Source organism: Nansenia antarctica (assembly GCF_963989245.1).
Source record: "Nansenia antarctica genome assembly, chromosome: 4".
NCBI classification, from domain to species: domain Eukaryota; kingdom Metazoa; phylum Chordata; class Actinopteri; order Argentiniformes; family Microstomatidae; genus Nansenia; species Nansenia antarctica.
In genome coordinates, this window is record NC_137689.1 from 64,880,133 (window position 1) to 64,952,221 (window position 72,089).

Genomic DNA, 72,089 nt, shown 5'->3' on the forward strand with positions numbered 1-72,089 from the left:
AGAACTATTGCCATAAGTGTCCCGGCGAAGTTGCTCTTTCTGAGCCAATTGTCGTGTCCAGAAAAGCGAAGATCGTCACAGTCACTGGAATTGTGGAGGGTAGGTTGCATTTCATGACAGACATCGTTATTTCTGAATTGTTTAGTTCCATGAATTACCAAATATGTGGTTTGTCCATCATATAGTAACCATCATGTCACTGACATCCTTTTTTACAGGGATAACAACATACGTAAAAAAATGTGCAGCATGTGGCACATTTTACCGCTACCAGGAGTGGGTAGAGGGGCTGCATAATTTTAATGATAGTGTCATTTTGACACATCAGTTATGCCTTTACCTAGATAGATAGACTTTATTTGTCATTGTTACAGTACAGGTACCAAACAACGAAATTTAGGAGGGGAGGCTCCCCTGGTGTTTAAGAAAGGAAAAAGAAACACATTTTGGAAAAAGCATAGATGCATAAAATCACAAGAAGATAAGGAGCTGGTTTACATCAATAGAGGCTATGTACACAATCCACTGTACTATACTGCACAGATAGTCAACTAGGGTTGTCATATTGCACAAGAAAGTATTTTTTCACATTTTTTTAAAGTGTCACAGTTTGCAGGCTTGAAAATGTACATGTTTGTGCCTCAGCACTAGCTGCCATTACAATCCGTCCGGACTTGTCCTGAGGAACTCTGTACAGGTAACACACGTTTGATATTTTGTATGTGTTAGCCTGTGCTTTCCATTTGATGTTGACCTGACAGTTTTCCCTCCACGTCCATTTGTAGAACCATACAGCAGTGGGAAGAGCTGTGGAGATTTTACAAGCCACAAACAATCAAACTTATCCAGCCAAGGACTCCATACTCCACGGTTACCTGCATTTTGAAGCCCTTTCCTCGCATACATATAATTTCTCATGTGTGAACTGTGGAGATCATCCTCCCGTTGTGGTGATGGATTTGCATAAGAAGGGAGTCTTCAGCATGCCAAGTGAGTGCTTATCTCTTATGAGGTGTTTTTTATTGGTTTTTATAAAAACGCAACACCGTGTATACAATCAATTAATCAAACAATCAGACATTTAAGACATTACATTCAACAACAACCAACATTAAACTAACTAAAGTGCTCAGTGTTCAGTGTATTGTCCAGTGTAGTGTAATGTTCAGTGTTCAGTGTTCAGTGTCCAGGTTCCAGTGTCGGTAGGAGGCAGGGGTAAAAAACCTGTTCGCTGTGCATCCGGGAAAAAATTCCCCTGCAGCCCTCTAGTTGTAGAGCGACTACTATCCAGTTTGCCCACCAGTGCAAAGCCGTGGCTCCCCCACCTCCCTCCCCCGAGGGACCCCACACACCCGACTCACCCGACCCACCACCGGCGCGTCCGGCCCAGCCCACCAGGCTCAGACTCCTGTAGCCCTTCACGAGGCTAGCCGGACCAGGCGCCCCAGTGGCGGAGCAGATCGAGCACGCAGGCCGACCGGAGGCCCCTGAGGAGAGGCCCAGAGAGCTCGGCGCATGGCAGGCAAGCAGAGGCGAAAAACCTGTACACAGCTTATCCAGGGAAAAAGCTCCCTGGCTCTTCTCAGCTTGTTCCGGGCTGGGGGTTGGGGGTTGGCGGGTAGGGGACTGGGCCTGTAGCTGGGGGCCTGGAGTTGGGGGGGGGGGGCCCGGAACAGGGGGTTTGGGGTCGCTGAGTTGGAACCTGGGGTTGGTGCTGGGGTGACGTGGTGGTTCCCGCCGGTCTCTGCTCCTGGGTCTGGAAGCCTGGGTAGGTGTCAGAGCTGGATATGACATGTGCCTGAAAAGATACAGGAGTGAGAGAAGGGAGGTGTGCATGGTTTGTGTAGTGTGCATTTTGGTGTCAGGCGGGTGATCAGTACTTCCCTGTGACCCAGTGGTGTTGGTCATCCTGGTGCTGGTGGTGCTGGCAGAGACGGCTGGTTCGGCTGTGGGTTGTGTGTGTTGATATTCTGGTGAGAGTAGGAAGTGGGTCAGTGCTGTGTACATGTGTAGGTGGTGGAAGGTGCAGTAAACTTCCCTGTTGGTGTTGTGCGCTGCTCCTCTCCTGGTCCTTGTGATGGTGATACTGCTGACCAGGGCTTGTGCTGGAACAGTGGTGAAGGTGATAGTGCAGGAACTGGTGGTGTAGTGAGGTAGGCCCGGGGTGGGGGGGGGTTGGTCGATGCGGCGCGGCATGGGGGGGGGTTTAGAGGATGACGTCCTTCCATCTCTCCACCCCCCACACCGCTCTTGCTTGATCCGGGTTATTTTTAAAGTCAACAATAGCATGGTCCCTGAGGCAGAGGGTGATTCTCCTCCTCAGGGTTGTCAGGTGGACGCTCTGTTTCTGATAGACCCTGATGTTCCTCGTCTCCCAGAGTACCTGCTTGACGGCGCTGATGATCCTCCACTGTTGTTGTAGTTGGGGGGTTGTGCACCCCCCGGGAGGACCATACAGGATGTTATCGCCCGTCAAGCGGGGCAGGGTCAGCAGGCTGTTTAGGGAGACAGAGGGAACAAACAGGGCCCAGACCCGCCTGGCCACGGAGCACTCACAGAACAGGTGGTTAATGTGTTCTGTGTCCGTGCATCCGTGGGGGCATTTATCAGTCGTTGCGATGTGCCGCCTATGCAAGAATTCCCTAGTGGGGAGACAACCATGAGCAGCCATCCAGGCAATGTCTTTTTGTTTATTGTTAGTACATTTATGATTAATATTTTTCCATACCTGTTTGGAGTCCACGGCTGTGCTGGCCTTGGGGTGAGTAATGGTTTCCTTCGACCTTATGAAGGTCATAATGTCTTTGTATTTCCATGAGGCCAGCCCAGCCGCGGACAATCCTGTCTTGAAGGCAAAGTCCCTCCATATCTTGTAGACAGGAGGGGGGTCCCAGCTGTAGGGCACAGTGTGATTTATTGATGCGGTCACCCTGAGTGTCCGGAGGATGGGTGTGGCATAGTATATTTCAAAGAACCTGGCTTTCCTATCTTTGTTGTTGATGTTGTTGATGAGGTTGGAGAGTCCCTGTGCCCTAATGATGTTTAGGATGTCTGGGACCCCTTTCCCCCCATTCTCCACTGTTTTGTACAGGGTGGTGCGTTTTAGTTTTTCCATCTGGCTCCCCCAGACAAAGGTAAACATGATCCTTTCGATGGTTTTGGATACTGCTCTGTCTGGGGGAAACACCCTGCCCAGGTAAAGGAGAATGGGAAGAACAATAGCCTTCAGGACCAGGATCTTGCCTGTCATTGTGAGAGGCCGTGCACTCCACTCACAGATCTTCTTTTGGACCTGGCGGATGGTCTCCTTCCAGCTGCCGGAGGCTCCTCCATCTTTCTGGTAGGTGATCCCCAGCAGCTTAATGTTTTCCGTCTTTACAGGGAAGGAGGTTGCCAGGTTCTCCTGCCAGTGCTGCGACAGAAACAGCTCACACTTACTCCTATTGATCAGGGCGCCAGTGGCTGCACAGTAGTCCTCCACCACTTTCGTTGCTGTGGAAATGGAGCGACTATCCGTGCCGACGATGGTAATGTCGTCCATGTACGCCACCACCTTGAGCCTCTCCCCCCGGGCCCCTGGTAGAGGGTAGCCCATGATGTTGGGGGAGCTCCTGATCTTCCGTAGGAACGGCTCCAGGTAGATGACGTACAGTAGAGGGGCCAAGGGGCATCCCTGCCGTACTCCAGCTTTGATGGGGAAGGGGTCTGTCAACTGGTTGTTGATCCGAACTCTGCTCGTGATGTTGTTGTAGCAGAGTTCGGTCCAGTTGAGCAGGTGCTGGGGGAAGTTCATGCCTCTCAGCACCCTCTGCAGGAAACCATGGTTAACCCTGTCAAAGGCCTTCTCCTGATCCAGGCTGAGAAGGCCTAAAGGGGACCTCCGCTCCTGGGAGTGCAGGATGAGGTCTCTCACCAGGAGCAGGTTGTCACTGATGGACCTACCGGGGACGCTACAGGTCTGGTCAGGGGCTATAACTGAGGGGAGGAGGGTTTGAAACCGTTGGGTGAGGGCTTTTGTCATAATTTTATAGTCCACTGGGAGGAGATTGATGGGGCGCCAGTTCCGGAGGTCCTTGAGGTCCCCTTTCTTGGGGATCAGTGTGACCGTACTCTGTCTCATTGACTCTCCAAGCCTCCCTTCCCTGTAGACGGCTTTGAAGACCTCCGCCAAGTCCTCCTTGAGGAGATCCCAGAGAGTCTTGTAGAACTCTGCTGGGATCCCATCCGGTCCAGGGGCCTTGTGTGTATTCAAGGAGTGCACGGCCCGGGTGAGCTCCTCCGTGGTCAGCTCTGGGTTCTCACTCTCACCACCCTCGGGGACCCGGTCCAGACCATCCAGGAAGGTGGCCATGAGAGTCTCGTCGGTTGTCTTGATGTTGTAGAGACTCTCGTAGAACTCTCTTGCCACCCCCGGGATGTTGCCTCTGTCTGACACGGTGTCCCCATTGGTGTCGTATAGGGACAGGATAGGCTTGTGTTTTGACCGTGCCTTGCGGAAGAAGTGGCGTGTGCATTTCTCCTCCTCCTCCAGGCCCTGGAGTTTTTCCCTGAACTGTTTCTTTTGTTGTTGCTCCCGGTAGAGGGTGGCAAGGTGTTGTTTGGTCTCAGCCAGTTCTCGGGCCACATCCAGACCACCCAGTTGTAGGAGACTTAGGCGTTGGAGGGCCGCGTTGTGGTGTTGAAACCTGGCCCTCTGTTCTGCCGCTTTCCTCCTTCCGACTGACCCGAAGTAGCCCTTTGTCCTGGCCTTAACCATCTCCCACCACTCTATCGGGGAGTCGAACAGTTCTTTTAGGGTCCTCCACTCCAGGTAGCGCCTGGAGAAGGAATGCACCACTGTTGGGTCCTGAAGGATCGATGTATTCATCCTCCAGGTACCCCTACCCGCTCTTGTTTGGCCATCCCATTCCAGGGACACTGTCAACATCCTGTGGTCCGAGAAGTGGGCCGCCTGGCTGGTCAGGGTTCCCATCCTCAGACCTGGCGAGAGCAAGAACATGTCTATCCTGGAGGAAGAATTCCTGGAGGAACTCACCCTTGTGTGTGTCGGCGGGGAGGTGCCACCGGCGTCTACCAGTTGGAAGTCGTCTATGATGGACTGAAGTTCTGTAGTGGATCGGTCTCTCCTGGGCCTGCTGCGGTCCTCATCCCGGAGGGCACAGTTGAAATCTCCCCCCACTAGGACTGGTGTGGGGATGAGGAGGAGAGACCGAAGTTTCTTGAAAAGGGAGACTCTCTTGGCCACGTTGGTTGGGCCGTACACATTGATGACCCTCAGCGGCGAACCCTGGATCTCTAGGTCCAGAACCAGGATTCGCCCGCTCTCTACAACCTCCCCCTTTTTGGTCTGCAGAAAAGGGTTGGCCACCAAAATGCCGACCCCATCAGCTCTATCAATGTTTGAGCCTGACCAGAGAGAGTCCCCCCGTGTCCATTCCTCCTCCAGGGTGGCGTCCATCTCCTTGAATGGGATGGCGCACTCCTGGAGGATATACATGTCTGACTGATGTTGGGTGATGTACTGGTAGACGACCTCCCGTTTGTCTGGTTGCCGGAGGCTTCTGGTGTTGAGAGATGAGATTGTTATCCTCATGGTTCTTGGATTTGGTTTGTTCCAATTTTTGCTAAGCTATTGCACATGAGGTTGAGGCCCTCCAATGGGTCGTTGGGGGCCAGATAGTGTGGTACCTCCCCTTGGCTGCTCATGGTGTGGGGGTTGTCTCCCCTCTGACTGCCTGGTGGCCCCCTCATCTGTGTTGTTGATGAGGTGATTTTCGGTGGCCCGTACGGTCCGGTGAGCATGGACTGGGGGTGGCTGGTGGGCTGTGCAGGGTGAGGAGCATGTGATGACTGGAGAGAGGAAGAGGGTGGGGAGGAGGGTTTGGGGGGGGGAGCCGGCTTACCTGTATGGCGTTGGGGTTTGGGTTCTGGAGTAGTCTTTTTGTCTGTTTTTTTCCGGATTGCCTTTTTTTGTGGTCTTTTGCGTTTTGGTTGAGCCAAGCTCCAGTCATTTTCACTGTCTGATTGGGAGGGGAGGTGGATCTGCGGTGTGCTGCTGGTGGCTATCTCAATAGAGGCCGGCTCCCCCTTCATGGTGTTTTTGCAGGGGGTGGAGGTGGCCATGGGGTTTAGGAGGGGGTGGGTGTTGAGGTTGTCTGTAGGGGGTGCTGGGACGGTTGGTTCCTCTCCTTCTCCTTCTCCGTCGCTCGAGCTCTGATCGTCCCCTCCATCGCTCGGGCGCCGGTCCTCCTCCGTCTCTCCCTTCTCTTCCTCCATGTTGGGTGTGGGTTGGGGTGTGGGTTGGGGTGGGGGTTGGGGTGGGGGTTGGGGTGGGGGTGGGGGTTGGGGTGGTGGTTGGTTGGATTTATAGCCCCGGGCTCTACTTGCATAGGAACTTGGGCAGTCACGGTAAAGATGCCCCTGTCCCCCGCACAGGTTGCAAGGTCTGGTCGTGGTGCACTCCGACGTCGGGTGGTCTTGGCGGCAGATTTTACATACCACGGCCTTGCAGGCCGCTGCCAGATGGCCCAATTGGCCGCAGTTCCTGCAGAGCTTCGGCATACCGTAGTAGTAGACGGAGCCCCTGTTGTTCCCCAGGTTGATGGTGCTGGGGATATGTTGGACTCCGCCTATCCCCTCCGGGTCCGGACGGAGTTGCACCAGCCATTTCTTGGCCCCCGTCCACACTCCGTCTTCATCCAGGACCATCCGGGCCCCCGATTTAAGGGTGGCATGACGGTGTAGCCACACCTCAATATCATATTCCTGAATCACCTCATTGTGGAATTGAATTGTGACCACTTTTGATTCTAAATCCGTTAGTGGGTGGGCTGTAAAACGGTTAAGTGGGGGTTTGTGTTCATTAATCCTATGAAAGGTCCAGAATTCCTCTAACAGTTGGGGGGTTTTAAAGCTAACTTCAAAACATTCATTCGGCCCAGGGGGCTTCACCAGGCAGTTTAGATCAGACGGCACAAAGCCCATACCTCTCTGTAGAACCGCCCTGCTGAATTCCAGGCGGGTCATCGTTGTTACTGGTCTGGCAGTCTTCTGTTGGGGGGCTCCATCCCTGGCAGCCTCCTCAGTTGGGTTGAGCGTCAACCTGACGGCGTTGTAGCGCCGCATCGCTCCGGGGTTCATCGTTGGAGTGGGGTGGGGGGGGTGGGGGATCAGGGAGGAAGGAGGGAGAGGAATAGGGTTAGGGGGAGGTTGTAGATAATTTTTTGGGGGGGGGAATAGGGTACTTGCCGTTAGGTTAGGGGTGTTGTTCCTCTCAGGTCCTCACGGCAGATTTTGGACTCTGGCTTGGGTCTGGAACTGGGTTCCCGTCTGGGGACAAAAGAGGGACACCTGAGAGCGAGTGGGGACACCAGGTGGCCAGAGACCTACGGTCTTCAAAGCACTCCCCTGTGTCCCTCTCGCTCCTAGCTTAGATGTTATAGTTGTCCTCCCTCCTGGTCTGGTTGGGGTCCACTGGCTCAGCTGGGTCGGCTGGTGGGTGTTGGGCCCTCTCTCACCTCTGGCGTGCTTGGGGGAGTCGAGGTCTTCGGAAGCTCCTCTCGGGGTCCGGCCTTTCCGCTCTTTTGAGGGGGGCTGCCCAGGGGCCGAACTCGTGCTCCAGTGGCGGGCAGGCCACCTACTGAAAGAGTCGCGGTCTTTGGAAGCTCCTCTCGGGGTCCGGCCTGTCCGCTCTTTGGAGGGGGGCTGCCCAGGGGCCGAACTCGTGCTCCAGTGGCTCCAGTGGCGGGCAGGCCACCTACTGGTCACCTACTGGAAGAGTCGCGGTCTTTGGAAGCTCCTCTCGGGGTCCGGCCTTTCCGCTCTTTGAAGGGGGGCTGCCCAGGGGCCGAACTCGTGCTCCAGTGGCTCCAGTGGCGGGCAGGCCACCTACTGGTCACCTACTGGAAGAGTCGCGGTCTTTGGAAGCTCCTCTCGGGGTCCGGCCTTTCCGCTCTTTGGAGGGGGGCTGCCCAGCGGCCGAACTGCCCCAGTGGTGAAAAGGCCACCTACTGGAAGAGTCGCGGGTCTCCGGCAGCTCCTCTCGGATCCCGGCCTGTTCCGCTCAAAGAGGGGGGGTGGGTCGGGGGAGCCACCTCCCAGCAGCGGACAAGCCACCTACTGAGAAGACGTGCTCCCCGACCAAGAATAGAAAAAAAGGAGGGGCATAGAGCCTAGTGAGGAAAAAGGAAAAACCCTAGATTTCTCAAAAAAACACAAAAACCCACACCCCACCGGAGACTAGCTTTAATAGAAGTCTCTAGTAAGGGCGAAAGGCCTGTGCGTTTCTTGAAGAGAAACCAGAGTTTGCTCTTAGCCAAAAGGCCGAGAAGCAATACACGGTGCGATCTGAAGAGAAACCAGAGTGTCTTATGAGGTCTGTTACAATGACCACTGTTATTTTTACTATGTTATTTAACTGTTTGTCTTTCAGTCAGTGATATCCCAGAGCCACCACCTATATTTGATGGCCGGGTCGACATTGAGGACTTCTGGCGTTCCGTTAGCCAAGAGATCCTTTGTCGAGGCTTTGTGAAGAGTAAGTGAAGATTTTCAACTTGGAGGAATTTAAAGGGAAGGATTTAAAGAGTGATCTGTGCCAAGTGTATCCAACTGAAGACAGGTGTACATTTTTGTATATGTTTTCTAGGTGCATGTACCTGTATTATGTACAGTATATAGCCTTGTTGACCACCATTAGTGTTTTTGCTTGTGTTGTCTGTTTGCTCTTGCCTAGGTAATTCTGCAAATCCTTGTGTGGTATCCCCTTCCTACCATAATTGGGCACCATGGATAGGTCCTCAGACCAGGGCCAACAACATTGTCTTCAACACAGAATACATGAAGGGTCGAGGTAGGAATACTTCACAACTGATGGAGGAGGCAGAGATGGACGTAACCGAGGAGAGATTGACCAATGAGATAATGAAGTTGAAGGTGAGATTACTTTAAAACATTTTGTCTCAACAGTGAGAAGCAGCTGTCTCACCATTATATGGTCGAAGATGTGAGAAGAAAAGGAAGCTGAAAGACCATAGAGACAATGTTGAAAGAGCACTTGTGCTAAAGTGCAATCAGCAATGATGTCTTGATTGAAGCGCATTGAGTCGTATCTTGTGAGATGCGCTATACAAATAAAGCTTGAATTGATTTGATCCCTTGTACACTTTTTTTTGGCATTTGTGTTGCAACACACCTGTACATTCTGCACTCTACCCTGTTAGGCCCTTATTTTACTCTAGACAGAAGGGTTGTAACACTTGTTATTAATTCCATTTGGTATACCTCATAAACTTTCTTGCATTTCTGGTGTTTGCATTTTACATATTCTAAATATATGCTATCTACATGTCGCACTGGATGGGGTTATTGCTGTTGACTCATCAGAAAGTAAAGACTAATTCACAGAGTGTATGAAGATTCCAGTAAGGGTTTTGTGAAGGAGCCCTAGTGCTGTTGACATCAGAAATAGAATGTTTTATTTAGCTCATCAGTGTGCACTCAGCACCATGGACACCTCCAGCCCAGCACCTTGCACCACGGTTCCTGCCCTGCTCCATGGATTACAACGATGATCGCCTGACCCTTGCCTGACTCCACCAAGTCCTTTGCCTGACCCCTCAAACCTGTTTGACCTAATAAAGTCCCTCACCTGGGGTCATTGACATTCTTTTATTTATATACAGTTAGGTCTGGAAGTATTTGGACAGTGACACAATTTCCATAATTTTGTCTCTGTATGCCACCACAAAGGATTTGAAATGAAACAATCCAGATGTAATTGAAGTGCATTTTACAGCCTAAGGATGGCCTGTTTCAGTTGCATTGAGAGCTCTGTTGACTGCATGTTGTGCGTATACAGCAACAGCCTCCAAATGCAAATGCCACACTTGGAATCAACTCAGACCTTTTACCTGCTTAATTGATAAAGAAATAATGAAGGAATAAATAGCCCACACTGGCCCATGAAACAGCTTTTGAGTCAATTGTCTAATTACTTTTGGTTATTATACATAAGAGCTATAATTCATAAACCCTTCCTTCAATTTGGATGTGAATACCCTTAACCTAAAGCTGAGAGTCTGCACTTTAAGCCCAGTAAATTCTGTTGGAAATCTCATATAAGATACGTTAGATCCAAAGTATCAAGGAGTATTGCAGTATTGTGCAGGGCAAAACATATTCTGGAACAGAGGATGTTGTATACTCTATATTGTTGTCTTGTCTTACCCTATTTGAGTTACTGTGTGGAGATATGGGGAAATGAATATAAAAGCACTTTAAACCCATTGATTACACTACAGAAAAAAGCTATGAGGATTTTGATTGATTGATTGAAAACTTTATTAGAAGATTTGCAGAAGTAGGTACATGAAAGTACATATTACATACAAGGTCAACTAACAGGATAAAAACCCAAGAAAGCCACTGGCTTATTTCAATTGGGGTCCTTGATTCTCAATTCATCGTTACATGTAAGACCGACAAAACAAACTAGTACTATCTACAAGATAATACAGACAAATAACTATTACTATCTACAAGATAAAAATACATCCATCATGGGAAGAACAATACAACAAAACATCAGGTATGTACAGCGGGTAGGGCAGGTGGGGACATACACCACAGGTGGGGGCGGGGGACAAAACACAAAGTATGTACAGTGGGTAGTTCGGGTCTTTTAATCTGATTTTTGATTTAGAGGGTCCAGTTACGGATTGCAGCCTCCTGCAAATGTTTTTTGAGAGTGGTTTTGAAGGTGGGCAGTGTTTTGCACTCCTTTAAGATTATAGGAAGGGCGTTCCACATTTTTACTGCAGTACAGATTGTACATGAGGTCGGATATCGTGATCACACTAATAACTTGTTCCTAATGTCAAAAATATGAAGAAAATATGAAGGAAAGCAGAAATATTGCTCTATTGCTCTATTTAAAAAAAGGTTTAAATTATTTTTAATGAAAAAGTATTAGAACGGATGATACTGAAATATATGTATTAATTAATTGGATTATATAATGTAAGCATAATTGTTAAGTATAAACAGGGGTAGGACAGGCTTCTTCCTACTCCTTTTCGAACAATTGATAGGACTGTACTCTACATATTAGTTTTTTTCCGTAGTTTTCACCGTAGTAAGGCCGTAGTAAGGCGATTCATGGTTTACTCCTAGTGTATCCATCTGCGCTGCGCGCATCAAATCCATCACCCGGAAATGTGATGTACCATACGTCATCATACCGCGCCTGCATATTTGCATAACACATTTCCGGGTGTTGGATTTGTTGCGCGCAGATGGACCCTACTCCTTTTCCCTGACATCTTTGAAATAGACAAATGCAATAATTAATACTATGCATGCATAAAATATAAGGAAATAGCCTAGTAGGCCAAAGGTTTTCACAATGGAGAGGTTGTGCCAGGGGTGGGAAAGGAAAAACTAAAAATATTCCAAATGATTATTATGGGTATTGTTATAAAAGTATTATGCAGTGTTTCCTGAATTATGAGGTGTAAAAGTATTTTCGGTTCATTACTCAGCTATTTTTGTAGAAGAAAAAGACACATATAAACCATGTGACATGAACATTAATTCATTGAATCAAACAAGCACAACTCAGATCATGGTTTTGAAGGAAGAAATGTTTATTCATGGCTGAAAAAAATAAACAGTACCATGAAAAAAAATGGTAGTCTATAGATGGCATGACACACAACTGTATGGGAAATAGTTAAAAGAATACAAATCGGCATAGCTGCTGGTTAAAACAGTTTTTAGTGACTCAAATGAAAACAATGACTACGAACTTAGTATTGTTATTAGCACAATATTGCAAAGAAAAGAGGGGGGTTACAGTCATAATGTAGAAAGACAACAAACGATACAAGCTCAATGCCTTTAATGCCATGCAGTCCTTCAGGGAGACAGGCTAATGTTCTCAGCTTGCATGTAATATAGCAGGTTTATAGTGGTCTAAACCAAGCTTCACAAGTGGGGTCGACATTGGTCCAGTATTAAAGCCTGCCGACCTTGTAAAATCCAAAGGTGTCAAATTACACCCAGGGACTACATCAATTACTATCACCCCATAGTGTCTTGAGTGCAACTGGAAAAAGCGAGATAGTCTTCTGTTGAGATAGTCATTTTAAAGGGGTTCCACAGGAGAATCCATGAGGTGTGGTCATACATGCAGCATTAAAATTGTGAGATGTGCCTTTTGATAACAACTGTTCCCTAAGTTAAAAGCAAATGGTCATAACTGAGGAGTTACAGGCAGTGGTGTGTCAAGGTGCTTCACAGTGCTCACACAGCAAGTGAAAATGGCTCAATTATTATGTAAAAACAAACAAAAAAATAAAGTAAGAAACATATTTGACTAAAGGTTGTTAACCATACAAGATCAGCATATGTATTCTCTTGCGACTTTGTGGCGCTTGTTTTTCCTGCAATGGGATAGGATAGGATAGGGGGAGGAGCCAAAGCAAGCAAGGTGATTGGACTATAAAACAGGAGTAAAACAGGTAACCATTCATCAGAGCAATTGCGCGTCATCTCCCTGTCATCAGAATGATCACGCCCCTTTTTGGGTGATAGAAACGGAGAAGTTTGACTGGTGGTCAATGGGATTTTCTGGTCTTCGCTACTTTAATCTGATAAAATAAGAAAACTGTAGTGCTTTTTAGATATTAGGAGCCCAAATCCGATGGCCAGTTAGGCAAACTATTATATAGTGTCGTTGCCGATCAATGATCGACGTCGTTATATAGAGAACATTTATGAAATAGGGGTTGATTCACCAGAGCAGTCATACGTCATCTCCCTGTCATCAGGGATTTGTAGTTCTTCATTTGATCTAGCCTACTAAGGTACTACTTAGTACCTACTAACCCTTCACCCATAACGGCTATCGACGTCGATCATTGTTGACACTATATAATAGTTTGCCTAACTGGCCATCGGATTTGGGCTCCTAATATCTAAAAAGCACTACGGTTTTCTTATTTTATCGGATTAAAGGAGCAAAGACCAGACATTCCCATTGACCGCCAGTCAAACTTCTACTCTTCTATCACCCAAAAAGGGGCGTGGACATCACGGGAGGGGAAAGTACCCGGATGCGTAGCTCTGATGAATACACATTCTTCCTAGCCATACGGCCGATACTGTAGACTTGTTCTCATACACAGGACTAAAACAACATTGATCACTCCAGGCTCCACCAACACCTGGGCGACCGTTTTGATTTCTGATTTGCAGGGAGTGCCGTTATCTCTGTTCTGATTGGATGTTGTTAGGGTACTACACAATCCATGATCTAGCCCTCGCTCAAGGGTGAGTGAGAATAGAATCTCAAATATCTATCTCATAAGTGTCTGTGTCCAGCTCACAGCCATGTTTCATGCTTCCAACAGTGGCCAGATCAAACCTCTGAAACCTCCCTCCTCAGTTCTGTCCTTTTAACAGACAGACAAACAGACATGGGATTTAATCTAAGGCCTATGGCGATGAGATTGACATCGAAACACCCTGAGGCCAAACGGCTTGTCTATAGAAGCCCCAATACATGTGTGAATAAATATGATGTAAAATTGTAGTGTTTTATGTTGGCATTTGTCAGGTCATTTTAGATATAGCCTACACAACACTGCAGAGAGGGAAAGCCTCTTTTGGACCCAAAACTCTCTTATTCTTTGAGTAAGCAGATTTAAAACGCTAATAGACATCAACAAATTAGCACCGTGCAGTTTGTAGTTTCTAAATCTTGACCACCAGTTAAATGAGAGAGTAGGGTATAAGCTTTTCTTTCTTTTTTTTGCATTCCTTGTTTTTAAAAGACACTTTGATACATTTCGATACAATCCCAATACATTCTAGTGGTTAATCGGGTTTAGTAATAATCTTTAAAAAAACTAAAAAAATAAGGGAAATAAAAAACTAATCGCTCACGTTGAATGTGGGCCTAAACAGACAAGCGTAACAAGCCACACATCTGCACTGGACCACACTGGATGCACTCATTAACCAATGAAAGCCACTGTTAAAACCTTAAGCAATTTTGACCCTTTTTTATATAAAATTGGCACACACTAGAGGTGAACACAAGTTAAGCCAGACGGACATGTAAAAAGCATCAAAATCAAGGGGTGTGGCTCGCTGGAGGGGCGGATCAAAAGGATGAGGGCTAATCATAATCTAGGGGTCAGTCTTCTTCTTGTTTTTCTTCAGGAAGGAAGGCGTGCGGAACTTCTTCTTCTTCTTGGAGGGGGATTTGCTGGGGGATTCGTCGCTGCCCTGGTCGCCGGCGGCGGCGGGGTCGTCGGGAGCGTCAGCAGGCTCCTCCACCTCAGCCTGCTCAGTGGCGACGGGGGAGGGGTCTTCAGCGGGGAGGGCAGGGGCGTCTGAGGGATCGTCTGGGGTCAGGTCGGGGAGGGTCTGTCTCAGTGTGGCCGCGTCACTTTCGTCCTTATAGGTGAGCTCTGGCTGGGACTCTGTGGGGGCGGGGAGAACAAGAGGAAGGGGGGGATCTAGTCAGACTGGAGGAATTACTGTTCATTTGCAGGGCCGGCAATGCCAGTTTGACTATCGAAGTATATATAAAAGCTAGCTACACTAAAGTGTGGCCTAGTCTTCCTGCTGGGACCATATATACTGAAAAATGTATGCACTCACTGCAATGTACGTCGCTTTGGATAAAAGCGTCAGCTGAATGGCATATAATACAATTTTACATTTCCAAACGAGGTAATAACCAATCAAAGACATCTGCAATTCTTCTCTGACATCATTCAATTGTTATTCCTTACTGTATAGTCTAGATAGTGGAGCACACATCATCATGATCATCCATGAGAACTAACAGGATCAGACTACATGCTACTGAATCCCAGCCATGCCTACAAAAAACACGGAGGTAGAAATTGGAGGACGGGCTCATTGAAATGCATGGAATGGAATGAGGAATGGTACCTAACACGTGATACAATTCCAATCCACGCATTAGAATGAGCCCGTCCTCAGATTTCTCTCTCTGCCAGCCTCTCTTGATAGAACACTTGGCCTCTCCCTCAGCTGGCCATCCCCACTGCCGTAGCTAGACACTGAAGACTCAGACAAGTATGCCATTGCACAAAACAAAGCTCAATACCGTAGCTTCATGATCCAAAGAATAACAGCTCTAAAACATTTAGACATATGACATTACTGAAGACATTCAGGGCAGGATAAGGCCCACGCACAATCATATCAATACACAAACCTAAAGTTCAAACCGACACAAAAATAATAGTTCTACTTCATGCTCATCTGTAACCCCTGGGCAGTCAGTCATTGCAATAACAGCCATTGTCAGCTTTTCTTCTCATTTTCTCATCGTGCACACAAGCTAGACAGACAATAAAGCATTTTGTCATATTACTATCTATGTCATATTACTTATAGGTAATTCATATCTACCATTGACATATATTTTGAACATCTACCTATGGTATGAATTAAAAATCCCTTCAAATACAAACAACATGAAACATAACACGACACAGCGGGATAAACAAACTGGTCACCAGCTGACACATTTGGCGGTCACTATGACACTGCTACAGTAAGCCAACAGCAAGCCTGACACTTGGCAAAGCAAAAACAAAGCACTTCTTCTAAAGCCACACTCCACTAAATAAAGGAATATATATATACCTGAGAGAGGGCTCTCCTGGAACAGAAATTTGTATACATTACCTGTTTTACATACAGTATTCATGAGATTATTCCATAATCCATATACTTTGTAGTAATCTTTATACGTAAAGATCCGTGGGTTAATTTCACACAAGGTCAACTCCAGGGGGTACCAGAGGTTAAGGTAATAGAGGTTACCTAGGGACATGTTTGTTGCCAGGTCTCCAGATCTCCACTCATCGCCCGTGACAGTGGGCTCCTCTCCTCCCCGTGTGGTGCTCAGCTCAGAGGAGAACAGCCCACGACATGGCTCAAAGAGAGAAACCTTGCCTCATTCAAGAGATTCCATATAGGTTTTTGAGTATGTAGTATATTGTATAACATATATTTCTATACATATATTATACATCTGGCAACCTGGATACTAGTTTCAATCAGGGAGGACCTCTGAAAGAGAACCTGGCAACAAAGACAGGTAAAGAGGGACAGTCAGAAAGGCTGGGTGAGAGTAGTTGACCCTGGCAGGTGAGTTAGGCCACAGAGAGGAGAAGAGGAGGAGGAGGAGGGTGAAGCCATGCGAGGGAGGGGTTAATGATCGAACACAGGCATGGGGGTGGTGTTGGAACAGTACGTACTTACTATGGCAACAGGTACTCTTTTGCATTTCCATCTCCTGATTGTAAGGCAGCCACGAAGAAGAAAAAGCACAAGTAGAAACAAATGTCTATGCAGATCAAATCACAGCCACCGTGTTAAATCAAAAAGAAATTAATTTAAAAAAAAGAAGTGAATAAAAAAAGAAGAAATACTAGGAGAAAAAAAGAAAGAAAATAATAATAATAATAAAAAAGATAAACCATTCTTACGAGGCTCCAAAAGAATGGAGAATGAAATGGAGGTGGATACTGAACACACACCAAGACATGTTACATCTGTTTAAAGACAATTTGGAATTAGATTACACCAGGTGATTGGCCCTGCCAATCCTGTTCTCCCTGTCTGCTGTTCTGTCTATGGTACAGACTCCAGAGCACCACTTGCCATGCTTCAAACAGGGATGTCAGCTCAGGGCTGATTAGTGAATGTCACAGTGCACGATAGATCTTGATGCATTCATCCTTTATTTCTGTATCAGGCATGGCAAGTGCCTCTTGATATACTTCCTCTTAAAACTATCCATACTGTCTTAGATATGACTATGAGCAGTATTTTATAGTTTTAAACTAGTGAATATCGTACTGTCAACTTAAGGTGTAATCCAATAGTAATAAAGACCAAGAGGGAGAAAAAGATAAGAAAATGGTGTCGTGATCATTTAATCACATCTCTGAACTTCAATTGATTTTCCTCCCATGAAGAAAAGAAATCAAGGAGCAATGTCAGTTGTGGCTAGGCTTTGGCTGGATTACAATAAGCCTATCTGGCACTTTACACCCTTGAGTTATCATCATATCAATGTAATTGGATAGTCCTCGGAAAATCCATTATCTTCAATTTAAATGATCATTAATATTGAACTTTTCACTATTTCCCGATCTAATCGGATTCAGTATCCTTTCTAATAACCAAACTAATTAAATCAGTCTGGCTGATTAAGGTCATGTCAACTTTTCTTTTTTTTAAACTAGCATTATTTAATCAAATCTAGGAGAGAGAGTGTCGCACCTCATCTAATTGACCGAATTAAAGCATCGTCACACCTCTTGGCCTGTTATTACACAAACAACATTATACGACAGCGCCGACAGTAGTTGTTGTTAAAGAACACATCAAATACAAAATGCAAGACAGGAATCCCCAGCATTCCTTAGTGGTGACCCCTGGAGGTGTGGAGGAGACACGGCACCAGTACCCGGTAGCCCTGGGGGAAGCCATGCTCAGAGGTCAAACCAGGCCAGGCCAGGTCAAACCAGGCCAGGCCAGAGATGTGCCAACCTACCTTCCTCTGCTCTGACTGGGGTGCTGGGAGGCGTGCGGGTGGGGCTCTGACCCTTGACCTCGTCCTCGGGTTCTGCTACCTGATCTTGGTCTGGGTCTAAAAGGTTTCAAAAACACACAGGGGGGTTGTCAGTTGGTCCCGGTAGATATAAAAAATAAAAAAAAACTCTAGATTCATTCAGGTGATTCATCTACCAGATCTGATACTAGTCAGATACTTCCCTTTAACACCACAAACACAAAGAAGAGCAGACAAAAAGGGAACACGGTTCTTGATTAGAGGATGTTGGACACACGATAGAAGTAAACAAAAGCCCACAAAATGGCGACGAGCCCCAAGTCCACCTTTACCCCGGCGAAGGAATCACCTGAACCACCCAGTCAGTCAGCCAGCCACTCACTCAGTCAGCTCAGTGGCTTCCATTGGACACGCCAGATTAGTAAAGTTTTCACAAACCAACCCCGGGAGGACAACATGTCCGAGTTAGCAGGAGGAAGCGGAGAAGGCGGAGAAGGAGGAGAAGGAGGAGGAGAGTCACTTTTCCACATCTGACGAGGAACGATAGGGTGTTTTTTTTTCTCATTTGGGAGACGGACAAGGCTTCCTCTGAGAGCACAATGAGCAATTAGGATTCCCATGGTTAATCAGAGAGGAGTCAGATCATAGAGGGAGGGATTGAGGGAGGGTGAGGGGTGGGGGCAGGGATTTGGGGCTCAGTAGTGGGTAGGACAGGAGCAGCGGACCTCAACCCCAGAGAGAATGCAGCAGGACGGAACAGGGGGCGCGGGACACGGCGGGACGGCCGGAGGTCAGCCTGCAGTACCTGCAGCCTCCTCTGGGGGCGCCGGGTCCTTGTTGAGTGCTCGCAGCACGGCAGTGTGAAACTCCCTATGGGGGGACTCGGGGCACTCCCCCGGCGCCACCTCCCCTCTCGTCTCGGAGCTCCCCTGATCAGACTCAGCCCCTAGGAGGGTGTCTTGACTGGGGAGGAAGTGTCTGTGGGGGGAAGCAGGGGTGTCTGTGGGGGGAGTCTCCAAGACAGGGGGCTGGTCCTTCTGTTGTGGGCCACAGAGATCCTGCAGGGGGGAGGTCAGGCCCTCTGGGGGGGAGGTCAGGCCCTCTGGGGTGGAGGACAGGCCCTCTGGGAGGCCTGGGGCCGGGCTGCAGCTGCTGGCTGACTCCTCCCCCTTTCCTACAGGATGTAACACAACAGTTTCTCTCTCTATCTCCGTGCCTGGCGGGGTCCTGGGCCCTGGGAGCATGGGGGGGACTGTGTTGTTCCAAAGGCAGAGGAAAGAAATGCCTATTTCCTGTCTTTCTGTCAGTACACACGGTGTACACATTGAATCATTCCATTCTGTTGAGACAGCCAACAAAAGTGGACCCTAGATTGCTTCACTTGCAAGATTGTCAGTGCATTTTTTTTAAAATCCAAATCAGATAATGAATGAATTAAAACGTAATTAAAGATATTGAGAGAAACAAACAAATGATTGACTCAGAGACTCGACTACTATAATATCTAACTCTTTTACAATTTCCTGTTCTCAAAGTGGTGTCGTCTTCCTTGTCTCAAAAGAGACTTTATTGGACTAAAGCCCATCCAATGGATAGAAAAAAAAGAAGGTTAGGTGAACACTGGTTGTGTGATGGTGTGGAGACAGGATGTTATGTGATTATTTGTTTGCTGTTCACTAGTGTTGTATAAGCATTATATACAAGCTCACGTGTTTTAGAAACGTATATAGCATACCTCACGTGCATTGCAACATGATGTCTTTATCCAGTTTGAGGGAAATATACAGTATACATCAGGATAGTGGCTGACCTCTCGCTTTTGTTGGATCACAATATCTGGATGATGGATAGAGAGGGAACCCTATAGAGCTCCAAGGCGGACCTATATACTCGATACATACCTCATTGGTTACTGTAATTCTTTGAGGGTTCTCCCTGCCTGTGAATTAACCATGCTTAACCATGCTCTGTGACTACAGACTAAATTCTCTTCAAGTGGTAATCTATCCAAGACAAAGGGAAAGCAGGGCCTTGGGTCTTACCATCAGGGCCTTTCTGGTTCTGCTCCACCTCTCTGCGGTAGGCCTCCAGCTCCTGGTCAGTCTGCTTGTTGAAGGGGTTGGGGCCCTGCTTGTTGATGACGACCCTCGGCTGGTACTCCTTCTCTATGATGGCTTTAGATGCGGTCACCAGCTCCCCCTGCAGGTGAAAGAGAAGAACACACAGGACATGTGTTGCTAAAAATGAGCCCAATGTTCCATCTCAAAATAACATGCATGTGCATATACTGTATATATGACCGACCTTATACTAAATGGTTTGTTGGTTGTTTAAATAAGATATTTTCTTTTCTTGTGGGAGTGTGCTATGACAAAATAAAGGTACTGACTCACTAGAAACAAGAAGGGTGTGTGGTAGTTCATCATTAAATCACAACATTAATTTCCACTTCAGAATAGATATCATAAACCGGTTACTGTTTTCTGGCATGTGAATTTAGGAGCTACCAAAGAGAAACACACAAAATGCTAATATTCTAAAGAGTGGATTGCACTCTGTCCTTGGCCATAGACTGCTAACAAGGTAAGGAAACAAATATGTAAAAAAAAAAAAAAAAAAAATCCGTTTAATTGGATCACTAGCACCTAGATTGGAAGTCCAGAATAACAGCAGAATGCGCGATAGGTTACATCCACAATGTGTTTAACTGACTAACTGCCCAAAACATTTGAGAACACTCACCACTTAGAGTGCCAAGTGTATTTACCTAGCAACAACACTTTGATTGGCTACAAAAGGAAGCGTCATAACTTATGTATTTTTGGTGATTAAGTCCCTCGACACTAAATGAGTGAAAGCCATTACGGGCAGATGGGGGGGGGGGGGATTTTATGACAACATTCCACATTTTAATACTCTCTAATAATCCTCTCAGAGCAGGCCAGTATAAGCAGGTCAGTAGAGCCACACTCAGAGCCTACGTGTGTCTGCCTGGGTAGATGTGTGCACGGCTGACCCATTTCTCACACCAATCAGGTTCAACGTAGTGTGACTGGGTCTTTTCTGACTCGTCTCAACGTGACGGTGCATTTCCTGACCAATGCCCTGACTAGCCTCCAGGGTGTCTCAGTGTATTGGTGGTGATTTCCCACAACGCAGCAGTAGTACAGGTGTTACACAGACACACAGACAGCAGGCGAGCAGTAGTTCAGCCAATTACAAACGTATGTCTGTCTGTGTGTGTGTGTGTGTGTTTGTGTGTGTATATATGTAGTAGCACCATAGGCCATGTTTAAAGCAGTGCTCTCAATTAACCCCTTATTCACATTCCAGAGCCGAACCGAGCCAAGCTGAGCTGTACTGGGCTGAGATGGTTAAGCACGATCCACCAGAGTTGCTAAAACAGTGCTGAAAAAAAGGATGTACCGGTAAGAGGAAAGTCTCCAAGCTAGGACAGTTTGGGTCAGTTTTGGGTCGGCCCTGCAGTGTGTGAAGCCTTGTTTCTGCTGGCCTGAGTGACTGAGCCTGTAGGTGTTTCAACCCCTCTGCAGGCCCCCTATGGGGAGGTGGTAGGGTTCTCCCTAAAGAATGGAAGAGTGGCGCTGCACTACCCTGTGAACTTGGGCGGGCGCCACAATGTAAAAACTTCAACGATTTTCGGATGTCTGAAAACGACAGAAAACGCCCGGTTATCAGATGGATCTTAACATTTTCCAATAACAAAATCCTGTGGTGTGAGGTGTGTTAAGAGTCAATTCTCTTCAATTGTGCAATCAACTCTCCCGGCAACCTGCTCGGAAAATGGGCGTGGCCGGCAATCGTAAATGTGAAATGCGTTCAATACTTCCGACCAGAAACCATAGGGTTGCCAGATTGTTTGGTGAAATTAGCGGTTTTAGAGAGAAATCTCGCGTGAACCCATCGTTTTTAATATTGCCTTTATGGATATGATTTGTTTGTGGTTTATTTTCTCTTATTGACATGGCTTGGGGAACGAGACTAGAGAGTTTGGAGTCTGTCGTAACGAAAATCTTTATGTCTGTGGGGTGCTGAAATGGGGAAATTGGCGCACACCACACACAATACGATCAAGGCTGTTCAAATCCAAGATTTTGTTTCTTCATGTGTGGGGTCTGTCTCAGATAAGATGTCTGTTAAGATTTTGACATTCCTTATGTGTGTACCCCGCTTAACTTTCTTTGATCGCCAAGGACAATCCTGGGGAGAACCCTGGACGGGTTATTAGCACATATGACACAGGAGCAGAGTGAGGTCATGGTGGGCAGGAGCAGGAAGTACCTTTCTAATAGACTTAGCAGGGCTATTGGCCTGCTCGGACACATCGAAGCCATCAATAGTGTCCGTGCAGTCGGACAGAGGGGCGTCCTGCAATAGTAAACTGAGTGAGGGGGTGCAGAACCCAGCCCGTTGGACATATACAGGTGTACACACACACACACACACCGAGTATTCACACACACACACACACACACAGGCGCACACACACGTGCACACACACACACACACACACACACACCACAAACACACCACAAACACACACACGCACACACAGGCGCACACACACACACACCACAAACACACAGGCGCACACACACGCGCACACACACACACCTGCATGCAGAGATCTGGTTTGAGGGAAGCGAATGGGGCAGCCTCAAGCATGACGGTGATGATAACCGATCCAGGATCATGCACTGCAACACCACACTTCACACCAACATGTGCTGCTCAAACCACTCATAGGCAGACACACTCTACCTCTGAAAACCAAACCCAATGCGAGGCATAACAGATGAGATCTAAAATCAACTCTGATCAGATCATACATGATACATCTTCAGAAAGCTCAAATGAGTTAACAGTAACCAATTTGAACTTTGAGGGCTACCGGTAGTCAGGTTTTCATGGGCCCCACCCTTCTACTGTTAATAAACAAATCCGAGCACGGTTTAAAATGAAAACGAAAGAATGTAGGTTAGTACACACGCTCACTGTTTCCAAAGAGTGAGATCTGACAATGGCAAAAGAACGCAGAGGAAACTCAGGAGGGCAAACGAACCACATGCAACTCAACTCAAACCAACAACTCAAAAAGTTGTACAACAGCAATCCAATAGGCCTGGGGTGGCGCTGCAGCCTAAAGCTAACTTCAGTCATACAAATCAAAAAAACACAGCAAATCAACCAAAGACTGATGGACACAACCTAGCCTTAGAGGCCGTGTGAGGTAGCAATGAGGTTCCCCTGCGGTCACGTATGGTACTTACCCGCCAGACAGAGACTCTCTGTGGTCAAAGAACAACGGTCACAGTTACAGGTCAGCCATGTGCACAGGAGGGGGAGGCAATATGGTAGATGCTAACTGAGATCCTTGAGACGACCCTAGCCTCAACCTTAACCGTGACCCTTACCATTTTAAATCTCCACTTTTATGAGGTGATGTCAGTCCTCCCAAGGATACCACTTAGCATTTACGTGGGCAATATTGGACACATATTGCTGCTGCAGCATGTCTTAGGGGTTGGGGTGGGAAGGGACAGGAGGTGGGGACTGAGGGAGGGTTGAGGGGACTCACCTGGACATAGGAGCGATCTACCACGGAAGAGCCACACAGCACCTGGGACTGAGGCCCCGCCGTCTTGATGTCCTGCAGGTTCTGGTCTCGGATCTGGAGGGGGGAGAACAGACAGACAGACAGACAGACACACAGACAGACACACAGACACACACAGACAGACACAGACAGACACACAGACAGGGGATTGAGTCAGAGGCTCAGACATAACACAAAACCTAAATCATTCTAAATAAAATCTAAATATTAATGAGAACCTCCAACAACTGGCTAGAACAGCTCAATCCCCCATTGTCATGTTGAGTCATTCATACTGTACTTCTCTAACGTACTTACTACAGATAAGATAACAGATAAGACAGATTTTGAGAGACGGACAGAAACAGTCAGCCAATGAGTTGTTGAACCTGACCTTATTTCTCATCTCTTGGACCTCTTTGGGGTTGGTGTTGAGAGGGACAAACTGATTGGCCACGGCAGACTGTCGGAGTCCCTCCTCCTTTGTCCACTGTAATCACCAGAGCAAAGGTTCAAATCAGCCGCACGACGCATTGGCTCAGATCAAATTAATAACCAGGCACAAAAATATAGAAATAGACTATGCAGGCTTTACAGAACTATATGCATGCTTGTCAAACTGAAATGGAGGAGAAAGTACAATGATTGTCTAAAACGTATTATAAAATTAAATAAATCTGGAAGCAGTGAACCAATGATGATGCACCTTTTGGCAGCATGGTCCGGCATAGTTTTAGACCACGCCATAATAAGTTATTAAAATGACATCATCTTATGTTGTCACTATAAAACCCCAAATGTCTCAATGTTTTCCCTGACTCCCTGAGAAGAACGAGGTGATTCAACTCCATCAAAGATGACTCAGGTCAAAGCTTGGATACATATTCCACCTCACACAAAGTAGGTCTGCACGATATCAATGCCCTCCAACCATTATCATTATCACCCATTACAACCCATTAGGGCCACACATACACATTTTAACAGTACTTTAAAAGCTATGACATTCAAACCTGCATTACCAAAAAAACAGCAGAATGGACACACCATTATCATCATCATTGATACTCTTCCTGTTGACTTCAAAAAAACAACTAAAAAAAGACAGAGCAACTGAAAGCACCACAGGATGAAGAGAGGACGTGGAAAGGGAGAAGGAGGGGTGGTGAGGGAGGAGGGGTGGTGAGGCGATGAAGCTGGCTTACGAAGCTAGTGGCAGTGAGGCGTGAGGCGTGAATGGGCATCGCCAAAGTCATTTCCCCGGCTAACGTACAAGTACAGAACAGGACAACAGGAATAAAGAGAGAAACACAAACGAAGACACTCGTCCACCACTGACGGAAATTCATAAACGTAGGGTTTCTACCCCGAGAATGACACTTTGAACTTGTATAAAAAGGTATTTTTTCTGAATTCGGGGCAGCCATGACTCCCCTCAATGGTACAGTATCTTGAACTACTGAACTACTTTTTTTATACTGCTTGTCAAGAAACCACGTAATTTCCTAACTATAAGAAATTACAAAAACTATCTATTGGTAGAAGATTCTACTTGATTTTTCTGGAAATACTTCTTGCACTGGTAATGCTCAGCCCAAGATTAAAAAAAGAAACGATTCTGCGTCAGTTGTCCTCACAGAAATGTGCTCGAATGAGTAGCGTGGCTGAGTGCATGTAATTTTGGCCTTGAAGCAAGTCTTTTTTATTTTATATACACTTTCTAAAAAGCATGAACAAAGTTAGAATTATTTGCCTTGGAGAAGCATGAGCTAAATGGATCATTACTTTTTTGAAGAGATGTTTCAGCTGGGCTGTTGGTTAGGTGCAAAACCAAAGTCTGGATGAGGCAGGGGGCGGAGAGGGGGGGTCTGAATGGGTTGTTGCTGAGGCACATGGGATGGGTACCGGGGAGGTGAACATGATATACTCACTGGTTATGTTTAGAGATCGCACAACACAACATCCTACTTTCCCACAGGAGATAATCGTTTAACAAGTTAAAAAGGGGTCAGATGATCTTGCCGTAACAAACCCGGTCATGCATAGGTACATTTGAGGGAGAATCTGAAGGAAACTTTCTTGAATTTAAATGAAAATTGAGAACAAAAAAAAAAGGGGGTACAGTGGTTGACAGTTTTGGGAATAGTAGGGGCGGAGTCATAAAAAAGCAGGCTATGACTCTTTGGGGTTACGGTCCATACCAATAGCAAAGCAGGCGGGTCTTGAGCCTTATCCACCCACATCCACTCTGTTGTTATACTGCCAAGCTCAAGATCTGATTGGCTGAGAGGCCAAGAGGTCACTTCCTGGGTCAAAGGTCAAACAACTCTCCAAATAAAAGAACACATGCTATTTTTGAAGTGCTTCTACATATGTGTGATACTGTCTCTACCTATAAGACTATGGTGTCAATGCTCTTGTGCTTGGCATATGTATGCATATGCTTAAGTAATCCACCCCTAAAGCATGTTTGGGTTGCTCGGAGGTTCATTACAGTCTTGTACTTGAGCTGGGAATACAAAATGTATATTTGCAACCTTGCATTTTCTGTAATGCCATAGAATGTCAAATTCTAATTGCTTATAAATGCTAACCAGTGATATTGTTATACTACTCACGCGCATTGATCAGAGTTAATGTAGTCCTTAATGGAGAACAACTCTCATATATACAACACGCCGCATCTTGAACAAGTGCTTACTGTAGGTGAGGTTTGTTTTTTCCTACTAAATCTAGTTACTAGCTCCTAGCAACTTCCACACAACAAAGAGTTAAAGAAAAATGCACAAAAGACAAAAAGGAAGAAGGGACTCTGTAAAGCAGTAGTGGTTAGCAACATCATCGAGCCACGCCCGCTCTGGGCTCATGCCACGCCCCGCCGCTCCTCCGGGACTACAACACCCACAATGCACTTCACCACTCATGCAACACGGCATGCACTGAGCAGCTGGGGTGGCACCCTAAAGCCTCAGAGAGGGAGGTGGGGAGCGAGAGGGGTGAGGGCAGGACCAACTGCTTAAGAGAGTGGGGTTAGTAGGGAAATAACGTTACGTTTTCTTCAGACAGAAAGCGATTTAGAGACATGAAACGCTACACAGAATTCCATGTATGAAGGAATAAAAAAAGCAAACACTATATACAATCAGTCTTAAGCAGTCAAAGCTAAATTGTCTTTTGGACTTGGCTAGTGAGATGGGGGGGGGGGGGGGGGCTAGACAACAAAACTACCCAAGGAGTGTTAGTTAGTTAGCACTGGAAATAACATCGGAGAAGACACTAAAAACTGTCGTTCAAACATCGATTTACCCCCCAAGCCTTGGGGTGCCAACCAAACTGCCCCATATATAAACAACAACAACAACAGTAGCTGTACGTCTGAACTATGAACAATAAGATAGGCACAGACCAAGCAGTTGGTAATACAGCTTGGCACGCAGACACCGGACGAGAGAGACTGCAGCAAGGGTTTGACGTGATCGTGTGTAATGTTCGTCCACACCTTAGTCTTCGACTTGGGGCTGCCGGTGCCGTCGGGCCCTTCCTCATAGGCCTCGTCCGGCCGGCCAGAGTTGAGCCAGCGGTTCTTGTCGCGCTGCTGCCTCTGAAAGCTGTGCTTGAGAGGGGAGCGAGCGCCCGAGTCACTGTCCTCGGCATAGGAGTAGCCCGTGGCAGAGGGGGCCACCTCCACGTCACTGAACTTTTTGCCCTTGTCTCTCAGGCTGGGGCAGCGGTAGGGGTAGCCTGTCCTGTAACCCTGGGGAAGGGAGGCGGGGGGGGGGGGGGGGGGCGGGGGGGACAGAAATAGAGAGAGAGAGAAGGAGAGAGAAAGAGACAGACAGAAGGAGACAGACAGAGCAAGAGAGAGTCAGAGAAAGAAAGAGGTTGGTATGGTTAGATGGTTGATCACATGGCCATTTCCTCCACACAAAGGGCTTAACGCCACTATAGCATACGGGTACAGCTGTGGATTGGAATCTACTCATTGAAACTTGTAACCTGTAATCTGTAAACTAGTATGAAAATAAACAAGCATTACACTGATGAAGACATTACAGTGCAAACACTGATGGAAATAAACCACACTGGAATGCAGAGGCGAAGTGTGTGACATGGAATGGACGTATTTCCCCCCCCCCCAAACGTCACCATGTGGTTCCTACCAGGTTATCCAGCATCCTCATGAGAGCCTCAAACTCCTGGTCCCCGACCTGCCACTTGGGCTGTGTGCTGGATCCGTCTGTGCTGGGTACAGGGCACCGCGGCCGGGCTTTGTACTTGGCTGGGTCCAGCATTATCAGGTTGTCTGGCCCTCCGGCGCTGGCCAGAGTGCGGACCTGTGAAGTGAGAGAGAAAACATACACACGCACACATGAGAACCCGCACAAACACACAGGCACGTGAGTGCGCGCGCGCGCACACACACACACACACACACACACACACATTATGACACACTCCACAAGCCATACACACACTCCACACCAATCCAATGTGGAGGAGGTGTGTTTTGCGGAGGGCTGCGTGTGGTGGACCTACCTGGATCTCGCATGCGGTGACCAGGTTATGGATGTAGTAGAAGGCCTCCTCCACGGTCTCCCCCACGGACACCAGCCCATGGTTCCTCAGAATCAGGACCTGGAGGACACAAGCACACAGCTTACATTACACACAGAGACACATAAACGTACACACACAAACGTACAACCACACACAAACACGCACCTTGGCTGTTGGCCCCAGGTCCTTCTGTATGAGCACGTTCTCCGCCTCGTCGATGACGATGCCGTGGTAGTCGTGGTAGGCCACCTCGCCCAGCGACAGCGCCTCTGGAGAGATGGGCAGCAGGCCACACTTCATGGCCGACACCTGACAAACACACACACTTCACTCATTACACTCATTTCTCGATGCAGACCTGAGTAGTGTTTATTGAAGAATGTATACTGTGGCAAAGTTTTCTTTAATATAATAATATTATGAAAAGTGTGAAAAATCTACAGATCCTGATGACGGTCTTTGAGAACAGAACATGGTGTGTGTGTGTGTGTGTGTGTGTGTCCCTACCGCAGCTCCGGCCGCTGTGTGAACGTGTACGACACACTTGATGTCGGGGCGGGCAGAGTAGATGGCAGAGTGGAGGGTGAAGCCGGCCGCGTTGACCCCCAGGTTGGTGCTCCCCCGGTCCACTATCTCCCCCTGGTGGTTGATCTTCACCTAGGACCACCACACAGATAGACACACACACAGAGACAGAACAGACAGACAGACGGACAGACGGACAGACGGACAGACAGACAGACAGACAGACAGACAGACAGACAGACAGACAGAGACAGAAACAGTGAGCCGAAGCCGTATGAGTGAGAGCCTGTAGCAACAGCGTCAGTGACAGTGACGTTAATAGTGACAGTGATGTTAACCATCTTAATCAGATTGGAGGGAGACAGCAGCGCTGGCCTTGGAGCAACTTTGACTCAGCATTTCATCGGTACCTGATCTAGATTAGACAGAGAGTGAACTTGAACAACCTTGTTGTCTCGAGGAATGGTATGATGCTAAACTTAAAACATGCAGAGCCCCAAATATCGGCATAATGTTCACCCTTGGTTAAGAAAGAGTCACTGATGGGAGAATCTTACCAGACTGGAGGCAGAGACTTCACTATACAGAAGCCCAAAGGGGACAATCAGGAAACGCTCTGTCTCGGAGTTCACCCTGACCTGTGAGATGTGCCAGAATAAAAGGTTTAAGTGAGGACAGCAATAACAACAACAACATCATCGAGACCATTGTACCAAACAGGCTCATATAAACTAGAACAGAAATGTTCTAGAAAAGTGTCTTGTATTGCACTGCATCTACTCTTCCGATGACTCATCATCCTCCCACATAAAGACAGAACAGCTCCCTCTCCCACCTCCTCTGATTGAATCCCATGTAGCCATAGCCAACACAGTGCACAGGGCTTATTCTAGCAACCTAGCCAGCCCTGCATTTCCATACTGATCCTGCAAAGCTCTGCGTTTTACTGCAGTGAAAGTCACAAACCAAAACCTCTCCATCCTCTCACAGTTACTTCAACTGTGACTGTTTCTCACCAACGAGTCTGCTACGATGACGCTTCGTAAGATTAAGATTATAAACACACTATAACACATTTTACAGTTAAGTAAGATAATACAGATTAAAAACACAATATATAACATGAACATTCTGACTGTTATCTTACGGTGAGGTGGTTGTAGATGAGCTGGGACCAGCCGAACAGGTCGGTCAGGCGGTAGAAGGCTGCCAGCTTACAGCGGAGCAGCTTCTCCCCCTTCTCATAGGAGATGGAGTCTGAACCTCGCAAGTCGTTGACGGGGGTCACCATGCCCAGACCTGTCATCACACATACACACACATCACTCAACAGAACTACCTACTGTCGTAGTGTTGGAGTAAACACGTTGTCTAGAAACACCAAGCCTGTAGTGTCAAATTCTGACAGGCAGAGGAGTTTAAGCACAGTTTATCTTTACTTCGCTGCTGCCCACTGGGGTTCGGCTAATCTGGGCACATGACTGTTAAGAGGTCGTGCTAGACTAGAGGAATCAGTAAAAAGCAGAGAGAGAGAGAGAGAGAGAGGCATGTATATCCAACTAGTATGGACTGTAGCACAACGCCACTTAGCTGGGTCTTTATTCTTGGTGGGTGAAATAAACGGTATCATAATAAAGGCTAACGGTACTATACTTATACATCTAAGCCTTATAAGACGACACATTAGTGGTAAACTAATTAGTCAGGTACACGTCCTTGTCCATATTGAGTGACACATTGGAGAGGGTTATGGTCAGTGATATTCACTCATATTGACATGACATACACAGGGGAGAACAGGGGAGGCTGGTGGCGTTAGAAATTGGAGGACCGGTTCATTGTCATGCATGGAATGGAATGCAACACGTACAGAATGGAACACGTGTGTTTGATACCATTCTGCATTTCATTGCTGGATTACAATGAGCCTGTCCTCTGATTTCTGCCGTCAACAGCCTGCCCTGGTGGAGGGTTGTGGACATTGGACAGAATAGTCCTATTGATACACACTAGAAAGGGTTATGTTATGGACAGTAGTATAAGAGTAAAGGGTTATGTGATGGACAGTAGTATAAGAGTAAAGGGTTATGTGATGGACAGTAGTATAAGGGTAAAGGGTTATGTGATGGACAGTAGTATAAGAGTAAAGGGTTATGTGATGGACAGTAGTATAAGGGTAAAGGGTTATGTGATGGACAGTAGTATAAGGGTAATGTTACTGTATATAAAGGGTAATGTTCTGGCCGGTCAGTGGACTCACTCATGCTGAGGGCGGCCATGCCCCCCTGGGGGGCTGCAGGGTACATGGTGGGGATGCTGGTGGTCATGAAGTCAGCGATCTGCTGCAGGGCCAGCAGGCTGGTGGGGGTCTTGCCCTTCTTCAGCTGGTCCTGGATCATGGTCTCCAGCTCATCACAGAAGGCCTGCACAAACAGACAGACGGACAGAAAGACAGTCAGTCAGAAACACAGACAGACAGACAAGACAGAAATACAACCAGTCAGTCAGAAACACAAACAGACAGTCAGACACACAGACTGAGAAACAGCCAGCCAGGCAGGCAGACAGACAGAGCAGGGTCAGGAGTAAGGACAGGACAGTACTTGTCAAAAACCCCGCCGCCATCGCTGCCGCATTCTGACACTGCCATCGGCTATTCTTAGCGTCTCTAATGCAGGACCCACACTCTTAAATCAAAGGCAAACAACAAAAAGGCTCTTGTCTCTCTCTCTGTGTCGCTTCTTGACGATGTCACAAGTTAGTGACTGTGCCTGTTGACTGCCGCATTGCAGAGTCTGAGGCTATAAAAAAAGAGAGGCTGAAGTCGGTTTTTAGGAGGACGAAGAACAGACAAAGAAAATAAACTTGTGTTTCCAAGCTGAGTTCAGTCATCGAACCTACATGTCTTACTGAAGATGGCACATCTGATCTGCAGGCTGAACAAGCTTCTCTGACAGAGAAAGAGCTAGAGGGGAAAATACCAGATCTGCCCTCCCAGCCTTCTCTCTCTCTCTCTCTCTCTCTCTCTCTCTCTCTCTCTCTCTCTCTCTCTCTCTCTCTCTCTCTCTCTCTCTCTCTCTTTCGCTCTCTCTTTCGCTCTCTCTCCTCATTTCCACTCTGACCCATAGACAACCAGCGTGCTGGGCATATGACTCTCTGCCCAGGCCTGCCTACCCCCTGCTCCAGCCACCAGATCATAAAAGACTGTCTTTCTTCCATTTGTGACAAGGGTGGGGTGTAAACACTGAGCTTGTATACATACACGGACTGGATTTCAACACAGCTCTATTCAAGGAGACAGACATACTGTTGATGTGTGTGTGTTAAGAGTGGTTATATCATGTGATAGTGGAGAGGGAGACAGTGTTCCCACTGAAAGAGGCCATTCACAATATTGGAGACTTAACTCCAAATTGATAATTGATAAATTCTGAAGTATATCGCATTCGAAATTTTCGGGATTTTTTTTTTTTTTTTAAATGTGTACGCTCGCTTGAGGTGGTTTTTGCCTTTTGCGAATCTGAGTTAATGCGCAAAAAGTTCGATGGAAACAGATTTGCAGAATAAACATTCAGCTCACATGAATCAGCTGTTTCCCCTGTCTGTGTCTTCCCGGAATTTGTCTTTCTTGTGTTGTATGTATAAGGCCCCTTGTTCTGCTGCAAGACAACATGGTTTTGATGTTCATATTACCAGTTTAGGGAGAGTTGTTCCTAATCCCAGTTTAGGGAGACAGTTCTTATTCTCAGTTTAAGGAGACAGCTGTATGTTTACAGATAGGAAGGAGGAGGGGAGAGAAGAGGAGAGTTAAAGAGAGGAGGGGTGGGGATTTGACTTTGTGCCTTGTGTTATATGTATGTACTGTATAATAGCCTATACCGTGTCATCCTCTGACGAAATTACGCTTTATGTGGCCTAGATTATTCGCCCCAAACCAGTTAATGGAAACGCGCATAATTCCCATTTTCTTTCTTCTATTTTTTGCGAACTTTCTTGACATTTTATGGAAACACGGCTTGTGTGTGTATATACGTATATCGGTGTGTATGGGAGTGAGAAGGTGTGTGTGCCCTCTATGAACAGTCCAAGGGACACTGACCGGACTCTGCAGGATCATGGACACCCTCTTCCTCTGCTCCATCATGTTGAAGTCCTGCCGGAGGTCGGGGGCCATGTTCCTCTCCCGCTGGTACTCGGGGCTGCTCTCGTCCACGCGGTCAAAGTAGCGCTCCTTGTGGGGGGCGGTGGTGGGAGGGGGGGCGGTCACCACCCCGGCTCCTGAGTCACCGTTCATCCTGGTGTTGGCTCCTGTAGGGGGGGGGGGGGTGTAAAGGACAAAGGTGAGAGGTTAAGCTTGAGGTGGAGAACAGCAAGGTTCTATCACCTGCTCTTCTCAGAAAACGATGCGCTCACTCGTTCAGGGGGTGAATAAAGTCGTCCAAATTGTCAACATTCTAGAGTGCCACGGGGTGACTTTATTCACCAAAAATGCATGATGATGCTTCACTTTGTAGCCAATCAGAGTATTATTGCTAGGTAAACACCACATAGAAAAATTTGGCACTCTTGGTGGCGAGTGATCCGGCATTCTTTGGCAGTTAGTGAGTTAAAAGCTAACAACTATCAAGCGTAGAAAGGGGTAGCAAACCGGAGCAGAACTCGGGTCAGGTCTCTGTGTGACCCGCCTGCTTCAAACCCGATGGAAACTAGGCGTCATCACGCATTGGTGCCAAAACATTCTGTCCGATGACATACCTCACCTATGCTTCCTGTCTGGTCATGTGACCCTACCCACCCTCCCCAGGGTGGTTCATTGATTTCCTGTCCATTTCCTCTGGCTCAGCCTAGATTCAAAACAGAACTCTGCTGTCATGCTGGGGGGGGGGGGGGGGGTTAGGGTTAGTATGTAGCCAGCTCTTAGCATAGCGGTATGTAGCCTGCTCCAGCCTATTGAGCTTGTTCAAGTAAATTCAAACTAATCTATTAATTGTACAACAACATGTGTAATAGCCTTACCACACAATTTTCCATTTAGAAAAGGAAAGGAGATGACAACAGGGGAGAGATGGAGACAGAAATTACTTGTAATTGATCCGCGCCCATCTCTGTCAAGGCTGTCTGAGTGTTGGAGTGAATCAGAGGATAATGTGTTCTCAGACTGTCCATTAGACTAGATACTGTCCTCCATAAGAAGACAGAAGAGCTGTTAGGGCTAGGCTTGGGGAGTCTGTGCCAGAGAGGCCTACTAACTGAAGCGCACGCACACACACACGCACACACACACGCATGGAGTGGCTCAGCCGGAACTGTAGACAGGGCTGCTATGACAACTCCAGAGCAGGCTCTAATCATCCAGGCAGGCCACCCAGCAGAGAGAGAGCACTCACTGAGCTGAGGAGGAGGGGGTGGGGGGTGGGGGGTAGTGCCTACATCATTAGGGCCAAAAAGAGCCCTCAAAGCGCTCGACTGTTATTAATTCATTTTGATCACAAATTGCCCAATTCTCCCCAGGCACTGGATAATGCTGCACTGTCTTTATGGTCTTTTACCTGCAACGACCTTGTAGTGCTGCAGCTTCATGGTAAGTGTGTATGTGCAAGAGTATGTGTGTACAAGCAAGTGTGTGTGTGTGTGTGTGTATTAGGGTTGGGCGTATTGTATATTACGGTTTTTAAACCGTCATTAAACCGCGGTTTACAATTACGTTGTTATTATTGTTATTTTCACACAACGACAAAAATGTGAATGAAAATGTTTTAATATGTTCCAGTTTTATTCTCTAAAGTTTACAACATCTTTGCCTGTTGTGCTGAAAAAGTACTTTCAGGACGGACACCCGCGACATCAGCGGAAAGCTTCGTCTGCGTCAATCACAAGCTTGCGACAATAGGCAGTCATCTCTGATTCTTCTCGCTCCTCTTTCACCTTCTTGAAAAGTCTTCAACCACACACAGTGGTGCTGGACAAACACTCTTATGGCATTTTTTATATATAGCCATTTATGATGGTATTGACAAAAAAACAGGAATGGTAACTTCAGTACAGTGACTAAATGGAACGCAGTCTCTCTTAGCTCCGGGTCAAAACCACTGACTAAGCACTATTGATCGTTTGGTATCTCTTAATGTTGTTGTGCCAGTGTGGGAAACCCTGCAGACGAAACCAGACTCCTTAGAACAATGGCCTGATAGGAGCAAGCAACAGAGCCCTGGGAGACTCCTATGCCCAAGTGCGGTCAAGAGGGTTTTTACAAGCACAAACATAGAGGGGTAAACAGTCTTAAACACGCTTAAAACGGTATGAAGTGTTTTCAATGCAAACAGATGGTTGACCCAACCACCACTCCCTGTTGGAGGAGACCAGACCAGGAAATAACTAAGGCGTTGGGTAATAGTCCCCCCCGCCTCCAGATAGCTACACTGCAGCACTGCTTTAAAAGCTCTCCACACATCCATGGGAACAGTGCCAGACTCTATCAAAATACTTCAACGAGTTGATCTAAGAAGATCTTAGTCAAAGGACGCATAAAGATTCTGTAGGCCTAGATCTATTGGTGGTTGGTATTTAAAATGGCAGCCTAACGTCAGATTTATGTTTGTTCATCAACTTTATGATTATTCGTCAGCTAGCTTTGGCAGGCTAAATGGATGAAAAGGGTGGGCGGGTTTGAGACCTCATTACGTTCCATACATTACAATGAGCCACGTCAGCCGATTTTTACCTCCTCCAGCCTCCCCTGATGCACAGTACACAGCCGTGGTCCTGGTCACTTAAGATGCCATGAATACCTCCACAGAATCCCCAGAGAAGAGTACGGTATATCGTCATACAACCAGTAACTCTATGGTTAACAGGGAGACGAAACCTGCCAAGGGTCCATGGAGGTGAGCTGGAGGTCATTTTGTGAACACAGCCGTCCAGTCAGGTTGGTCACGCACAGAACAAGATGTATCCTCACAGAGCAAGAACCCACGAGAGAAGAACAACATAAATGTTCCACTAGCAAATAGGGCAGGAATGACAAGACACATCCTGCTGTGAGGTTCCTTCAGAAGTAATTTTGACATCTTCGTGTAGCATTCCCTGTTGTGACTACTCTGCTGGCTGGCTACATCTTGCTGTACTGGGTGTGACACAGCAAAAATGGAAATACTGTACCAAGAGAGAGAGCTGTCAAATGTAAAAAATGTGTTTGTTTTTTTACTTTCTTTTTATTGAGAGTGAGGTAGAGATTACAGATATACAAAAATAACATGAACACATAACACGAACATAACCCATCCCCTCCCCCCCGGCCCACCCAATCCCAAGTGGTAATAATAACAGTGGTGATCGGTAATGAAGACAGTAGACACTAACCCTAACCTAAAAAATAAGTAAACAAAGAAATAAAGAAAAATAAATTGCAGTTTGTTTTTAAGCGAGGATAAATGAGATGGTCGTGTTGGGCCATGATATCATGTCATCACTCAGCATCCAACACACTTGCATTGTCAGGGAGGGTTTTTAGTTTAGTAGTGTCCTTTCCTTTTGATTAAATACTGATGCAGACAAATACATTTATAAAATATAACCGCAAGCAGCAATGGGGCGTGTTCCTACAGATATGCCCCCATAACCATAAATGGGGTGAGATTGACAGACACGGGGTAGACCTACAGACAAGTTGTAGATTGACAGATAGGGGGTAGACCACTCACCTATGGGCCAAGTTTAACTCATGATATACTAAGCTATGATATTATGAAGTACCCTAGGACCACAGGCCTGTAAGGTACCAGTCACCTAATTATGGCCTGATATACATCTAGGCTACTATGCTATGATGATGAGGCAAATATGTTCCCCATGAGGAAAGACACATATGTACCGTACTAAGTTTAATAAATTGTCATCCAACAGGGTGGAAATGCCAGCATTCTGAAGTTAATTACTTACTTTTGGTTATTATAGCGCCACCTATAGTCAAATCATGGTCATTCTTTCTGCCATAGTTACTGATGCTCTCTAGTTGAGGCATGCAAATTCATAGCATTTTTGGTCAGGGACTTTTTGAGCTATTTGACCAAAGCCAGGAAAAGAATAATAAGAAGTAAACCACCAATAACAATACTGTTCTAACAATACTAATTATTTTGTCCATTTTCCCTACTGGTGTTGTGCTGCTGTTAATTTTCTCTCTTTAATGATATGAAAAGCACATTAACTACTATAATGTACATTAAAAGGCAGGCTCCATCTCATATTACAGGTCTGAAGGCTACCACTCATATTACTCTTAGTCCAGCCCCCAGACATAGCTTGCATTTACTACATTCACTGTCCACCAGCAAGATCACACACACCCTTACTTCTGACAGCAGGCCGGCGGCAGCTGATCACATACACTCATAACACCTTGTGAGCTCAAACTAGTTTGAATCACAACAACATGCAGATACTTAACATAATATCATATAATAACACAAGCCACCCTCCCAAACAACTTAACTAAAGAGTCTGTCAAAAAGAAATGGCCATGTCATTTTGTGTAACCATCAAGTTGCACAAACACAGTCACACAGTGTACAAGCACACACTCAAACACACAGGCTACTGTCCAGTGTCCACTCAAACACACATACTACACTATGTCTGTCTTGTTTTCTATTGGGCACTGACAGACTACAGGCCTTGCTACACTCATCTCAACAGACACCCTGTGCTCATTCTGCCACCTGGCTGCGTCTCGTAGCCATGATGTATCGGCTCACTGTTTTATATGCCTTAAAACAATTACGGTACAAAAAAAACAAAAAACGTGTGCAGCTGCTGAAAAAAGTGTGTCGTTACTAATACGATCACAACATGAGGCGTTTCCATTTCACACATGGTTGGTTAACTCATTTAGTCCCACAGCTGAATAAAGGCACCTAAATTCTCAATGCATAAATTTTGATGCGCCATTTTGTGGCTATTTAAACTATTGTTGCTTGGTAAATACCACATAAAACACTTGACACTCTAGGGGGTGATTAGTGTGTTAACCTTTCTTTACATACCAGGCCTATTACACAAGTGGCCCCTGCCATCTATCAGACTACTGCTGGAGCGCATCTGAAGTGTGCAGGGGTGTAGTTTTACAGTGTGGTCACTATGGAAACAAAGCACATTACCATGGAAACTGGGGATAGCCTTTGAAATTGCTGTTATGTAATGGTGTAATCTCACACTGCTGGAGCCAACTCCACTCAAAGAACCCAAAGGTGTTACTAACTCATTCCAGCCTTTTCAAGGAATTTAAATCCAATTCATTTCTGCACTCTTGACACTCTATGGTAAATGTAGCAACTTTGAACATAAGCTGGCCTGCTAGCCGTAGCCATTTTGTGTCCAGTAAATGGTAAATGGATTGCTCTTATATAGCGCCTTATTCCAAAGTGCTTTACAATGGCCTCTCATTCACACACATATTCACACACCAATGGCGGCAAGCAGGCGCCGGCCCGCTCATCGGGAGCTATTTGGGGTGTCTTGCCCAAGGACACCGACACATGGCCAGCCAGGGATCGAACCACCGAACCACCAACCTTGGTATTATTAGAGGCCGGCTCTACCTCCTGAGCCACAGCCTCCACAGTAAAATGCACTTCAACCTTTCACAGAGAGAGCGGTGGTAAACCCCATTTAGAACATTCTAGCGGAAACTAAAGAGATGAATCAATCTGGGCTCCAATGCCGTGGGGAGAAGGCCAGGCCTCTCATATTGATTCCATACGTTGGAACGTTCCACTTATTCCATTGTTTCGTTCTCCAAACCCCAGTCGCACGTCCTCCGATGAGGCATGGATGACAGCATTGAGAGGCTGGGTTTCAGCTCTGCAGATGGGCCGCAGTTAGAGGAGAGGAGGGAGCCTTTAAAATGAAATGTGCATGTGTGTTCTAATGAGATATCCTCTAACAATACAGGACGTTTTTAGACTGCCAATGGGATGGAAAAGCATTTAGGTCGAGACTTCGTGGTTGAGTGTGCCCGGCCATGCACCCCGATCAAAACTTAATTGGCACACAATGCATTTATTCCTTTTTTGTCATCGTGATTTCGGAGCAGGAAGTTGTGCTCAAAGGCCTTTTCACATCAATCCCCATTCATCCCAGAAATACCGAATATGAGAAAGGGCTGAGATGAAAGACTTCTGGAGTTGGCTCAAAAATATGTCAGTCAAATACTGTTTAGTGAAAGGACTTTTCTTTGAGAAAGTGACAAAAAAAACTTGGTGTCGAACTCACCCTCTTTCCGATTGACTTGCTCCTTCCTCTCTCTCTCTCTTTGTGTGTGTGTGTGTGTGTGTGTGTGTATATGCATACTAGCTGTACAAGCTGCTTCCAGACATCGCAGAGAACCAGCCTTCAAGGCCCTTTATAACTCCAGGGTGAATGCCTGTCATAGCTGAAATCCAGAATAATCCCAGGGTTGTTGGACTTCTCAGACAACTGCTGTCTATGTCTCAGATAGCCTGACTACTGTGTACTGGCCACTGAAGCAGGAATGTATCAAATAACCCGTTCACTCTTGACTGTGACGCTGTGGGCTGTGCCCTTGTGTTTGGGTCTCTGTTTACATGGTTAAGTCCTAGTAACCCTCACCGCATAGTATCCAATTCGTGTTGGACCAATATGCAGAAAGATATGTCCATACAAACTAGCCCTCTTCAAAGTGCTATAATTTTACTTATGGGAAAAACTGTATTTGTTTTGATTGACAAGGCTCCATCACATGATCTGAAATCATGGAAAAAGGACATACATTTCTAATCTGATAATTCCCTGCATCCGATGTAGTTTACCATTCCACCATTTGTAAGACACGTTAAATAAATTCTGAGAAAAGTGGCTAAAAGCTATTCAGACTCAATTAGAGGCCACTACATATCAGCCTTGATTTGTTATAGACAGAGATCATCCTGAAATGGAGAGGTCACTCATTCATAAATGCCAACGCTCATGTCGTCATAACCAACAGGGATTGTCCTTGACCTGAGGGATTATGGGAAAGGCTCGCTGGAGGAGGAAGTGCTGTAGGATATCTTGTTATTCACTAGGGTGCTTCTCTATGGGAGGGAGGGGGACCAACCTCACAATCCTCCAAGCAGTGGCTTCAAATAGGCCCTGCTGCACAGCACAGGTGGGAGTAGGGTGTGTGGAAAATCTGATGACTTAACATGCGAGGGAGAATGTATGATGCACTGGACTGGACAAAGCTGAAATGAGGCATAACTGTGCTCTACTTTACTCTACTCTTTATGATGTAATGTTACTTGTAGATGTACACACAAACACACACACACACACACACGCACACCGTGTCTCCATATTATGATGAGACTTAGAGACGGTGGTAGTAGATAGATAAGTCAACAAGGCCCACTTTGCACATGACAGGCAATGACAAAGGTTTGAGAAAACAGCTAAGATCCATGTAAGCCCCCGAATGCTCCCATGGAAGACCAAAAATAAAGCTTTGAATTCTTAGTAACACTAAGGTCTAAGGCTAACCCTGCTGCTGAGCATGGGAATGTTGTTATCTCCAACCTGCTGCAGAGGCGTTGTGCTCGGGACAGAGGCAAAGGACTAGGGAGGGACCACATGGCTTTATCTGGCTGTTGCATGTCACGTGTGGGAGAGTGATGGGAGATCTCCAGAAGCGCTAGTGGTAACCTGTTCTACTTGTCACACAGTGTCAATATTTACCTGGTAAGAACAATGATCTGTTTCAAGTGAATATTAAAATGTTCATATTTGGAACGTCAAGTTCAATAAACGTTTCTTTCTTCCAACTGTAATTCACATGTTGTATAGCAATATTACATTAAACAAAGTGCCACAGATTTGAGTCCGTCAGGATTGAGGACTCTGCATGACGCTGCAGAATAGCAATAGTATACAAGGCAGACATGTTGTGGACAGGAGCACAAGTGTAGACTAAATGTAGACCTCCACTACAGATTCAGAACATGTGCAGTAGAAACAACTCAGACATCAGCGGTGGTGCTGTAATCTGTCATGTCATCTGTTGTTAAAAAAACTAAACATTTTGAGAGGAAACCAACAGGAACTGTATAGCTTTCCTCTGGCCTTCAGTGATATCCATGTCCATAAAACATTGCTGTTTCAGGTCCAACACAAAATACACCCACTAACAAATCTTGCATTTTACACACTGATACCCTGCCAAATGTTGCAATTGGAGAAAGGAAGGAAAAAGAGAGAGCGAGAAGTTAAAATGAGGAACACATTTTATTCTCACTAGGGGTCAAGGGTGTGGGTGTGGGCTGTGTAGTAAAACAAACAGACCCCAGAAAACTGGTGGGGAACGATGGGCCTGGGCTTAGAGAGTCTGCTCCACTGGGTGTTCCTCTCATTCCAACGGAATAACGAAATCCAGGGAGTTTCTCTTACACACACACACACACACACACACACACACACACACACACACACACACACACACACACACACACACACACACACACACACACACACACACACACACACACACACACACACACACACACACACACACACACACACACACACACACACACACACACACACACACACACACACACACACACACACACACACCTCTTACTTATCTCCATGGGCTTTTAGTCTCTCTAATCCTTGTACAGTCGGGGTGGGGGGAGGGGAGTTTCAGCACACAGGAAAAATATATGAAGGGCAGCAGGAGAAGGAACAGCTTAGTGGGTCTGCTCTCCAGCATTGGCCTAAAATCAACACATATCTGCCAGTGAGTGCACACGTTTAGCCAGGTCAGCAAAGACGTCCTTGTCCTCCTCTGGCCATAATACTCTTATCAAGTCTTTCACTGCTGCATGGAAATTAGGCCTACCCCTTGCTTTTTTTCATTGTAATTCAAAAAGCTTCTTTCCTTGGACTTTGATTTATTAATGTAGGCAAGGCCAGACCGCCATAATGAGACAGTGTTTGAATGGCTCCAAGACTATGCCAATGCAATCCAAATGACACTTGAAGAGAAGTAGAAGAAGGTAGTACAGTAGGCTATGTCTAGGAGGTGATAGGAGATTCAGGAGATTTCAGATAGAAAGGTGTGAGGAGAAAATAGTACAAAAAAATAAAAATAATACAAAAATAGTCTTGAAAGGCTAAACTGTCCCTGTTTCATGTATTAAGTCTGAAGAGCAGTCCAGCTAGTATCTGGAGGCAAGAGTCAGGAACCAGATTAGGAGATCAAAATAATACCAGTGTTAAAGCCCAACAACCGACAACTTGCATGACTGTCTTGGTTACAGCAAACTCCTACATTTGCTACAATGCACATGGAAACGGCAGGGATTTCCTTTAAGACTTCTCTGCCATGATTTGCACATATCATGCTACAGAAAGCCACTTTCTAATACCTGGGAAGGTGCTTAAATCATCATTAAATAATCTTTCAGGCTGCAAACGGAAATGTACTTCCTGTCCCATCGGCCTTCCTCTGTCGGTTACTTTTGGCAAGCTTTTCTCCATCAGTGACCATAGGTTTTCAACATTGCATAGTATAACGCTGCGATAGGACACACTGTATTTATAGTAAACGGTGAGCGTGCAAATATAGCTACTTCTACGACATATTCATAATATTTTTAGGATTTTTGGCCTTTTTTCAGGCCTTTTTTTGGCTCTAGGCAACTGAATTGTGCTGTTGGACCCAACACGTTCGTACACAACTATTGAATGCATGATTTACAAATGCTTTAAGTAAAGTCAACAGTTTTAACATTTGCACACGCACACGCCCCTCTGCAGTTCATTGACGAAGCGCAATAATGGATCAACATTGTAGCGCCGCTCGCAACATAATTATACAAAAAGAAAAGCGAGACAGAAACATTTCAATAATGCACATCGCCTCGACGCGACTGATTGTAAATCACGGGAAATAAATCCCTTTGTTCCTTACCCTCTTTTAGATGCAATATGGTTGGAAATACTCTGCACCTCCACGTTGAAAGGAAGCTTGGGCTATTTTCACTATGTTTCTCCGCTGCCCTGGTGTTTTCACAGGGCTCTTCTCTGCTTGGAGGCTGTATTCGGAATGGCATACTAGCATACTACTCATACTAGATATGACGTAGATTTGAGTATGCAGTGCGTTCACACTGTAGAGTATACGTGAAATTTGAGTATGCAAGAAATGTATACTAGATTTTCGGTCGGCTGGTATTGGCATACTTATTATGAATTTAGTAGGCAGTATGCAGTATATACTAATTGAGTATGCTAGTATGCAGTATGCTAGTATGCCATTTCGAACACAGCCGTAGTTTCTGCGTTGCTCCGCCCACTACCAGCCTCTCACTTGGGTGCGGCAAAGCAGTGAATGCTGCTCCTCGTCATTGGTTGTGTTCGAACTCCATTGCGTGACATGAGAGCAACGACGAATCTGGTTGGAGATTGATAGCGTAGCTCTAAGGCCTTCTCTCTCAATGTCCTTATTTTTTTTGCACTCTATTGGCCATATTATGCATAGCTGCAGAATTCGCCCCAGCCACCCGTTAAGAAACATGTATTTGGCTTTAATAGTCCAGTTTAAAAAAAAATGTGCATGAAAAGCATTAGGCCTACCCTTTGATAGCAGTAACAATTTACAGTTTACATTTACACATCACCATGTCACCTGATAGTTCACTCTTTCATAAGTGCTTAAGAGTAAAAGCCTTTGCAGTAAGACGACTGCAATTTAACGGTACATTTAGACCACTGACCTGGAGATAAACACCATTGATGGAATAATGCCATAAAACTGAAACACTCTCATGCCATCTAGTGGCAATGTAAGGGAATACAGGCAAGCGTTATTCTTCTCATCAGCAGGGAAAAGGAACATTATTTGTTGGCCTATCATTGGGTTAATCAGCATTCAGTTGCTATAGTTTACCACTTTGCATTGTTCCAATGATTCGTATTGACATATATAAAGGGAACCACAGTCTGAATATGTTTTGTAATTATTGATCATTTAATAATGCAATAGGTTGAAATATGTTCTACAATTATATATCAGTACTGCACATGTTACTACAAAGAAAATGTATGATGACTGCAGTTGGCTCCTCCTCTAGCGGAAGCGGAATATACGTCACTTCAGGTTTCGTCTGCACCCGGAAGTGTGATCACAACACATCTGACCAACAAGTCCATCATTCATCCACTCACTAATATATAGCTAGTAATTTAGGTGAGTATCTAACAGTGATTGAATTAAGCTAGTATATGTCATTTGTGATATAATAATATATATTATTATATTATTATATGTAATTTGGGATTGTTATAGTTGACGATGTAGCGTTTGTAGCTCGAGCTGGGCAGTGGACTAGCTAAATTAGCTAGCTAGGTAACTAGCCCCGATATTGCCAGCATCTTTATGGAGACGTGCTTTGTGGAGACGTGTAGTTTTCTAGCTGAATTGACTTCATATTGATCTGTCAGACTTCCTGCATGTCCTTAAAGCTAGCTACCTAATGCTACAAAATAGGTCGTTGTGTGTTGAAACCTCTCAGATGCGACCTATTTATTCTTGTAGAATGCCCTCTGTGAAACTTAAGAGAGTTACATATTAACCCCAAATCCGAGGTTAACTTGTGTTACTCCACTGATTATATTTTTTATTAAATCTTTTTTGTAAGCGTAATCGTCAGATAGCCCTTTCACTCATAGCTCCAACCTTACAGTGATTTCCCCAGCAGCCTCATCCCTGATCTTTTCAAAGAAGCGGTGTGACTTGAAATTACTGTTTGGGCCTAATCTACAGTATAATACATGTTTCTCTCTGTCCCCTCCTTTCTGTTTCAGGCTGGTCCACCAGGTTGTCTAGTTTAGCTGCCAACATGGTTTGCATTCCCTGCATCGTCATTCCTGTGCTCTTGTGGGTTTATAAGAGGTTCCTTGAGCCAATCCTCTACCCCTTCATAGCTCCACTGATTAATCGATTCTGGACCAAGAAAGCTGTTCAGGAGGGTGGCACTGGCACCGGGGATGTGAAAGCTGTTCAGGAGGGTGGCACTGGCACCGGGGATGTGAAAGCTGTTCAGGAGGGTGGCACTGGGACCGGGGATGTGAAAGCTAGTGGAAACAGCAATGGGACATGCCAGGTAAGTGGCATATGTCAGTATGTGGAATACGGTTGGATTCTCTTAATGCTTTATTTTGATTTGATACTAAATAAAAACATCTCTCTTTTTAGACTGAATGCAATGGGGAGGCCAATGGATCGACCACAGTCCCTGATAAGAAGACCGACTGACATTTTACGTTATAGCCTATATTCCAATGCTTTCACAACTGTGTAAATATTTTCATTAATATACAAATGGAGGAAGTTATGTCTAATTTGAATTGTTTTAAATGGGCTAAAGTATAAACTAACCAATTGTTAATGCCGATTCCATTAGAGTCTAGAAAATTTGTATTTATTACATTGCAATTGTTTTGAGAGATTGTTAATATATTTATGTTATTTCTGCCTTTGGGTTACTGCCCCTCTGCTTGAATTATTGATATGTGCATTTTTACTTACATATGTTATTCTGTATACTAAGGTCTAAGTAGCCTACTAAGATTCTCTTTTATAAGAAATAGAGTTTAATCGATTATTAAAAAGCAAATAAAATACTGTGTTTTTGTTTACATTTTGTTTTATGTTAATGTTGCTCACTGGACAAGAATCATTACAGTGGACCACACTATTCTAATAAGTGGATTGCTTTGGAGGAAAACCTGCAGTCTTGAAAAGCAGACTGACGCCTGCGGAGCATTCGACGTCCTCAGATCAGGCCAACCAGTCCAGTTCATTTGATTTGCTGACCTCTTGTGGTCAACATGTGTTATGTGCAATATAACTAAATATTCAGTCACATCCCTGCGTGGTCATATCATGAGCCCTTAACAAGCCACTAGCCAGGTAAGATAAAACGATAAATATCTCTCACAGAGATAATTCTTACAACACAGAGTAATGTTATATATTAGCTCCTTAACTTCACTCATACAGTAAATAAATAAACTTCACTCATACAGTAATTGAGTCTGCACAGCGCCACCTGCTAGCTACCTATCCGCTTGTTACGTCGTGACGTGTTTATCGTGACTTTATCTAAAATGAAATATAGACCAGAACATTTTATTTTAACTCAACGAGACTAACCGGCATACATAATGGTCTAATAGAGTGAAATAAAGAACAATTGAAATTAATTATATTTCAACTAAAAATCTGGTTGAGTAGGATAGCGAGCTAATTAGTTTAGCCAAAACGGCACGTGCGCTTTTTTTTTTTCTTCCACCATACTTCAACCACAGATGTCGTTCGGGATGCCAGCAGCATTTTTAACGTTAGGGAGACATTTGCAGATAATCATACACACGGTTCTAGTGTTGTTGTATCAGAAAATGTTTTTATGAAAAATTCCACGAAAGCATCTCATAAGATGCCAGTCCAGTGCAGTGGTAGGCCTACTACAATTCTAGGTCTTAACACGGACTACCATCACAATGGCCTACCGTTCAAATGTATCCTTCTTTAGCCTTTAGTTTACGAATGGCATCTCTTTCTAACAACTGATGCATGTGTTCAATGAATTCCCATGCACTCTGTGTGTTCACTGCAGGTACTAATCATGGTGGACGAAGATGTTGTACGTAGCCGGCTGCCTAGAAAGGCACAGGCCTCTCTTATGCACAGGGGCAGCAGCGGCGCTTCTGGACGACATGTCTGTGTAAGTGGTGACACTGATTCCAGTAACCCAGACGTTTTTAACCCGGACTATAGGCCCATGAGGTCTTCCCTCGCCAAACCCCTGCATAGCCTTATACTGCCTGACCCAATGCTGGAGGAGGAGGAGGAGGAGGAGGAGGACGACGACGACGACGACGACGACTCTGATGATGACGACAGTGATGGCCTCTCCCTCCTTGGCACATCCCCACCCAAGTTGGACAACAGCTTCCTAAAATTGGGGCTCCAGGACCAGTCAGACAACCTGCAGAGCAGCCCCAAGAGTGGAGGTTAGGGGCCAGGTGCTCTCACTTGATGATCAAACGGATATTGAATTCATATTAAACAACTTGTGAGTGTATTTAGAAGGGAACAGGTTATTTTGTGATGGAAGTCAGTGGAAACATAGGCTTGAGGATTATAACATGGGGCATAAACCTGTTTGCCTTTTCTAACAGTTTGATTGAATAGTCTTCCATACTGTAGCCTACATACTGCATGATCTGCCAAGAGTCAGGGTTAGTACAGTACAGGCCAAAAGTTTGGACACACCTTCTCATTCAATGTGTTTCCTTTATTTTCATGACTATTTACATTGTAGATTCTCACTGAAGGCATCAAAACTATGAATGAACACATGTGGAATGATGTACTTAACAAAAAAGTGTGAAATAACTCTAAATATGTCTTATATTTTAGATTCCTCAAAGTAGCCACCCTTTGCTTTTTTGTTGTTAATAAAAAAAATGTTGTTGTTAATAAAATATATAATAATAATATTAAATATATATATAATAACATATTATTATTAACACATATTATATTAAATATTATTATTATTATATATTTTATTAACAACAAAAAAGCAAAGGGTGGCTACTTTGAGGAATCAAAAATATAAGACATATTTAGAGTTATTTCACACTTTATTGTTAAATACATAATTCCTATGTGTTCATTCATAGTTTTGATGCCTTTAGTGAGAATCTACAATGTACCAAATAGTCATGAAAATAAAGGAAACGCATTGAATGAGAAGGTGTGTCCAAACTTTTGGCCTGTACTGTACATCTCTTCTTCTGACTCTGAAAGCATCTGCTTTTCTAGTGGGTTACACTGACTGGCACATGCATCGGATGGCAGCAGTGTCCAGTAACGTGTTTGACGACCTCCTGAGGGAGTGTGCCCAGTTCTACAGCTGCAAGAGCGGCCTGGCTGCCTTCGTCCTGGAGAGAGGTGAGGTCTTCTCTCTGCTCACTGGGGAATCTCAGGGATGCAAACTAGTCACCTTTTCCATTTTTAATCCAAAATCACGTCTTTTTTTATTTTTATGCATCCGAACCCCCCAAGAAGGTCTGTTTCCACAACTCTTGTTGACCTTCTCACCTTTTCAACTCCGTCCCTGGAATCTATTCAATAATAATACACTACAAAAATATGTTAACGACTGTAAATCACACCTATTTTTGATGAGCATGTCTAATGTACGCACACACAGTTTATGTGTCGTCCATGTGTGTTATATATATATATATATGTGTCTATAGATTGTGAATAGTTTATGGATGTGATTCTCCCACATTATTCCCTCTCCAGAGCTGTGTGACACTTGGGGCCAGTCCTATGTGCGCTACAACGTTGTGGCGTTGGGCACGGGCGAGTCAAGCTGCAGTGACTGGCTCTGCTTCAGTGGCACCATGGTGCATGACTGCCATGCCATGGTCATCGCCAGACGGGCTCTCAAAAGGTACATCAGCCTGACAGGAGTTTTGTTGGATCGGCTGGACTTACTTACTCACTTCACTCACTTGTTTGGTTTGTTTAGCTATTAATACTGGAGACTAGCAAATGATGTGTCCGATCCTGTATTTCTATTCAGGTTCTTGTACAAGCAGCTTCTGCTGTTCTTCAGCCATGACCCAAAGTGCAAGGAGCGCTCCATCTACGAGAGAAACTCAGACAGCCACCTGCTCCAGCTCAAGCCCAAAACCTACCTTCACCTCTACACCAACCAGACCCCAAGAGGGGCAGCACAGTGCGGTTCCATGTGAGTGTGTGCATTTTCATACTGGCTGCTGTTGTTGAGTGTCCAATGCGGAAATCTTAATTGCTTGCATCCACTCAGAAGTGTAAGAATTGGCTGGGAATTACATTTTGGGGCAGTTTACATTTCACTAATTTAGTGATCTAATTGAGTGACCCAGTGAGAGTGATTGTGTGCATCCTCTGTCCCCATAGGAACTCCCTGAATCATCCGGGTGTGTGGGGCTGCTGCATGTCCGACAGTGACAAACTTTGCCGCTGGGCCGTCACCGGGGTCCAGGGGGCGCTGCTGAGCCACTTCATTGAGCCACTCTACATCATCAATGTGGTCCTAGGTAAGTAACCAAGGATGCATTACAATCACAGTAGCATAGGCCGCCCTCCCTTGTAGGACTGACGGACAGTGCTCCAGTGACACTGGGAGGTATTGAGCCTCTAGTCCCCCCCGTCCCCCGGCCAGGAATGGCTGTTCTATGTTCTACGGTAAGTAGCCGTTGACGGCTTTGGTTTTCAAACCATAATACAAACAACCAGAATCTTAATGCTGACTTTTGGTACATTTTGAAATAGTCACCGAATCTTTCTCAATCTAGTCTGTTTTCCCTGAATAATGTGCTGTGTAATACTGGTGTGTGATACTTTTCTCAGGCTTGTTCCAATATTTTATCTTTATCTTGACAATTCTCAGCAATCTTCAGCAGTGTTCTAGAATTGTATTGGGGCCTTAACTGGTTAAGAAGGAATTTTGAGAACTTGGTTCTGGTTTACTGGTCCGTTCAGGTGACTCCAGCTATAACTCGGACAACGTGTCGGACGCAATCAACAATCGCCTGGGGGATGACTGGGAGGAGCAGCTGGTCCCACCCTTTAGGAAACAGAGGATAGTCTTCCTCGGTTGTGACGGGGTGGCGCCTCAACACAGCTCTCGCCACTGCAAAGACCTCAGCATCAACTGGTGCCTCGGGGACCTGAGCATCGAGGTGCTGGACAGCACAACAGGCTTTGTTGTCGATGGGTAAGTCAATGGTGCTACTGGTAGACGATGCTCGTAACATGGGAACAATTTAAGTATTTTTGATGAAACATAGATGATCTCGATGACTACTTTCATACTTACCGTACTTGGTATACTACCATTACAATGAAGTCTGATGGGTAAAAGACCGATCTCTTCAGACTACATCTTGCCTGTCCATCTTGACTGTAAAGACCTCTTCACTCCCCACTACCCTGTACAGTTCCTCTACTGTATATATTAAAAAGATCCTTCCTTCTTCTAGCATTGTGACTGCCAATAGCACCTGCTCCTAGCATAGATTTGTTCTTATGATGACTGATGTGATTCACTTACTTGTTAGACACGTTTGTAAGTTGCTTTGGATAAAAGCGTCTGGTAAATGTCAAACATTTAAAAACAAATTATGTAAATGTATAATTTCATTGTGGAGGGAGCTTTCTATGTAGGCGTAATGCTCTCTCTGGCCCCTTAGCTCCCCAACTGTGAGTGGGCCTGGCTTCTCCAGCAGACTGTGCAAGAGAGCCCTCTACTGTAACTTCTGCAAAATTGCAAAGCTGAGTGGGCAAAGTTCTCTACTGAACCTCCAAACCTGTCACAGTGCCAAGGTGAGTTGTTGAGCCATGAATCAGTAGATATCCTGGCACCCTTGGACCTGTATTTGTCTGCACTGCATATAGGCGACATCGTATCCATATCATGTGCTACCGAATATCATCTGGCCAAGATTGTGTTGACAGCATGAATGTGAATTTTGTGTGATGTGTTCCTTCTTGTTTCAGTTGGAAGCCAGTCTCTATCAGAATGCCAAGATGGTTGTCAACCACCAGTTCCTCTCCAATGGCGCAGGACCCTAGAACTCCAAACACCTGGTCGACAGCTTCAGCCACTGAGTCCCATGGGTGTGGGCGTAGTTTTGTTTCAAAGAGGAGTTTGAATTTGTGATTTGTGCCTAATTTCAGCATTACTGCATGCTTAATGTTCTTTAGTTTGAAGTTCTGTTTGGTTTCACATTCATGTTCATGTTCATGTTCATGTTCAATAATGTGCAAAATAAAAACAGAAAAGTCTGAAGATTTAGTTTGAAGTATTGCATTAGAAGGGAAAACAAACAAGTATATCTTGCCCAAGCTTAGGACCTAAATCCCCAAAGGTAATCAATGTCATTTATTTACATGTACCACACCATCTCCGAAATCTCCTTACATTAGTACACCGGGACAGCGCTGCTACAGCTCACGTGTAAGCCAAAAGTATTTGGACTGCCATAGACTGCCATTCGGCCGGCGTCCCGGACTCCTCCCCTATGTATTTTCACTAGTGTTGTTCCGATACCATTTTTTGATCCCGATACCGATACCTGACCGTGCAGTACTTGCCGATACCGAGTACCGATCCGATACCACGGCGTTTGAAAAAATAAATAAAAAATGTTTTTAGGCATTCCAAGTTCAGTCTGTACAGTTTGCAGACGTGAAGTGGCCAGTGGGGAATGCTTGAAGTGGCCGATGATCTTTCTCCCATTGGCCAGCGCGTCGCACACACTCCGCTGTGACAGTAGGCCTTCCTGCACCACTAATGCATGTGTGTTCTGAGAGAGAGAGAGAGAGAGAGAGAGAGAGAGAGAGAGAGAGAGAGAGAGAGAGAGAGAGAGAGAGAGAGAGAGAGAGAGAGAGAGAGAGAGAGAGAGAGAGAGAGAGAGAGAGAGAGAGAGAGAGAGAGAGAGAGAGAGAGAGAGAGAGAGAGAGAGAGAGAGAGAGAGAGAGAGAGACGGAGAGAGAGACGGAGAGAGACGGAGAGACGGAACAGCAGATCCCGAAAGGGGGTGTGGCGCGGAGACGGAGCCGAGAACTATCCCGAAAGGGGAACAGCTGGGCGGGACTCGGAGAAGCGGCCGCGCGCCAGTAGTGTTCTATCGGACATTATTATTATTATTTGAACTCTCTCCAGCACGCCGGCGGCGGTGCTAGACTGTGCAACCGAAATAAATATCGATTAAGGTCGATATGTTTTTCCTGTAAAATGTGTAAAATGTGTCCTATCTTGGCTGTGGGTTGTATCGCTTTAAGCGGAGTGGCGTAGTCTATATGTCTGAGGGCTGCGTTGGTAAAAGTCGCTCTGGGAAACTGATCGGCACTCGTGGAACGCCTCTTGTCCAATCGGATTCCTCGGTCCGTTTATGACGTCGGAGCCCAGTGTGCGCTCCGGCGCTCTCAGGGGGACTTTCCGAACGTTGCCCCGGTAGCATAGCTTAGCTTGGGCTCTGAGCAGCTGGAAGGGACAGCAGGTTACCTGAGGTAAGCCTCGCCGCTCCACCGCTCCTCTCCTCGACAACCACAGTTGCGTGTTTGTTTTTCCGCGATAGTGAAAGTTTGGTATCGGGTGTTATTATTTGTTAGTACTCGCCGATACCGATACCAGCATTTTTGTGCGTATCGGTGGCCATGCCGATACTAGTATCGGTATCGGAACAACACTAATTTTCACAGTGAATTTTACACACACACAGATAAAATGTTTATTGTATTGGAGGATTTTTAATGAATGCTGATAGGCGCCGACAGAATATCAGCCGCATTTTATGAATAAACAATGTTTATTTTAAAAAATCTTTTACAAGTAGCAACTAGGAAGTGGGGCTGCGTTGGAAGGTGGGGGCGGCGCCCTAGCGCCCTCTATTGGCCAGCCGCCACTGCGTGTATGGTAATGAATGGCACAAGGCCTACCGTGCGGTGTTCCACATGATCTATTCTATTGTCTTCTCGAACCGTCCTTCCCAACTGCGCATATTGATTTAGGAGGGCACCAACAGTGACGATTTTCAGCATCTGTCGTCACTCCTGGTCCTAGAGTAAATTGCTTTATATCAGCCTTTCATACATATAGCCTATATAAATAATTAATTAGATGTTCATATATGCTACTTAACTGATGTAACTAACTAATTTAAACTTTTTAACTTAATTTCCCCTCGGGGATCAATAAAGTATAGCTATCGATCTTATTTGGCAAATATCCACACAAGGCTCGAGCGAATACGTTGTGTAGGCCTGCTGCTGTTGAATTGTCTCTGTGAACACTTTTGATCTGCTCGCACACAATTGGAAACATTTTATATACTATTCAACGATATGAATATGATATATTGCTGTGGCTATCGGGCGCGTATCAACTAACTAGGCTAGGCCTATCCAATGATCCAAACGCCGAGGGCAATAGCCTAATGTTCAGAGATCTTTGTTTTAAAACCTTGTTTCAGCGTGCACTTGAAAGAAGTGCTTCACACAAGCGTGTGTGTGTGTGTGTGTGTGTTTTGAGTGAGAGAGGGGGAGGGGGGACTCACTGAGAACGAATTTCAATAGAACAACGTTTAGTATTGTCTGCAAATATAGCTCTGGTCTAGATATATCCTTTGGAGTAGTATGGGGCATTCTCATTGTTAAGACCAGTTGTGTTGAATTGTGTCTATGACATTGATGTACTTTGTAACGAAACGAAATGAAAGAAGGCCTACACATATTTTATTTACCTTTATTTTAGCAAGGAGTCCCATTGAAACCAAGGTTTCTTTTACAATGGAGCCCTGCATACACAGTTTACAATAATACATTATACACATACAACATTAGAACATAATGAAACACAGTCAAGAAAAACTATTTTTCAATCTAAACTGTAAACTGCCCTAGCGGCCTCGGACCAACCAACATTCTCTGCAGAATTGTTCTAGCAGTGAGGTGCGCCACAACTAAAAGTGGATTTACCCAATTTGGTGGAGCCCCATCTCTGAGAACAAGTTAGGTAACTTATGTTGTTATACTTCAATAACGAGGTTAGGTAAGCTCAGCTAGGAGTTTATTAATGAAGAGATCTATAGGACTTTAACAAGGTCCAGACAACCTTTTTTATAAAGAATGCAATGATATGAGAAGTATTAAAACTATCACCTGTGATAAAGCAAAGGGCGCTAGATGGCATCCAAAGGTTTAAGAGTAGTGGCTGTAGATGACATCACCATAATCAAGCACTGGCATGAAGGTTGATTGCACAGTCCACTGTCTGCTGTTCTCTGCGGTTTTCTGAACGTCAAGTCAAAGTCAAACCAAATGTCCAGGTATCCATAAGTGGGAACATGCTCAATGGGGGCACCACCTTAAGTACTATTGCCACAATTGACCAGGCTATTTCTGAGCTAGTCTACATCCGCTGTATGGGAGAGAGCATTTGTTGGGCTGAGGTTGGTGCTTGATTCTGGAAAAATTAAATATGTGTTATTTACAAAATCACAGAAAAATGTATCGGATTTATGCACAACAGTGTCATTGGCATATATGCAAGTTACAATTATTTACAAATAATCAAATATTGTTGATGTAAATAGTAAAAAATAATAAGACCAAGAATTGATCCTTGTTGAACACCCTTTGTTATGACCAGAAAACTTAACACCATAATACTGAACACCATCAGTTAAGACTCAATGCGTTCTGTCCATTAAATTATTTTCAAACTGATACTCTGAATAAGTAGGTAACAGTGGACCATATCGAAAGCGTTGGACAGATCTATAAATAAGGCAGCACAATGTTTTTTTCTATTCTAAGCAATTTAACACATCGTCTAAGACAAGTGCAGCAGCCGAGACTGTGCTACAACCAGGTCTAAAGCCAGATTGGTGCATATTTAGAATAGAATGGGAAGATAAAAAGGTTCTTAGCTGGGAGTTGACCATGGCCTCTAAATGCAATAGGCCTGGATGAAGCAGATCGGCCCCAGAAACAGGACAGGTGCATATATGCTATATTCATATGCTATATTCATATATGCTATATTCATATATGCTATATTTGTGCGTGTTGAGCAATAGGGTGCCAATCTGGCAGCTCGATTTTGAACTAGTTGTAGTTTATTTATGCCTTTCTTAGCTGCCGCTGACTGGACTATTGCAGGTGACAAAAGACCAATTACTGTATTAATTGACTGATAATGGAGGATGTTAAATAAGAGGAGCACTTTCTAATCATTGCTATGCCCCTTCCCATTTTAGTCACAATGCCATCAATGTGATCAGACTACGATAACAGTCCATCAACATTACACCCAGTAGTTTTGTCTTCTTGACCTGTTCTATTGCCATCCCTGACATTGGTAGATGCAGCTGTGGATCACCAATAAGCATACTTCCTGAGCCAAAAACAATACTTTTAGTTTTGGCAATGTTGAGGACTAGCTTGTTGTTTTTCACCCAATTACACACTCTCTCTCGATCCTGATTCAGGATGGTTACTAGTCAATGTTTTGTTGAAGCTGTAACCAGGGAGTAGCTGAAAAGGACTGTATACTTTAGGAAAGGGCTGGTTATCTAACTAAGGGAGCTAAATAGGCAGTATAGGAGGATACAGGCAGGGGCGACAGCAAACCGTTAGACTAGCAGTTAAGGTCGTTAGCATTAGCAAGGGAACTAGCATTAGCATTAGCCTTCAAACAACTAGCATTAGCATTGGTGCTACAAACAAATAGCATTAGCATGGGAGCTACAAACAACTAGCACACGGTATTACATATGAACAACACATTTATTACACGACGGTGGTATACATCCCCATATATATATTCCCTCCCGGCCGGCCACACACACACACACACACTCACTCACTGACAGTCTCTGGCCTGAACAGGCTTATAGTCCAGTGGCGTGGTGCGCGTTGAGGGGCTGGTTGACTGGCATGTGCGTCGATGAAGTGGTCCGCGTTGAAGCTCCGCTGGAGTCTGTGTTTGCTCGTGGAGGCGACGATTAATGTCCAGCCGGCGTCCCGCTTGGTCCAACGTTGAACACAACTAAAACGGGCTACCGTGGTACACTCGATAATCGCTTTTCCTGGCGTCTTCAGTTGCTGCACGGGGTGCGCGCTGCTGAATCCGCCATCTTGGATCGGCTTCTCGTTATTCTCTCTCTTTCTGCTTCTCTCTCGTTCTGCTGCTCACCACACACTCTGACTGACTCCGCCCTTCCGTCTCTTATATACACCCCACCGAACGTAACATCCGGGTCACGGGCACACCCCGGATACACCACGTCATCAAACATACACAGAAACATCACAACAATAATACATATACCCTCATAACGTACAGGATAGTATAGAAAATAACAAAGAAATAACTGGGGCAAAAGGGCTGATTTGGGGAAACTAAAACTGGCACTAAAAACTGTGGGCCTTCACAACAGCCGCCCCATGAAACCCTCGGTTTCAGTTAACTAAGAAGGCACACTGTCTAGGCTGCTCTAGCAGCGTGAGGTAGGAGGTGATAGTGTCGACCACTCTGCCTGTCTGCCAGGCGGCGCGCGGAAGGGACTGGTCCATCCCCAGTACCACGGCACCTGCGGACATCTTGTCTCTCTCCCTCAGCAGAATCGTCTGCTTCTCCTCCTTCTCCAGGGCGCGGATGTGCTCCTCGAAGCAGAGCAGAGCGTCTTCCTGGTTCATGTTCTCCAGCGCCTCGTACTCAGCGAAGGAGGGGTCGTCCAGCAGGTACTGCTGGGCCTCGGACCAGGTGGTGCAGTAGGTGACGTTGGCCATGTTGTCCAGAATGCTCGTCAGCGCCTCACAGTTCCTCTTCCTGAGCTGCTTGGCTTGTTCCTTCTCCTTCTTAGCCTGGTAGGCCTTAAACACTTGCTTCTTCTCACTCAGCTTGGGCAGGGCGCTGTAGCGGGGGTCGTTGATGATCATTCTCATGGTTTGCTCCCATGACGCGTCGGATGAACCACCATCCTCCTCCAGAAGCTCTTTGAAGGCCTGCTTGGCCTCCTCTTCTGGGTTCCACTTTACTCTCTTCTTCGCCAACTTCGGCCTTTCCTCCTTGGAGGCGTCTACAATACGGGCTGAGACTTTCATGGCTGACGTGTACTTGACGGAGTTGACGGGTGCGTCAATGCTGACCTCGGCCACGTGAGGGTGCATGGCCACCTGCAGGTGTTCCTCGGCAACAGCTGTTGCCGCCATGGCACGGTAGCGCCACCACCGGGACTCCTTAGTCTGGGAGTTGTAGTAGTAAGGCTTCCCATCCAGAGACTTATGCTCTGTCCACAGAGACTTCTTCCTCGGTTGGTCATCCTGTGGTGAACCATTTGTGGTACTAACTGTTCCAGGTGCACTGGCAGCAATAGATTCCACTCCAGGCGGTCCGGTTGGTTGGTTTGCTTCTTCGGTTCGGACATGGAGGGATGACGTAGCTCTCCCGTCCCTCTCTCTCCACTCGGTAGCGCCTTGGAGGGCCCACCCAAGCGCAGTCTTAACAGCCATCGGGCAGCCTCGTGGTCCTCTCAGCGGAGGACGGAGCGACACGATCAGTTCAGCGTTGTCCGAGCCGATGAGAAGGGTTGGCTCCGCTCCTTCTATCGGATGTAGGTCTACTCCCCGTAGGTGGGGATATCTTGCGCGTAACCTCTCCAGGGGGTAGTCGTAGCGGGAGAGCGCTAGCTGGTCGGCGGTGAAGACATTCTGAAGCCGATGTCTATCCGACGGCCGCCCCGCCGGGGAGATAGAGAAGTTGATTCTCGCCCCGGTGACCTCTTTAAGGTCGCGACGTATCGTGCGCAGAGTCAGCTTCTCCGCAGTCCCTTGGAGCCCCAACTGGCGCACTGCCCCCTGGAGAAGGATGGTCCGTTCCGACCCGTCGTCTAGAACGGCGTACGTGTCGTACACAGCGTTGTTGTGGTGAAGTCGGACCTTCACCACCTTCAGTAGAACCTTGGAGCCGCTGCTCTGTGGCGAGTCTAGGTAGTAGACAGGGGTTTCCTCTTCCGGTGCGCGACCGGACCTAGGGCTTCTGTTGCCCTCCGTGGACCTGGCGAGGGAGACCTCGTGTAGGATGTGGAGGTGGACCTCCTCACAGCGGTTGCACTTCCTCCTCAAGGTGCAGTTCTTCGCCAGATGGTCGCGCCCACAGTTCCAGCACCTCTGGTTCTTCTCGAGCCACCTCTGCTTGGCCTCGGTACTCAGGTTGTTGAAGTCACTGCACTCATTGAGCCAGTGCTCGCTGGTGCAGTACGGACATGGCGGTGGACCTCTCCGTCCCTTTTGAGGGGGTTGAGAGGAATCCTTTCCCTCAGGTCGGGTGGTCCTCTCTCTCCGAGGCTCCTCCTCCGTGTGCAGCACTCCTACTGGGCGTCCTCTGTTCGAGCTCGGCCCGTCCCAGCGGTCTCCCTTCTCCCTCTCCTTCTTCGGCTCAGCGTAACCCATGGCGTCTACGTTGGTGTCATGCACTTCCTCCAGTAGGAACTCCGCGAAGGCAGCCATGCTCAGACCCAACTTCTCGGGGTTACGAACGCGCTGCTGTCGCCGGAACCTCTCCTGCCGGAAGCGTGGGATCTTGCGGAGCAGCCGCTCTACGTTGGAGGTGCTGTTGATCTCGCTGGCGCCAGCTGGGCCCTGCGTCTTCAGCATCCCAACCAAGGTGTGCACGCGGAGCGCGAAGTCATCCAGCGCCCGGTCATCCTTGATGAGGGCCTGCTGTTCGAGGGCTTGCAGTTCAGCAAAGGGCGTGGTTCCAGGGACGACCGTAGCGGGCATCCAAGTCAGCGAGCGCTCTGGTGTAAGGTGTCGGTGCGGAGGCATGGGCCAGTACCATGTTGTGGGCTCTGGGGTTCCTCACATGCTGAAGGAGAATCGCATATTTGTAGGACTCTGAGCAGGAGTTGTCCAAGAGCGTGTCTAGGCAGATGCGTAGCTCCACATACTGGCTCCTGTCCTCGTCCTTGAAGAAGGGGAACTTGGGTCCCTCCACCTGGGGGAACATCCTGTAGTGGATCATCGGTGCTGGAGTGACGGTCTGGGTGTCCGGCCTGCATGCATTTTGGTGCACTGGAGGACCTAGGGGTGTGCTACGCTCTTGGGGGATGACTCCCCTCCCGGGCAGCGACGCTGGCTCCCTCTGGGCCGCGTAGCGGTCGGGTCCCTGGTCCTCTTCCTTCCAGGTGGTCAGCTGGGCCTGTAGTTGGACAGTCCTGGCGGGGTTCATGGAGCCATCGGCGGGGGGTTCAGGAGATGGCACTCGAGAGGGCCGTGCGGATGATACTCTGGAGCTACAGGCCGACGGAGTTCTGCTGATGCACACGTCGCGCATGGTCTGCATCATTTCCTCCATCTTCTCTGCGTGCAGTTGCTCTCTCGCCATCTGCCTCTCCGCCGCGCGTTCCGCCCCCTCCATCTGGAGGCGCTCGCGCTCGTACTGGATGCGTTCCCTCTCTAACGCCTCCTGGCGCTGTCTCTCCGCCGCACGTTCCGCTCCGTTCATCTGCCTCTCCGTCTGGAGGCGGTCGCGCTCCATCTGGAAGCGTTCACGTTCTAGCGCCTCCTGGCGCTGGAGGCTGGCCACGCGTTCCGCTCCGTCCATCTGGAGGCGTTCGCGTTCTAGCGCCTCCTGGCGCTGTCTCTCCGCCGTCCCCATCTGGAGGCGTTCACGCTCGAAATGGATGCGTTCCCTCTCTCGTTCACGCTCGAACTGGAGGCGTTCTCGCTCTAACGTCACCTCGGCCTGTTGGCGCTCCCGCTCTAACGCCATCTCGGCCTGTTGGCGCATACATTCGGACAGCGCGGCACCACTCCCTCTGGAGTGCAGGCTATCCGCCCCAGAGGCAGAACTGCCCACGGAAGCCCTGGACCGGTAGGAAGCCACTGAGCGGCAGGAGCTAGGTCTCGAGCGCGCCGTACTGGGAGGCAGATCGTTAAGGCTGAGGCCCTCCCTCTTCCGCCCGCAGGCGCTGTCGGACCGGGCCTCTCCTTCCTGTTCTTCCGTTTCCACGGCAAAACCCTGCGGTTCTGCCATCTCATCCTCAGGCTGGTGCTCGTTGAGGGCTGTCTCAGTGCTAGCCACCCGCGCGCCGGCGGACACCTCGGCCTCTCCGACCACTGTATCCCGTGGAGTGCGCTCCTCGCTATCACTCAGTGAGCTTTCGAGCTCAAGCTCATACTCCTGTAACCTCGGAGGCAACCGCGGGACTCTCTGTGGTCGTGGCTCTGGCTCAGGGGGCGGAGAAGGGGGGGTAACTGTCTGGTCTGGTTGGCTGCGCTCAGCCATGCTATCACTACACTACCAATCCGGCTCGAAGGACCAATTGTAACCAGGGAGTAGCTGAAAAGGACTGTATACTTTAGGAAAGGGCTGGTTATCTAACTAAGGGAGCTAAATAGGCAGTATAGGAGGATACAGGCAGGGGCGACAGCAAACCGTTAGACTAGCAGTTAAGGTCGTTAGCATTAGCAAGGGAACTAGCATTAGCATTAGCCTTCAAACAACTAGCATTAGCATTGGTGCTACAAACAAATAGCATTAGCATGGGAGCTACAAACAACTAGCACACGGTATTACATATGAACAACACATTTATTACACGACGGTGGTATACATCCCCATATATATATTCCCTCCCGGCCGGCCACACACACACACACACTCACTCACTGACAGTCTCTGGCCTGAACAGGCTTATAGTCCAGTGGCGTGGTGCGCGTTGAGGGGCTGGTTGACTGGCATGTGCGTCGATGAAGTGGTCCGCGTTGAAGCTCCGCTGGAGTCTGTGTTTGCTCGTGGAGGCGACGATTAATGTCCAGCCGGCGTCCCGCTTGGTCCAACGTTGAACACAACTAAAACGGGCTACCGTGGTACACTCGATAATCGCTTTTCCTGGCGTCTTCAGTTGCTGCACGGGGTGCGCGCTGCTGAATCCGCCATCTTGGATCGGCTTCTCGTTATTCTCTCTCTTTCTGCTTCTCTCTCGTTCTGCTGCTCACCACACACTCTGACTGACTCCGCCCTTCCGTCTCTTATATACACCCCACCGAACGTAACATCCGGGTCACGGGCACACCCCGGATACACCACGTCATCAAACATACACAGAAACATCACAACAATAATACATATACCCTCATAACGTACAGGATAGTATAGAAAATAACAAAGAAATAACTGGGGCAAAAGGGCTGATTTGGGGAAACTAAAACTGGCACTAAAAACTGTGGGCCTTCACAACAGAAGCAGTGCCATACAGTGTTGTGTCATCCGCATCCATTACCATGTTAGAGTGCTCAATTGCTAGGCAGACCATTTGTGAAAATAGAGAACAGTAAGGGGCCCAAGCAGCTTCCTTGTGGAACTCCACAGCTGTTGTACAGTATATGCAGTCCCATAGGCTTCCATTATAAAATACTCTCTGCAATCTCTCAGATAGATAGCTGACCATCCAAGAGAGTGCCGTACTGCTAAATCCATATTTCCTTAGTTTAGTAATCATTACATCATGATCTATTACATCAAATGCGGCATTGAAGTCAAGCAAGACTGTGCCTACCATTTTCTTGTTATCCATTTGCTTCAGCCAATCATCAGTTAGCTGTTTTCTCTGTACCTGTGAAGGTTGATTTATTATCCTTCGGTATTGGAATTACATTGCCTCTTTCAAAACCAAACCAGGCAAACCCTGAGTTGAATAGTGGGAAGTGCAGAGAGGTAGCATTATGCTCTACTGTGCCTTGGATTGACTTCATATCACATTGAACACATAAAACTAACTTTTACCAATGGGGAACCAAATTAGGAGTGTGTAGTGGGGCCTTTGTGGCTGTTAAATCTCTTTCCAGGATGCAGATTTAGCCTTCTAACCCTCAAAATAGAAAAATATCTCAATGAAAAATGATTTTTTTTTCTCAATGAATCTCAATGGAGATTCACCTCTCTTCATTTGTATTCATCCCTTTTTCCACCATCACCAGAAAGTTATTTTTATTGATTGCCTTTGCTAAATTATGACTATTTTATGTTAATGTATGTATGTTAGGATTTGTATATATTTTTTTATTAAGCTGCATTCCAATGTGCATTGTCTTACTGAAGGGTCTTGTCTTTTACTCTTCTTTGCTGCTGTTATGTCTATGAAATAATTAATACTAACACTATTTACATAGATCGAGCTCTAACAATTGTTATAATTGATGTGTCAACATGGAATTTAAAAGTAGCCTATGAAGACTGACTGTTTTTATTTTATTATTGTTTTTACAAATTATTAAATGGTTTAATTCAATCAAAATATGTGTTTTCTCCTGGTTTTATCTGATATTTCTTGACTTTTTCAACAAATTGCAATATTGCTATTGGTATTTACTTACACATCAGTTTTCAGCTTGAATTAACTATATACAGCTCTCGAAAAGAAATTAAGAGACCGCTGCTATCAGTTTCTCTGGTTTTACTATTTAGTCCAAGGCTGCAGTAGCCGCTCCCGTGGCTGCGGCGGCTGCAGCGTCTGTCTCTGCGGGCACGGGGGCAGGCTTCACATCCTCCACCATGGCGGGTGCCACCTCCTCTTGTTTCACTATCACTTCAGCAGTCTTCAGCTCCACACCTGTGGGCAGGCCCATATCCTGGAGGACCTGTGAGGACAGACGACTTACAAGTCAAGTCAGGCACGAGGGAACGCCGAGGTAGAAGATCCATCATCACAATTCAGCCCGAATTCCATCCCCAAAATGGCCTCCCCGAAAATCGTTTACTTCCACATACCTAGTCATATACCCCTTATTGTTAAAGAGATTTTACAAATAAAATGGGGGCGGCAAACCTGGTAATATAGGTGCTAAATAAAGAACCAGCACCATAGAGCTGCTCACCTTGACGGCTACGTGAAGTTTGGCAGTGCGCTTGAACGGGCCCGAGGCCTCGAAGGTCTTGCCGTCCACCTCCACGGCCATGGTGAAGACGGGCACGTGCACCGGCCCCGTCTGGGACAACAGGTGGTAGCCCAGGCCCGGCTTCAGCTGGTTCAGCCTCATCAGAGCGTTCATGGCCTGGGGGGGCTCAGTCTTCTCATCTGGGGCAGCGGGGGGGGCGAGGATAGAGATGGATGGGGTGAGAGAGGGAGAGGTGGATGGGGTGAGAGAGGGAGAGATGGATGGGGTGAGAGAGGGAGAGATGGATGGGATATGAGAGAGAGAGGGGAGAGAAGACAAAGTATATTTCTCATCAGAATCCCATCCACCGTAATGGGGTCCTATTTTGGGTCCATTACTTTGTGCATTACAGCCTCATAGATATCCTAATGACAAACTTCTATTTACTTCCTGGAATAGTGATTTGATGGTGCACCTACTACCATTACTGCACACTTCAGCAGCTTTTGTTTTAACTCAATAACTGCCAAAAATGTGCTACTTAGGAGGATCATATTTGGTGAATAACGGTGACACAATGAGTTAAGGACAAATCTTTGTCACGTCTTTGATTCCTTGTGTCCCCCCCCTCCCCCCCTCCTCGTCTCCTAATCAAAACACACTGGAGGAGATCGATGGTGAGGAACCTCCGACATGGACACCTACATTTCTTCTGTGGCTTTTTCTTCTTCTTATTTGGGCTTTTGTCGTCCCCGCCTTCCTCTTCCTCGATGGGCCTCTTCATCGGCGGGGCGTAGGTTGGGGGGGATTTGGACTGCAACATAAAAACCACAGGGAATTAATACTTTGGCCTGTTCTCCCATAGCCCAGTACAGTACTATCGGGGGGGAGGCTGATGGAGGTAGACATCGGAGGACGGGCTCATCATTGTAATGCATAGAATGGAATCAAACGCATCAAATCTATCAAATTATAATAATAATAAAATTCAAATGAAATAAAAGAAAAAGTTTTAACAACTTATGGTACTCTTCAAAAGAAAACCTATTCAGTATGGAAAATGATGAAAACAATGGTACACTTTAAACAGCTAGGCTGTGTGACCCTCTATAAATGAGAAGAACTCCTACAATCAGCAAGTGGGCCTACCCCACGATAACTTCCCCATTCCCTTCCCACATGACCCTCTCAACACAACTTCAGTCAGGAGGTAATGATTCTAATTGATCTACATATGAGAATAATGGTTGCCAATGTGTGTAAAATGTATCAGAATTAATTTGTTTCCAGATTTACACATTATTCCCCATTATTATTGGATTGGTTGTTTGCGTGTTGGGTGAAAGCTAAACATTTAACCTGCTAGCTAGCAAGAGAAACATAATGTCACTCTCCAAAGGTCTAAAGAGGAAAGTTGACGGTGAAAACAGGGCATTTAAAGAGGAATGGACAGTGAACTATACGTTCATCCTACCTGGTTTCATCAATGCAAAGCCGTTGTGAGACTCACATCTTCCGTGCTCACAATGTTCCCTTTCTATACATGCGAGTCGTCCTTTTCGTCAATGAATGTGATAAAGACGCACGAGAGGAATCGATTGATGCATAAAAACCTTGAGAGTTGCCGGATTAAAGTGACGTCCATATCACCAGATATCAAGCAAATACTGACCGATGGGAGATGCCACTTTTCACATTAAGTGAGTACCAAGCCTGTCGTTATTGTATTTAATAACCTAATTGTATTTTGTATATTTTGAATGAATGGCTCATTGTAATTATTATCCCTAATAGCGTGTTTGCTCTGTCGTTTCAGGAGCATAGGCCGCCTATGCACCACCACCCCTCGCACGATCAAGCGGATTCTGCTTTTTTTTTTTGCCGATTTTGTTGTCAATTCAAGTTTTTCAGAAAATTAAACTGACACACGTATTACCTAAACCAGCCTGTAAACCTGCTTGCTACCAGGTTTGTTCAGAAGGATTGGTTGCATAGCAACCAAGCAGCGAATTATTTGAGCCACATTGATGGAACCGAACGCAAGCTGAAATTAGCGCCCAGATCTGATTTAAACCTGGATCAGATTTAATCACGGTATGTGGAATAGGCCCCAGGTCTGCCCTATCACTAATTTGGTCAACCTATCAATCAAGCACTCAGTTGTCCCATCAGTCTGGAAGGTGGACACGGTAACCCCAATCTTCTAAATTCTATCTAAAATTGCAGAGAAATGGGTTGTCAAATTGCTTGTGGAACATCTAAGCAATGGCCACACACCTATGCATCCAATGCAGTTTGGGTTCCACGCCCACCACTCTTCTGAAACCGCCATCAATTTATTTGTAGAGAAAGTCAAAGGCCTGTTGGACAAAAATACATACGTGGGTGCTGTCTTCCTAGACCTAAAAAGAGCTTTTGATACCGTTGACCATCGAGTCCTTCTATCTAGGCTAACTAGTTTTAATTTCTCTAAAGATGCCTTACTCTGGTTTAAATCGTACCTATCCAATAGGAGACAACATGTCACTGTTGAAAGTGTAAAATCTCCCAATCTTCTTTGTAATGTCAGTTTCCCAATTCTATTCTCCCTGTTTATCAACAGTCTTCCCAATATTTGTCATAACATCTACACCCAGATCTGGGTTTCCGTTAACCGGCAATTACCGGTCTTTGTCCGGTAAAATTTGGTGAAGTCCGACAAATTGAAAAGTCGTCGGACATATTGTCCGGTGAAAATAATTCCCTTTGAATACAATTCGCTAAAGCTGGCTGGGTGCGTTCGTAAACACGGTCTGGAAATCCGATCAGCACTCGCGGAACGCCTCTCGTCCAATCGAACGACTCGGTCGCTCTGTGACATCGAAGCCAGCGTGCGCTCCGGCGCTCTCAGAGCGTGTTTACGAACGCACCCCTAGAAGTTTCCAGCCAGCTAGCTGAAGCTGCTACACACACACCAGAGCCATGGCGACCGAACGGCAAGTTAAACAACATACTATAAAAGTGACATTGTTTTACTCATTACTCATACGTTTGTTGTCATTCGGCGGTGCTAATAGTCGCTTTCTTTTTAAATTTATTTAATTTATTTTATTTTAGCAGTTTCCCCGAAAGTTAAGTGTTTGTTTTTATATCACTATTTGCACTTCTGGTTAGATGCTAAACTGCATTTTGTTGTCTGGTACTTGTACTCTGCAATGACAATAAAGTTGAATCTCACCTAATCTAATCTAATCTAATCTAAAATAATCTAAGATAATCCCATCACTATTACTCCCTATTTTCATCAGTGTTTCAATCCTTGAATCTGTGATGGAAATCAAGCAAAGCCACTTCAAGTCTCCCCACCACTGACAGCGCTGGGTGTGCCTTTCCTTACACTCTCGGTTATTCCCTGTGGATTTAAAAAACGGTGTTTTGGTTTCTATAATGTGGTCTATTCTCAGTGCTGACGAGCAGCTCAGGGGGCTTTGAGATGGCTAACAGCTAATTAAAGGAGTAATTCTACTCAAAAGGGTAGAAGTAAGCTGACTGTGTCTGTCTGTCTGTCTGTCTGTCTGTCTGTCTGTCTGTCTATCTGTCTGTCTGTCTGTCTGTCTGTCTGTCTGTCTCTCTGTCAGTGTGCTGGACTACCTATGACTTCCATGGTACCTGGGAACGCGTTGTCGGAGAGAAACGCCCTCTGTACAAAGGACCTACTGACCAAAATCCCTGTTCCCCGTAGCCTACATGCTTGCACTGTTACTGTTCAATAAAATGTTATACATCTAGACATTGTGGTATTTCTTTATATACGTATCCCAGACTGCCTATCAATTGTTTCTCAATAAACAGTTATGTTCTTCCCATTGTCATACTCCCGAGCTAAACGAAATGCCTTCCCAACCAGCGAGACTTATAGAAATGACGTTGTTTTATTGATTTAAAAAAAAAAAATGGTAAAACTGTAAAGAGAAAATAGAAAACTCACATTAATCCCAAATAATTTAACAAACTTCAGTTAACGTAATGTGGAGTCCGTTCATTGATCGATGCTGTCTGTTCAGTTCCCAGTGAGGCGCCCGTTCAGCGCTGGACCCGTTCAGCGCTGGATTTGACGCATGGCATAGCGCGCATGCGTCAAATCATGTTATATTATTATATATTATATAGCTCGCATCTAATCGTATCGGATGAGAAATAGACATTAAATGGCATATATAGGCCGCTACACAACAGTAATCACCGCGACAAACAGCTATATTAGATTTGGAGAGAAAAAATATATGATTTTGAAAAAAATTTTTTTTATTATATTTTAATATGATGACCGGAATATATCACGTTTGTCCGGTAAATCGAATTCTTCCCGGACACGATGTCCGACGGCAAATTTTTCTAACGGAAACCCTGACCCAGATGTATGCGGGTGATGCAGTGATCTTCACTGAGCCCAAAACCCCCAAAAAGGGACGTAAAAAATTATGGAAGGCCATCAACGCAATTAATCGTCTTAGAAATGCGTGTCCACGCATTATTGATCAGACCACACTACACTATTTTTATTATTTTGTTATTATGATGTATGTATGTATGTATGTATGTATGTATGTATGTATGTATACAATGTTTACAATTGTCTGTATGCATATAATGTTGACAATTGTCCAAATATGATTTTTGTGTCGGACCCCAGGAAGACTAGCTAATGTCATGGCATTAGCTAATGGGGATCCTAATAAACAAACAAACAAACAAACTACCAGTCCCATTCTCTCAGGGGCAGACAGCAGGTTCCCTGTCACTTCCTGTTATATGCAGGAATCACTCTCTATTCGGTTGTTAAGTCTGACGTAAGGCGTGACGTTTAACAATTTCCGGGTCCAAACCAAAAATGCCCTCCACCAGAGTACCAGTGTACTAAAGCGGTAGAATGACAGTTCAATCGTTTTTTAGACTCTGATCTATTCATACAACAAGGAACACAGCACTTTCCCATTTTTCCCATATTGTCAGTGTCTTTGAGCCTCGGAAAACAAATATAATGAATTATTATTATTACTGCGGCATTTCGAAGAGAGCGCCTCAGTCAACGTTGGACCCGGAAACACGTCACGACTTAACAACCGAATTGGACCATTATTATTATTATTATTACTACTACTACTACTACTACTATCACTACTACTACTACTACTACTACTACTACTACTACTACTACTACTACTACTACTACTACTACTACTACTACTACTACTACTACTACTACTACTACTACTAATAATAATAATAATAATAATAATAATAATAATCATCATCATCGTCATCATCATCATCATAATACTACAGTTTTTCCCAATTGCTAAAACACAAAAGCCAATTCTCTAAACCAAATGACCAGTTCTCTAAACACATTTAATAAAACTAGCTCCCATTTGCCAAAACCATAAACACATTTCACATGAAGACACAATTCACAAAACACAATCCTCCTTTTCTCATAAATCTAAACACATCTTGTCTTGCTAAAACACAAGTTGCAAAAAACTCTGCTCAAATTCTCAAATTAAAGCTCATGTGATGCAAAATGCTTGCCACAGTCAGCAACATTTGAACACAATGAACACACCTAGCTTCATTCATTAAACATAACGACTCAAAATTTAAGACACTTGTTGCAAATGATTGTGGTGTGTGTGTGTGTGTGTGTGTGTGTGTGTGTGGTATAGTTCCATAAATAAAATAAAAAAACATCACACCCTGAACATTGTTTTCAGTGAGTATTGTTGTGTGTAATGGATCCTCTGTAGTGTTTGCATTGAGTTGTGATACAGTACAGTAGTGTACATGTTACGGTACATGTGGGAATACGGTACATGTGGGAAAACTAGGGTTAGGGTTAGGTGCTAGGGTGCTAGGGTTAAGATTAGGGGTAGGGTTAGGGGTAGGGTTAAGGTTAGGGTTAGGGTTAGACATGCCAGCATACACCCTAGCACCTAACCTAACCCTAGTTTTCCCACATGTACCGTATTCCCACATGTACCGTAACATACATACTGTATTTTCTGTAGATTTGCATACTGTTCATATGAAACACACAAATCTATGAATGCCCAATACTCTACAGTGATATATTCTGAGAACAGATACTGTAAGGTTTCTAAAAATGTGCTTTGGCAGTTGTGAAAAAAAAGAACATTCTCACACACTGAACATTGTGTTTTCAGTTGTTTTGTTGTAGTCTGTAATGATGCTTATAGTGTTTACATTTTTGCAGGCTTTGAGCAGCTGTTTTGGTGTGAAAGTTTGAGTTTTGAAGAGAGAAGGTGTGGTTTTGTTTATGTAGCTTTAGAAAAGTGTGTTGTGTTTAGAGTTTGGGGAAAATGGAGGAAAGTTTTGTGAAATGTGTTTTAGCAATTGAAAAAAACTGTAATAATAAATCGATAATTGTCTCCCGATAATTGTTCTATTTTAGTTTTTTTTATGATTAAATAAAAATAAATACCTATAGGGGTTAAATATTACAACAGCGTTGTAACAAGTAACATTAAGAGAAGTCTAAGATATAGATTTATGACAATGTGCAAACGACTCTAACTCTATATAGATTATTGCCACACAATAACATGCTTATGTTTGCATTATCTTGTCAACCCACTGTCTACAACTGATTTAATTAGGGCCTAAACACAGTCACGGTTGACTGGTATCATGATTACATTTTCAACAACATGATTAGAATGCTTACACAGCAATCAGGTAACGCTAATCGGATAAAGGACACAATGAAGCACACAAGCACTCCTGTTTGTTCCCAAAGGTACAGTGGACATCACATGCTGCGATCATTTGCTCTTAGGAACACTAAGAGTGACAAGACAATTCATTGTACATCTGAGTTTCAGAGGAGTACTTGAATGCACCATTAGCCAAAACTATGTGGACACTTATGCTCTGGGTCTGTGTTTTCTTGGTTTGGGCTAGGCCCTGTAATGAAATGAAATCGTAATGCTACAGCATACAATGATATCACCTCCACATTCTGCTGAAGAAACATCTGTCTTATCTCTGAAGTCAGCTGGCTTGGTGGGAGGAGGGACTGTAGTTCCAGGGTGGGTGGGATCTTCTCCTGCTGAGATGGGCAGTTTCTGGACACTATATATCTCACCATCTCCGATCATCACCTCTCTCACTCCCTCTTTGACTGATTGCAGCACTGACTGACTGATCACACACCTGGAGCACAGGTAGGTAAGTCCAAGATGTTATACAATCAGATAACTCTGCTCTATAATCTGTTGAAGGTTTATCCCTTATGTCAGTTCGAATGTTGAGAATCAAACTGGATATTAATTGAAAAGTCTGTGTAGTTAATTAGTGACTCCTTAGAATGAAATAATCTCTGTATTTTCTCATTGAGCATTTGACTTGTTTGTCGACAGTTTCCATACCCATACTTTTCATTGGTCAATGTTGATTGGCGGTCTCTTAAAAATCCAATGTCTGAGAGCTAACTGAAACTGCCTGGTACTCTGCATTGTGTTGATTTATCTAACCCTGTCAAGTCACACGATTGACAATTGGTAAATAACCTAGACATTCTCAAATGTAACCGTAGTTTATATCTCTGACTGTATCTGTTCTAATTTCACAGCACCCAGTCTCTAGTCAACAGCATCTCCTGTGGGTCACAACCAGAGATCAACATGGCAAACATGTGAGTGGCAGTCAGCACATTGCACTGTTATTCCAAATGTTGACATGTGATTGATGACTTCATCGATAATCAATCAATGTATTTGCTTTGATAACTTATCTTCATTTTGTTACACAGGATTAGTGGCATATCAGGCAAATTTAGAGACATTATTTTGAAGAGCAAGCTAGTGCAAGAAGGACCTCCTGCTCGATATCAGCTCTTACCAAAGAAGGATTGTCTAGATGGTAAACCTGAATCAGAGTCCAAACTAAGAAGAAGGACCATTGGAGAGAAGGATCCCAGTAAGATTAACAAAACCGTACTGATAGTGGGAGAAACAGGAACAGGGAAGTCGACTCTGATCAATGCCATGGTCAACTATGTCTTGGGAGTAGAGTGGGACGACGATGTCTGGTTTGAGGTCATCGAAGACGAGAAAACAAGTCCATCTGAAAGCCAAACATCAGCAGTCACTGTTTATGAGATCTTTGGATTTGAGGGCGGTAGAGTCCCGTACTCTCTCACCATCATTGACACTCCGGGGTACGGAGACACCCGTGGGATCAACGAAGACAAAGTAGTTGAGGAAAATTTGTATCAGCTGTTTAAATCTGAGAATGGAGTTAGAGAAATTGATGCAGTTGCCTTTGTGATGAAGGAGAGTACTAATCGACTCAGTGACAGACAGAAGTACATAGTTGCAGCAGTTGTATCTTTGTTTGGTAAAGACATGGAGAATAACATTGTAGCCCTTTTGACATATTCTTCTGGCCTGCAACCAACTGATGCTCTGCAGGCCATGAAAGATGCTAAAATACCATTGGCTAAAGACCATTCCAATAAAGCCGTTTTCTTCCAGTTCAACAACTGTAGAGATGCCTGCACAAATGTTCAGGAGACAACAACGAAAGAAAAGGCCTTGAAGAATAACTGGGATACGTCGATGGATGGTATGAAAGAGTTCTCAGAATTCCTAAGTAACATAGAACCCCAGAGCGTGAAGATGACTGAAGGTGTAATGAGGCACCACAAACTGCTGACGTCTTGTGTCAACAACCTAGTGGAACGTGTCAACTTGATGGATCTGACGCAGAAAGAACATGAGAAGATTCAAATAGCCTTGAAGGCCCATCAGGATGACTTGAAAACATTTACAATGTCGTCTGAAATATATGTGAAGGAGAAACAACAAATAACCAGTCTTGCCACCATTTGCAATATTTGTACGGAGAACTGTCATTACCCAGGATGCTGGTGGGTAAAAGATCTCTCATGGTGTAGTGCGATGACAGGATTTTACTGCACTGTTTGTTCAAAGAAGTGTCACTATTCTAATCATGTCAAAGCCGATTATATATGGGTAATCAAGAAAAAGACTGTTACCGTGACAGGTGAAGATTTGGCCCAAAACTATGGAATTGCTGAAAAAGAAGCACTGATTCAGGAACAGGAGAACAAGTTGGAGGTTGACAAAGAAAAGAAAGCCAAACTGCTGATGGAATGCTACAAGCTTATTCTTGAACTGGAAACGACTGGCTTGGGTATTCCACTGTCCACTGCAGAGCATCTGGACTTCCTGATTGAGAGCATGAGGGACATAGGAAGCGAAGTATATCTTAAGAAACTGGAGGAGGTGAAGAAGAAATTTGAGGAGGAACGTGGTGGAGCTTCAATTAGGTACTTCAAGTGCAGTGGATCAACGACACGCCTGTAGCTTTAATTGGAGGCACAAGTCCTTTGTTTTAGCCTTCAAACAAGTAATTTGTCTTAGCCTTCAAAGGAGGCACATTTACATTATTATAACTGTCTCCTAGGACTTGTCCAGAGGCTTCTTTGTTTTTTCTTTTTATAACTTGTGTTATTTTTATTTGATGTGGCATTTTATCTGTAAATCTATGCAAAATATGCATCAAATATGTGTGAAATTATGAAGAAAAGAAAATCCATGACATAACAATATTTTGAGAACCTGTTCTCAGTATGTCTAACAGTGTGTTATCAGAAAGATTGGTGTGATTCTCGTGATATGCAAATGTCAAAAAATAAACGTATAATTCTAAAAGTCATCTGTATTGTGTCAAATGTCAAGTTTCATTCTGATATTAGTAAAGTTAAACAAAGCATATTAGTGTGTGGTGCCTGGCCTAAAAACCATTACACATGGGACTAATCACATTATTAGACAATCCAGTTGCTCTCAAACCTGCCCCATTAAGCAGAGATTACTTGACTGATGGATAGATGATTCACTTACTTAGACACATTTTTTGTCAAATATATTTGTATTTGTTGTAAGTCGCTTTGGATAAAGGTGTCTGCCAAATGCCAAAAATTTTAAATGTTAACGACCCCCCCCACCCAAGTTTTCTAACAAACTGTAGGTATTTAGTCAGTGTAAAACTGTTGGTTATGATATTGCGTGGGTTCTTCATCGCTTCAATTGTTGTCACCCTATGAATTTTAACGTACTGCACTTAATAATAATAATAAAACATGTTTTAAATAAGCGTGGCGTTGGTTTATACGCTGACATTGGTCTTCCACCCTATTTGGGTGGATCCACGTTTATTACAATTTG

At 45.5% G+C, this 72,089-nt stretch overlaps 1 protein-coding gene and 1 pseudogene across 2 annotated transcripts; one reads left to right on the plus strand and one right to left on the minus strand.

Moving 5' to 3' along the window:
- Positions 1-11,641: 11,641 nt before the first annotated feature.
- add1 (adducin 1 (alpha)) lies at positions 11,642-42,370 on the minus strand. Its single transcript, XM_080527942.1, has 15 exons — positions 42,292-42,370; positions 32,425-32,633; positions 30,586-30,748; positions 29,473-29,624; positions 28,883-28,963; positions 28,308-28,457; positions 27,966-28,109; positions 27,780-27,878; positions 27,404-27,577; positions 26,743-26,997; positions 23,638-23,733; positions 23,226-23,318; positions 19,672-19,828; positions 17,612-17,707; positions 11,642-14,489 (listed from the first exon to the last, which is right to left on the minus strand). The coding sequence occupies exons 2-15, from the start codon at positions 32,617-32,619 to the stop codon at positions 14,194-14,196; spliced, it is 2,151 nt and encodes a 716-aa protein (XP_080384068.1). The 5' UTR covers positions 32,620-32,633; positions 42,292-42,370; the 3' UTR covers positions 11,642-14,193.
- Positions 42,371-46,009: 3,639 nt separating this feature from the next.
- On the plus strand, positions 46,010-50,058 carry LOC308156263 (adenosine deaminase domain-containing protein 2-like; annotated as a pseudogene). The gene is made up of 9 exons: positions 46,010-46,027; positions 46,325-46,397; positions 47,215-47,343; positions 47,704-47,854; positions 47,987-48,154; positions 48,346-48,485; positions 48,931-49,165; positions 49,641-49,773; positions 49,948-50,058. The product of its transcript is annotated as an adenosine deaminase domain-containing protein 2-like (transcript).
- The last annotated feature ends 22,031 nt before the right edge of the window (positions 50,059-72,089 follow it).

Excerpts from the sequence above, each read along its gene's own strand:
- add1 (XM_080527942.1), bottom strand. The coding sequence starts at position 32,619 with ATGAACGGTGACTCAGGAGCCGGGGTGGTGACCGCCCCCCCTCCCACC. Across the intron at positions 28,458-28,882 it reads AAGTCTCTGCCTCCAGTCTG|GTGAAGATCAACCACCAGGG; the intron begins GTAAGATTCTCC and ends TGGTGGTCCTAG. Across the intron at positions 26,998-27,403 it reads TGAGGATGCTGGATAACCTG|GGTTACAGGACAGGCTACCC; the intron begins GTAGGAACCACA and ends TCCCTTCCCCAG.